The 63,308-nt window shown below is 47.9% G+C and overlaps 11 protein-coding genes across 17 annotated transcripts; 7 read left to right on the top strand and 4 right to left on the bottom strand.

Moving 5' to 3' along the window:
- Nucleotides 1-159: 159 nt before the first annotated feature.
- Nucleotides 160-438, top strand: FOXG_07158 (uncharacterized protein; the record flags this gene model as incomplete). The annotated part of the gene is made up of 2 exons (XM_018385794.1): nucleotides 160-262; nucleotides 293-438. 2 exons carry the CDS (start codon nucleotides 160-162, stop codon nucleotides 436-438), a joined length of 249 nt encoding a protein of 82 aa, XP_018244500.1.
- A 7,452-nt stretch (nucleotides 439-7,890) lies between these two features.
- FOXG_07157 (uncharacterized protein) lies at nucleotides 7,891-8,722 on the top strand (the record flags this gene model as incomplete). Its single annotated transcript, XM_018385793.1, has 4 exons — nucleotides 7,891-8,175; nucleotides 8,260-8,445; nucleotides 8,513-8,592; nucleotides 8,653-8,722. The coding sequence occupies 4 exons, from the start codon at nucleotides 7,891-7,893 to the stop codon at nucleotides 8,720-8,722; spliced, it is 621 nt and encodes a 206-aa protein (XP_018244499.1).
- A 10,052-nt stretch (nucleotides 8,723-18,774) lies between these two features.
- FOXG_07156 (uncharacterized protein) lies at nucleotides 18,775-21,111 on the bottom strand. The gene is made up of 6 exons (XM_018385792.1): nucleotides 20,767-21,111; nucleotides 20,416-20,677; nucleotides 20,225-20,356; nucleotides 20,094-20,166; nucleotides 19,962-20,039; nucleotides 18,775-19,914 (listed from the first exon to the last, which is right to left on the bottom strand). The coding sequence occupies exons 1-6, from the start codon at nucleotides 20,973-20,975 to the stop codon at nucleotides 19,271-19,273; spliced, it is 1,398 nt and encodes a 465-aa protein (XP_018244498.1). The 5' UTR covers nucleotides 20,976-21,111; the 3' UTR covers nucleotides 18,775-19,270.
- A 12,681-nt stretch (nucleotides 21,112-33,792) lies between these two features.
- Nucleotides 33,793-35,571, bottom strand: FOXG_19677 (uncharacterized protein; the record flags this gene model as incomplete). The annotated part of the gene is made up of 1 exon (XM_018399942.1): nucleotides 33,793-35,571. The coding sequence occupies one exon, from the start codon at nucleotides 35,569-35,571 to the stop codon at nucleotides 33,793-33,795; it is 1,779 nt and encodes a 592-aa protein (XP_018244497.1).
- A 262-nt stretch (nucleotides 35,572-35,833) lies between these two features.
- FOXG_19676 (uncharacterized protein) lies at nucleotides 35,834-36,903 on the top strand. The gene is made up of 2 exons (XM_018399941.1): nucleotides 35,834-36,159; nucleotides 36,223-36,903. The coding sequence occupies exons 1-2, from the start codon at nucleotides 36,154-36,156 to the stop codon at nucleotides 36,655-36,657; spliced, it is 441 nt and encodes a 146-aa protein (XP_018244496.1). The 5' UTR covers nucleotides 35,834-36,153; the 3' UTR covers nucleotides 36,658-36,903.
- A 1,036-nt stretch (nucleotides 36,904-37,939) lies between these two features.
- Nucleotides 37,940-40,373, bottom strand: FOXG_07154 (formate dehydrogenase). 6 transcript variants are annotated; one of them, XM_018385787.1, is made up of 6 exons: nucleotides 40,072-40,358; nucleotides 39,907-39,933; nucleotides 39,652-39,827; nucleotides 39,047-39,591; nucleotides 38,758-38,969; nucleotides 38,237-38,704 (listed from the first exon to the last, which is right to left on the bottom strand). In XM_018385787.1, the coding sequence occupies exons 1-6, from the start codon at nucleotides 40,072-40,074 to the stop codon at nucleotides 38,567-38,569; spliced, it is 1,101 nt and encodes a 366-aa protein (XP_018244491.1). In that variant the 5' UTR covers nucleotides 40,075-40,358; the 3' UTR covers nucleotides 38,237-38,566. The 6 variants fall into 6 exon arrangements, with proteins under 6 accessions (XP_018244490.1, XP_018244495.1, XP_018244493.1 ...); XM_018385786.1 differs by having other exon boundaries at nucleotides 37,940-38,704; nucleotides 39,907-40,373; XM_018385791.1 differs by having other exon boundaries at nucleotides 37,940-38,704; nucleotides 39,652-40,373.
- Nucleotides 40,374-40,664: 291 nt separating this feature from the next.
- Nucleotides 40,665-42,569, top strand: FOXG_19675 (uncharacterized protein). 2 transcript variants are annotated; one of them, XM_018399939.1, is made up of 4 exons: nucleotides 40,665-41,405; nucleotides 41,455-41,575; nucleotides 41,633-41,938; nucleotides 41,989-42,569. In XM_018399939.1, exons 1-4 carry the CDS (start codon nucleotides 41,049-41,051, stop codon nucleotides 42,201-42,203), a joined length of 999 nt encoding a protein of 332 aa, XP_018244488.1. In that variant the 5' UTR covers nucleotides 40,665-41,048; the 3' UTR covers nucleotides 42,204-42,569. The 2 variants fall into 2 exon arrangements, with proteins under 2 accessions (XP_018244488.1, XP_018244489.1); XM_018399940.1 differs by having other exon boundaries at nucleotides 41,633-42,569.
- A 737-nt stretch (nucleotides 42,570-43,306) lies between these two features.
- FOXG_07153 (alcohol dehydrogenase 1) lies at nucleotides 43,307-44,704 on the top strand. The gene is made up of 2 exons (XM_018385785.1): nucleotides 43,307-43,506; nucleotides 43,567-44,704. Exons 1-2 carry the CDS (start codon nucleotides 43,446-43,448, stop codon nucleotides 44,565-44,567), a joined length of 1,062 nt encoding a protein of 353 aa, XP_018244487.1. The 5' UTR covers nucleotides 43,307-43,445; the 3' UTR covers nucleotides 44,568-44,704.
- A 3,100-nt stretch (nucleotides 44,705-47,804) lies between these two features.
- FOXG_07152 (uncharacterized protein) lies at nucleotides 47,805-49,299 on the bottom strand. The gene is made up of 3 exons (XM_018385784.1): nucleotides 49,278-49,299; nucleotides 49,021-49,216; nucleotides 47,805-48,966 (listed from the first exon to the last, which is right to left on the bottom strand). Exon 3 carries the CDS (start codon nucleotides 48,936-48,938, stop codon nucleotides 48,270-48,272), a length of 669 nt encoding a protein of 222 aa, XP_018244486.1. The 5' UTR covers nucleotides 48,939-48,966; nucleotides 49,021-49,216; nucleotides 49,278-49,299; the 3' UTR covers nucleotides 47,805-48,269.
- A 581-nt stretch (nucleotides 49,300-49,880) lies between these two features.
- On the top strand, nucleotides 49,881-50,147 carry FOXG_19674 (uncharacterized protein; the record flags this gene model as incomplete). The annotated part of the gene is made up of 3 exons (XM_018399938.1): nucleotides 49,881-49,893; nucleotides 49,937-49,987; nucleotides 50,080-50,147. The coding sequence occupies 3 exons, from the start codon at nucleotides 49,881-49,883 to the stop codon at nucleotides 50,145-50,147; spliced, it is 132 nt and encodes a 43-aa protein (XP_018244485.1).
- A 384-nt stretch (nucleotides 50,148-50,531) lies between these two features.
- On the top strand, nucleotides 50,532-51,419 carry FOXG_07151 (uncharacterized protein; the record flags this gene model as incomplete). The annotated part of the gene is made up of 1 exon (XM_018385783.1): nucleotides 50,532-51,419. The coding sequence occupies one exon, from the start codon at nucleotides 50,532-50,534 to the stop codon at nucleotides 51,279-51,281; it is 750 nt and encodes a 249-aa protein (XP_018244484.1). The 3' UTR covers nucleotides 51,282-51,419.
- Nucleotides 51,420-63,308: the final 11,889 nt, after the last annotated feature.

The raw sequence follows: 63,308 nt of genomic DNA, 5'->3' as shown, positions 1-63,308 counted from the left end.
GAATGAGATCATGGCGACGGCGTTCTCGTCTACGCCAAGGCGCCTGCTGGTCAAGTCTTCTTGATCTCGATCCAAGCTACTCCCAATGACGAGAAGCTACTGATGGATTCCAATGGCGGCATATTCATGTCGAATGGGATACCATCGTTGCATTATGTCATGCAGACAACGATTGACTATAATAAGGACCGGACGGGCTGTGTGCAGGAGACGCAGATTGAGGGGACGTTTATACACCGGGCCGACGCCTATGCAGCAGCCCGTAAGTTACTTGATCCTCTTGATTATGCAGATTATGATACACCGGAGAAAATGGCCGGCGAGTGGCCATTCGGGGAAGAGGTGGTTGCCCATGCAGTAGCGGAGACGGGCCAGAATACCATCGTTGAGGTGAAGACTGTCGCTGGTGCCCATCAGAAGCATGGGAAAGGCATGTGACGGGAGGTGATGCGTCGCTACTGCGGGTATGAGATCGAAATTGGCTGAGGAGACTGTGTTTCTTTTCCTCTTCTGTCATTTTTACCAAACATATATGTTTTGTGTTGGGGAACTCGTTATGAAGTCAATCACGCAAGTTGTATTTAATTTTTTTATATATTTTAAACTCTTCGATTCTTGAGCTGCTTGTATGTAATTTGTTTTTAATAGTAAAATGTCAAATATTATGCGATACAAACATTGAATCAATGCATGGAAACTATCTTTCTATCCCACGGTCCATCACCGGCTTAATGGTAAAGATAATGCAACCAAATCCAAACATCATCAAACAGATCACTGCGTTTTCCAGACGTAGGAGGCATCAACTCAGTCTAATTGCTGTCGCTTTAATCTACTATTCCTAGGCAGTAACCGCACAATCACATCAATATGGCGTTATGTGTCTATGCTCCCAAAGTTTTGGTCGGCCTTCTAGCAATTATTCTAGCACATAATCAGGAGCTGCCAGCAATGAGTCCGCTCAGAATCTCCAGACTCCAAGCATTAGCACATTAATGACATGAGTATGTCATGAGCTGACCCTCACGTTATCGGCAGTATGCAGAGGAAAGCCTCACGTGCCAGCTAACACCAGGATGGCCGTCGGCTGAACTCAATTTCAAGCCTATGAATCACTTGCGAGTAATGTAACCTGCATTATTCCCAGTGAGTCTACACCGTGTTGCTATTGTCATATGTCACCTGTTTTCATTGTGTGATGAATTCTCGTGCGTACGGTATATGGTACAGAGACACTTGTTATTCATTGTCAAATTTTCGCCTGAATACCATGACCCCGCTTCTTATCTCTGTTAATGAGATTTCCTTCAGTCTGCCATGTTATAAAATGGGATGTCAGTCCTTGGTCGTATAACATGCTAGAAACACAGCAAGACCAGTTGAGTGGATATTGTCGGTCACCACCACACCGATAAGCGTTTTCTTTATTTATTTAACTTCACGACGTCAGATCATCCCAACTGGATACTGTAATGTGAATGGCGCTCTCATGCAACCACGATACTGGTTAACTGTATCTAATCCTCTGATCTTTATATTAGTTAGCTACATTATTAATGGCAATCATATGATTCTATTTGTTCATATTCCATGCTGACTTTACGGGCTTGTGGCGTGCCTCTACCAACTAGATTCACGCCTGTTTATTATGTTCACCTTACCACCCACAAGTTTTAGCTCGTATCTGGTTAGCATGAGGGGGCCAACGTGACCTCTGGTCATTATTCCACTCCCGCTTTTGTCGATAACCCTGCCTCGGAATGACTTTATATTCGGCATATGCATTCTTTGATATCGTCTCTATCTGTGTGCAAACACGTGGGCGATAACAAGAATAGTCGCCTTAGTAAAGAATGTGGCAGGGCAGTATATCACGGTACTGGTATAGAACCACTACGTCGAACCAAGTAGTATCAAGTCCGATATATCCAGACGAAACCGTTACCTTAAGCCACATATAATACTCTTCTTTTGGAATTTTCCAAGTGTGGTATCCTGTTCCATAGCAGGCCACTATTTATTTTGGTTAGCAAGCTAGAAACCATGCAAGGGGCGTCATACTCATGAAAACGGTTGGTGTATACGTCACGTTTAAAGCCTACAAGTACATCAGTCTATATATAGCTGTGGGTCATCCATACATAGGCTATAACGCAGGCCCATGACACATCTTAGTTTCTGGTCATCGTCTATCATACAGCACTCACAGTCCTCTACAAAAGTCTTTCTCTGGATAGAGTTTGACATACATCCTAATCAGAAAGATGGTGGTGATAAATATGTCGAATATAATCGTTATCGCTATATTGAGCGACCAGTATACATCTTCTGGGCTCGCATAATCTACCACGATACCTATAGGCGCTCCTCGGGTTGAGTCCGGCCAGTTGCATTCCACGTCCTTTCGATCGTTTGCAAGAAACTGCAACAGGCTTAAGGTGGACTTTGCTGTTTTTTAAATCGACGAAGCTCAGGCGAATAATAAGGGTTTGTTAGCAGGAAGTCAAGCCGTGGATGACTGTTTCGTTCTCGTTCTTAGAAATTCTAGGACGATCATATTAAGAACAAAATATATAAGAAAAAGAAAAGGTTTTTATTTTCATTTTTATTTTTCCAGCAGACAGACTCATTGATAACATCATCGAAATTCATCCATGTATATCTAGCGTGTGAGATAAGCTTTGTTAGCCGCTGATTGCGAAAGTGGTGCTACATGGGCTGAGATCTGTGAGTCGCCTGTTGATCGACGCTGTCAAGGATTGCCCGTCGCTGAACCTTATACCCTGAATTGATAGGGGAGTAACGACGCGAAACAAGGACGGCGGTCCAATTTTTATGTCTCTTTGCAGCTGTGACTATTATACCGCTTGCAATCATGCCCATCATAAAGCTGGTCTCATCAAAGTTATAGATATCACCTGATAGGATACCATACTTCGCGATTGTCTGTACGAACCTGAACCAACCGTGAATAACGGTCGGATCTCCACATCTGGCCCTTTGATAGTCATTTCTCGGCTGAAAACGCGTCTTAAGCTCTGGTTGCCCTTTGGCGAGATTGATAGCCCAGCGCTTGCCAACTGGTGACAGGTCGTGGTCAGCAAGCAGTCGATTCGCCATTTCTTCAACACCACGCAGTCGGGGAGGAAATCCTTGCGAATCTGGGTCAAGAATAAACTGAACTATAGTCTGGTCCTCTAGATCAGATAGTTTCTGTGAAATTGGGATAGAATCGCAACGAGCTTGAATGCCGTGGTATCGGCGATAGAAGTTGCGGAAGAGGACCTGGTATTTTTGTGCAGCTCGTCGCAGCCTTAATTTTGGATCTGCCTAATAGATATGAAGTGAAAGAAGCATATTAGCTTTATTGTTAGTTTGTGACATGCTAGGAAGTTGAGAACCAATTGATTAGACGGTTAGATGTAAAGTTGAGGGATTTGTATCCCGCACACTTATCTCTCCCGCACGCTTATCATGTACGCTACTCTATAAGTTATATATATAAGTATATGGAAGCTGTAAATATGACTTTACTGGTGGCCTTCTCACGATCAATGATAGTCTACCTCTTTCAAGACCATAGATCGCGCTCTGAAAAGTAGCTTTTTGGGAATGTTTTACATCATTATAAAAGTTTAAAGTCGTGGACTAATTGCTCTTAAAATCATCTGATAGCCCCGAATAAAAATGACTTTCATCTCAGATCATACGGTTACCATGACAAGGCTTTCATATTGTTCCCTTATTGTGAATCGCTCTTATTGTATTCGTCATGATACAAAGTATCCATCTCTTCTCTTGTTCAGTATACACTCAATCTTTCCTTCTAACTCGAGGATGCGATTCCTTGCCATATCCAATACTTGCCCTCTGCTCAGAACTTGGCCAAGATTGGCTGCCGTATCCTTGTCAGCAAGGCTACGCGCCTGTGCCGCTGGCAGAACTGCGAGAAGCCTTTCAAACTGCGTTTTGAGTCGGGCACGGTAATGTTTCTCGACAAAGTTATGGCTTTCTCGGGCGTGTTCTTGATTGCTGGGAGCTGCGCTACGAGGCTTCCGGTTCTTTGATTTGCGCGATGCTGGTCGAAGTTGAAGTTGAAGTTGAACGTCGGGAAGAGAAAGTGAAATATTCTTGCTGAGTGGTTGTTGATTCGATGGGTTGCTCGCCTCCTCAGGACGAGTCAAGGGCCCGCTCGGCTCTCTCCTCAACGGTTCTGTGTTAGCCTCGTGGCAGATATAGTCAAGGTTCATCTCAAGACTTGGTTGGAAGGCCATAGAGCGATGGGCTTGCAATAAATTAGAAAGTCCAGATGACCCGAATGTGTTGGTAAAATGTTCAGAAGCCACATACTCATGGACACAAGCTAAATATACAAAGAGCCGTAATCTATAAATAACCTGGTATCAACTCGAGCGTATCGTCTGGTGACAACAACTAACAAAACAAATTTGCCAACAGAAAACGCGCGAGATCCATCTGGCGTTATCCCGGGCGAATGGCAGGGGTGGCGCCCAGTAAAACTGCGCGGAGGGAGGTCCGATAGCTAGTCAGTCTTGACAAAGCACGTCATGATCACGACGAACACCCCAGCCTCCTTGGATTTTGCGCTCCGAAGAAGGTACTGTTGTTTATATTGCGCAGTAGTGCTGGGTGAAAATATATTTTTTATGAAACTTGGTTGTTCATTATTGAGATGAGAGTTCTTCTCAGGTTTATATCTCTAAATGATTTCATCTAGGACTTTAAACTCTAAATCTAGGACTTTCAGACTGTTAGTCTGAATCCTGAAGGGAAGGGGGATCCCCGGATTTTCCAACAGGTACTGTATGGTGAAGAGAGAGGTTAAGGAAGGGTCTCTGAAATGTGTTGAAGTCGCACTCTCCTACTCGCAAACTTGTCTTGTAGACAGACAATAGAGACTGCTGTTGGTCCACTCCTGATGGTGGGTAACTTCACAAGTTGAAAAGAAGAACCACGCAAAGAGGCTGACCAAGAGACTGACCTAGAAAATTAGCATATCTTGATCCCCTTGGAACCACCCGTAGACAATGTAGTCGGCCTGCCTCTCGTGCCTCATTATACCCAGCTAACATGACCCGACCATCTTCAGCAGAGAGGTGTGGTGTGTTTTTCCTTTATTGACTGTTAGTATTGCTTCATTTCTCCCGCGTCGTCGAGTGAGAGTCATCTTTGCTTGTGATCGTAATGGCCCACCACCAAGTACATCTTGCGAACGGAAACGCCCCACCTACAGCCGAGGAACTCGTTGCAAGTATTCGGTACTCGCTAAACAATGCCTGGATGGATCTCAAACTACTAACCAGGCCGGGAGAAAGCTCTACATAGTCACCCGCTATGCGGAGACCCATCCCTCTACACAACTCTCAAAGACTGTAAGGAATGTATGTTCAATACGGTTCTTAACGTATACACATAAAAAAGCCGGGCAAGGAATATGAATCGAGCAGGGAAGGAGGAAGACACCGATGACAGAATCACAGCAAAACAAATACAAAGGGATCTGTCGGTTGCGTGATGTTATGTGTGGCTTTACATGCCACACCAACCAAGATCCTCTGCACCAGAATAGGAATAGTCAAACAACCCTGAATTACGGCTGTCAGCAATCAATGACTCAACATCATAACACTGGCGCTTTAAAGTTTTAGTTGAGGAATGATCCAGACCCGTTATCAGAACACGCTGGCTTCTGTCCTAGAACTGACTCACCGCCACCCCACACACCCCCCGTCCCCGCACACCGGTGATAGCATCACAACTGAATCCGTAGATGACTTCAATTAATTCTACAATAATGAGTATTTATTCAATTTAACTGAGAATTTGGAAACTAATTCACATATATTGTATCTGCAGTCTGTGTTTTTGGCGGATTCGTTTTATGTTGTTTTCTCTTATTTCCCTCGATCTGATGTAGTACGTTCTTTTCAGCCTGATCACGAGCTGAGATAATCTCCTCAATTTCAGGGAAAGCCTTGTTGGGGTCAAATTGAACGGCGACTCGTCCAGTGGGCTCTCTTGCTGCTACTGATGCCTTCAGTACTGCTTTTTCCTCCTCTAGGCGTTGAATTTGACTGTTCTTCTGGTCAATACATTTCATCGCCTTCTTTATGACACAATTGAAGTCGCGAATAAAGGTATTTCCTTGACTTTGTACAGATTCCAGTTGTTTTTGGATATCGGCACTTCCTTGGGGCGTACTTCAGATCGTATCAGCGATTACTTGGGCCTTCCTTGGTGTTATAGGCCCGTTGAAGCGCTTGCGTTTCTTCTCCCTTGGCTTCAATGCCGCCAATGCCTTCTGTAGATTGATCGGGAAAGGCCCAGAGGCCGAGAAACCACTTATTATGTTCCTACGGCTCAGGTCTTTTAATGAAGCCCTCTCATAAGCTTTTAGGAAGAGTTGTTGGTGTGGTGAGGTTGCTTCGTATGAGGCCCAAGACCGGGTAAACTGGCGATAGTATGTTTTTAACGGCCCAAATACGGCAACATCGAGCGGCTGAGTGATATGTGATGAGTGTGAGGGTAACCAAGAGAGACAAATCTTATGCAGCCACGCCTTTTTCATTAATTCCGCTGTAATATGTGACTTATGCTGGTTTAGGACCAATAGTCTCCATTGCTTAGGATCCTTCGGCTTAGTCTGCGGTACGAATACCCCCATGAACCAACGGACGAAGATGTCGCCGTTAGACCAACCGGTTGGACTGCAAGTGTACTTCTAATCAGGAAAAACGGCTGGAAACCACTGTCCTTAGAGGTTCTCGCCGGTAAAACCGACACAAGGCGTGAGACGCCGACCGTCCGCTGATACAGATTCGATTATTGAGCTCCAAGTCGTATTGTCGGACTTTATCCTCTCTGAGGAAGAAGTCATCGCTGTTCCGGCTACTATGCCACCGTTGGTCTCACCGATTTGTACGCCGGTCTCGTCAACGTTATACATATAAGGCCTAGTTATCTTCTTCGTGTTAACTACCCAGTTGAGACCATCGTAGTACTCGAAAAGTGACTCCTTCGTCACAGAACGCTTCCTTGCGGATTCTATGACTCGTGACAGCTTCAATTCTATACTCGAATGGCGGGTAAAGAATCTGTCAACCCAGTTCTTGCCGACATAAGAGACTTGCCCGTTGACTGATGATAACGCCTGTGCGAAGTCATGGATATCCTTGTTCGTAAGAGGCTGAAAAGCGCGCTCTCGTTCGATAATATAGTTGACTAGGTCATCTTCCTGCTCTACTGTAAGCGACTTATCTTTCTGATGTGCTGTACGGATATCCTGGCCTCCGGCGCATCGATCATGCAATGTCGAGAGCTTGACTGAGTGTTTTACCGCTGAGGGCCTCAAACCAATGATTTCTACGTCCTTAATGGCCAATAATATCCTCTTCTCATAATCTGATAGCTGCGATTCTATTGCCATTGAAATTAAAAACAAAACGGATTTATTTGATAATATAGAATAAAATGAAGAATCCTGTGTTGATGACGCGTTGATGGTGTTGAAGTGTGCGGGGACGGGGAGTGTGTAGGGTGGCGGTGAGTTAGTCTAAATCTTAATTCCACTCCTCTCGCTAATCTGTCAAGTACAATTCTGTAGCGATTATTGCCGCCTGCCAATATGATATGACAACTCGTACAACACATGAATTGGACACAATGAAACTACCGATCAATAACACTGTTGCGTAATGATGATATCAGATGCAGAAATTAACCAGTTGCCTCGTAAGTATATACACCACAGTTCTCCTTGCACCTCGTCTTAATCTGAGCAGCAAAATCATTTAGCTGTACCTACCACATAACGGTTGCAAACTGAAGTGACCTACATCATCTTTTCAATCACTCCTGCTACATTCCAAAATGGTAGGAACTGGTGTTGCACATAAAGTTATTTCCATTCTTCTCCGTCTTGGCGAGCTTGCCTCCGCTATAATCGTCCTAGGAATTCTCTCGCGCTTCTGTTACCTTATCAGCATCGCGGAGGTGTATGCCGATGGACGGATCATCTATGGCATCGTTGTTGCGTGCCTTGGTATCATCTACTCCTTCATTTTCTGTCCGCCATTTAAGAATATGTTCTTGGGATTTCCCTTTGACTTTGTAATGTTTGTGATGTGGCTCGTGGCATACTGCCTGCTTCAGACTGTATGGCTCCCCTCTTCCATTTTCATATCACCGCATAACTAAGACCATATACTAATCATGCGCAATGTTCGTTTTATTTTATAGAGAACTGGTGGTCACGCTTGCTCTGCAGGTTGGTATTACGACTATTGGGGCTACTATTGGGGTCGTTTCTGGCGAGTCGGGCCCATTGGGACAGTTACCATCAACGGGGCGGGTTGCGGGTCGTGGAAGACGGTCCTGGCCTTTTCATTTATCGCATGGTTCCTCCATCTTCTGAGTGGGATCCTTGTGGGTCATTTCCATGAATTCGTTCCTGTCTTTAAACACTCGGAAAACCTAACGCAACAATCTCTAGGGGGTATACGTCTTCCGTACTTATATTAAGATCGATGAGACAAAGCGCGAAATCAGGCGTCAGGCTGAAAAACTTACCAAGTAAGTACTCTTGAAACGTGGTGACATTTGGACGGTAGACTAATGGTTCCTGCACTAAAGGGGTGATTCTCGAGCGCACGGCTACAACCTGAGAGCTGAAGAGGAGAATGGCGCGACGAACAATGTCTAGATTATGATGCCTACTACTTCGGTCTAGCCTGGGTGAGAGCGCGCGGATGAATTCGCCCACAAGAAGAGCAACAACCTGCAACATCCAAGTTTGTTTTGTGTTTGGAGGATAATACCATAACCAGATCATAGTCAAAACTTTGAAAGGAGTAGAGAGTACAGCAGGTTGAATCAATAGCGTAGTATACTGAGGTGGCTCCGACATAGGAAGATCATAAGCACGAGAGCCATCGTGACAACATATATGATTCTTTTTAATCTCTGATTAATCAAGTAAAACGTACAGCAACATGACATTGACTACCAGGTAACTCCTACCGCCACCACAACGGGTGCTGAGTGCCCTACGCCACTGACAATGATTTGCTCCGGCTCGTATGTACCCGGAATTGTTGAGTTTGTCGCACCATTCCAATAGGACCTCGAGAAGCAGTCTACGCGTTTGGATGGTGTCTTCGTACCTGTGCGGACCAAGCTGCGTGCCAACACCGCGCAGCCTACGCAGGCGGGCCAGTCTGAGTCCACCGTGACATTGCCCATGGTTGCGATGTTTGTAGCCGTTGCTAACAATGTCGTTCCGCTCAGTATCACTGTATTTGAGGTCAAAGATTGCGAAGTTGGACCCATATATATACAGCGCATGGGGTTGGTAAACAATCATTGGTCCTGAGTTATTGGAGTGTGTGTTGCAACCGAAGAAGGTCGGACGCTTGTTGAGACCGAGATTAATATACGTATTCTGACCAGGGATCTTCGGGGATTTGCTATTCTGTGTTGAGGCGCCCTCCTTGGAACCCTGATACGTTGCAACGACGGCTGTGCCGTCCGGCCAGTGGGTCGTAGTGTCAGCGGAGCCGTCAACAGTACTGAAGACATCTATTTGACGTTCAGCTAAGGGCAGTGGATGCAAGGGAATGTTTTGCAAATCGTCACTACTATCGGCGAGCGTAAGAATTGTAATTTTTGCATTTGAGCTGTTCCCGGGGTTGTATTTATAGATGGGAATGGGCCATTCGGTGTTGTTTATATTGCGCAGGGGAACTGAATGAATATATATAACGTGGTCGATAAGCGAGTGTCACAAAAATCTCAACCTCTTGACTTTAAATCGCTTTAAAACCGCCATAAACCATCTAATCGATTAAAACTACTCACTATACTCTTCTCTTGGGGTCTCAATCACTACCCGACAGGTCCTTGCATTATGCCCGGCCTTGCCGCATACACCGCAACGCCGACCACCCGGGCGCTCCGACCTTCCTCGAGCACCATTTCTAGATCATTCGGCCACTACCTGCGCATCAACATCCAACTGATCAATTACTTGCGATGCTTCCTGTACTGTCATTGCCCCTCCTTTCTGTAGTCTAGTCCTTTTTGCCCTTCGGCGCCGGCTTAGTATCTTATTTGCTTGTTCAAGATCCTTTAACCTAGCCTCTACTAAGGCTAGCCGATGTAGAGCGGCCTTTGTTGCTTTAGTACTAGACTTTAAAGCTTCAACTATTGACTCTGGGGAGCTGCTTTTATGACTTCCGATTCGCCTTTCGAGGTATTCAGATTGAGATTGAGCCTCAGTTGCTGTCTTTGGGGTCTTTGAACCCCATGGGGTCGAAGGTTTAGCAGCCTCCCCGGGAGGCGTTGGAGTCCGTAGCTGCACATCAAGCTTTGAGATTACATTTTCCGGGTTAAGAGGAGCAAGGCCAGCTCCTCTAAGACCTCCCCGGATATTTCTTTCAGTAAAAGTAGCTTTAAATGCAGTATAGAAGGCAGAAAAGAACTCGTTCTTAGAAATATGGGTTATAGAGCCTTTAATCAGATGCTCTATTTCTCGACCATAAGCCTGTTTTAACGGCCCAAAGCACCCAACATCAAGGGATTGAAGTAAGTGAGGTGCATGAGCAGGAATACATAGCGTAATGATCTTGTTCTCCTTATAATACCTCTCGAAATCGGCAGAGTGGTGGCTTTTGTGACTGTCAAGGATCAGAAGACGATAGGGACCAGTTGATCGGTTAGTTTTAAACCGATCAAAGTGCTTTAGCCAATTAAGACCCAGCTCGTTATTTGTCCATCCATTTTGGCTCGTTGCAATAACCCAATCACCTGGGAGGTTGCATTCTCGGTACCAATTCGCAAGGTGATATTGGCCTGCACCAATGATAGACGGCGCGATCGATTGGCCTTCCGCATTAATCGCCTGGATCACAGTAATCCATTCCCGGTTTCCAGGCTGCACTGATTTTGGTCTTCCTTGCCTTTCTGAACCGGTGACAACCATTCCGGCCATAATAACGCCCACCATAAAGCCTGTCTCATCAAAGTTCCAGATATCATCTGATCGGATACCATACTTCGCGATTGTGTTCTGTATAAGCCTGAACCAGCCACGAATAATAGTCGGATCTTCGCATTTGACTCTCTGAGAGTCATATCTCCGAAATATACGCATCTTTAGCTCTGGTTGTCACTTTATGAAGTTATGAGCCCAGCGCTTGCCAACAGGTGACGCGTCGCGGTCTATAAGCAGAGAATTGGCCATTTCTTCCACAAAACACAATCGCGAAGGAAATCCTCGCGAATCTAGGCCAAGGACGAATCGAATTATTATCTGTTCTTCTAGATCAGATAGTTTCCGTGAGTTTGGGATGGAATCGCGTCGTGATTGAATGCCATGTTGACGACGATGTAAGGTACGGTAATGGACTTTATAGATAGTTGCAGCGCGTCGGATACTTAATTTGGGGTCATTTTGAAGGGCCTGAAGTGCAAGAAGAATTCTAGCTTCATCTGAGGGTTGTGACATATTTGGTGGTTGAAAAGTATCTGATCAAATGGACATGATGTAAATTGAGGGTTCTTTGTGACACCCGCTTATCAACCACGTTATATATATACGTTATATTAAATTTGTGGTTAATTATGAGATAAATGTTCTTCTCGGGTTTATATATCTAAATTATTTCATCTAGGACTTTTGAACTCTAATTCTAGGACATTCAGACTAACAGTCTGAATCCTGAAGGAATTGAGGGCCCCCGGTTTTTCCAAAAGTATGTCGTGTCATATTAACCGAGGTTGTGGTTTAGTAGACGCCCTATATCGTTGGTATTGGGTGATCCACTGATGAGGGAAACAGGGACATTCTCTGCATAAGCACTACCAACGCCATTGAAGGCTGAGAAGGCGCCTACGCTATAGCTGGTTATGCAAACGCCAAGTCCCTTGCCACGAGCGTAGCCTTCGGCAGCTAAGGAACAGCTCAGCTCATTCGTGCAGCCGACTCAGGCCAGGGATGGATGAGCCTCAAGTTTCTCAAGGAGGATGAGGTTATAAGTCCCTAGAACGATACAATGATGACGGATGCCAATCTGCACAAGTCTTGCGGCGAGATAATCACCTCTTGTGGAAGGTGACATGGAAGAAGAATGCGAGCTCGTTGAGCCAAGAGCAGTGAGGATGCATTAGTCGCCGGATAATGTTTTTCCTTGATTAAAAGTTGACTGAGAAACTCGGCCGACGCAGTTGCACTGAGCTGCCCTAAAATTCACTCGCCAATAGACGTTTTTTCCATGGATACTGTCTGCATATTAACAAAGAGACAATGCTTGAGTTTGATCATAAGGAAACACTATCATCAACTAACTGACTCTAATCAGCCTATCAGCATTACCAAGTGAGAAAACTTTGGTGATTTGACCGTTTCGTGTCATTGGTTTGTGTCGTATTGGAAGCGTATTTGCGTACTGGCAGAGTACAGCTAAAGAAACACGTTTTATCCTCCGTTGTAGCTCCCCTCACGAGCTTCGGAAGTCTAGTCACTTATTGCCACCTTAACGATCAAGCCACAATGATGATCAGATTATTAAAGTCGCGCATAAACATGTATCGTCTCGGCCGCAACAACAGCTGAAAATGAATAGATGACCAGATCATCTCAGTATAATGAGTGTTGTATTCGCTGATTGCATTTGACGATAATACACTTCGTGCGGAAGTTGCCTGTGTGTGATATGCAAAATTAACTTCTTATATTAACTATCGGAAGCAGCATACAAGGCGTAGCATCACATGTAAGTCATTCCTTCAGTCACTTCGACTGTTGGATTGCAAGGACTTGCCGATGCCACGTAACCGAATCCACGCATCCTGATTTAAGGTAATTTAACTGTAGTGTTCCGCTGTTTCTTACGTTCAAAGCTCTACGTAGCCGAGACTGTATGATCCGTCTAAAGCCTGGAATGACGTGTGCCACATGTCAGAACACCTGACTGCCAATGTAAAATGAACGGCTCAATTTGATCATGTTATCAGAGAATGAGCCCATGTTATTGTAAACGCAAAATAAACATTTGTTTGAGGATCTTTGAATAGTCAGCCTGGTTGTACAAGATTGTATCTAATGAATTGCATGCCATAACCTTGATGCAACACAACGCTTATTACTGCCCAGCGACTTCTTCCAGCGTACGAGATCTTGATCTCTGCATGCTACTATCGATTGAACGGTATGGTTGGATTGTATTGCTAAACACTGGACCTCTATGTAATCAGATCAAAAAGTTGTCAAGCTGAAATGATCTGATAACTTTATCCAATACGTTGCCGAGATAGATGAAGGTTACAGTTTTAAAAACAAAACGCTATTTCCTGCATAATAAGGTATCATGCATAATATCTGGAAAAAGCTTCTTCTCTCAGTTTCCACACGTTAAACCTGCATTATGACTCAGCCATCAACCAACCTTATTATTCAGTTGCAGCGTCCTTGGGTATACAACGACTCCTCATTCTTCAATGCCAGTCAACCACTGTCAAGCTGAACTAACATCATATTCAAATAGACTACTTCCAACTACGAAGAGGCTCCAGCCTATCGAGACGCAATCTGCACTACCACCTATTTCTTTTAGTCGAATCGACTCTCTCCCTCAATCGTTTCGCTGACGCCTCTATAGCGGCCTGCTCCTGATCATCCAGAGACAATTGAATCGTATGCAGAATCACTTTTCTTCCAACGACCGCGGGCATGCTCAAACAACACTTGAACTGGCCCTGAAAATGGCTGACAGGACTGACTTCACGTTTGTCCAAGGGGATGGAGCAACATATGTTTGCCGTGGTGGAGCCAATTCCGAACTGAGCCGATCCTTTACCTATGATTATATTTTGAGATCGGTGCTTGCAGATACCCTCGACTTTGATACGATCAACATTGTTCAACATATTTACTTCGGAAGTTGGCAATGCACCAACCGTTGCTGCTGACGATGCAACGACTTGGTCTTCTCCATGAACACCAACTATGAAAGCGTCTATGGACGAGGCGGCGACCTTAAAGAGGATTGATTAGCACACAACGGGGCGTGAAGAGTGAATGCTGTTGTCGTAAGAACTTACCGAACCTCAAGACGCTACCATTCCGCAGAGTCGAGCAGTATCTAAGGAAGTTCCCGAACCTATTACTTGTGACGCTGGAAGCCCGGAGATCTCCTTAGCGAGAGATGTCAGTAGATCAACGGGATTTGCGATGAGAAGCAAGATAGCATCAGTTCGGAAAGGCTTCATTGCGTCAATTACTGTTCGAACCATCGAGGTACTCCGAGAAGTGTATTCGACTGCGGTTTGGCCTACCATGCACCACCACCCTTTCGCCACGCAAAGAAAAAAAACACCACCAAAACTCAACTATTTTACTTACACGGCGTGTGGTCAGAATAACCGTAATCTATAAAAAACCGTGTATTATATTACAAAAAAGATGCCCCTTTACCTCAGTGGTTTGTTTTACTAGCCTTTCTGACCGCGTCTTGCGCTGCGGCTGTATGATTTCTTCTCTCACTTCAATCAACGACCCAGCCTCCGAATCCGACCCTGACTCCTCCGACGAGATATAACTCACCACAAAATCCTTTTTTCCGCTTCCCGTCCCTGTAATCACTTCTTCAGATGATAGAGCTTCATTGAGAGCCATAAACCATTTGCTAGGATTGGGGACAGCCTTCCTTTTCCTACCTATCTTTAGACGGGCCAGTTCCTCCTCCAAGCTAGCAATCTTCATGCTATGTGCCATTAATGCCTGCTGCTGGGTCTCGAACCCCTTTGCTATCATGTTATACCGCCTCCGCGTCTTTGGTGTCTTGTTCAGCCCCAGATCGCGAATCTGGCGGCTGGTTTTCGGCGTGTCATCCGACCCAAAATATGAGGCCCGCTCCGGCGTCCTCCTCGGGCTTTTTTTTGGTCTATCCTCTTGGATCTCCGGGTGCCGCAGTGCTTTAGATCGCGAGATGGGCCAATTTCCAGTGTCCCTCCAGCCGGAGAGTATGTTATTCTTTGTCATTCCCATTTCACGAGCTTTGGCGTAGGCTCGGATGAAATTCACCTTGTCTATCGGAGCAGAATCGGTCAAGCAAGCGAACTTTGCCAGCTCTCGACGATATGCAGCTTTGTATGCGTTAAATACTCCATTGTCTAATGGTTGGAATCCGTGGGAGCAGTGTGCTGGAAGATAGCAACAGTAAACGTTGTTCAAAAAGCACTTGGCCATCCATTCATGCTTCTCTCGGTTAGCAGTAGTTTTTTCCCGCAGCGAGTAAAGTACATGCCGTTGCATGGCTGCCGTGGCCATCCAGGATGATTAATCTGGCATCAGACTCGTCAGCAGGCTTTGTCTGGAGTAAATACACCCTGTCAAGCCATTCAACGCCGATGTGGTTGTCCGTCCACCTGTGGGGCGAAGTTATGTAGTACCAGTCTGCTATCTTCCTGAATTCTTCAAGAATCACTGTTTCTGGAGTTCTTTCCCCTTGAATATTATCCCAGGAGTCAAGACGCGGCCTTCAGCTGTGATGGCTTCGATAAATGAGGTCTAATTTCGAGTCTGTGGTCCCTTGAGAAGAGCCTTCCGCTTCGGATCCGCGCTTCCAATCACCAGGCTGTCCAGCCCTAACGAAGAAGGTTTAGTGAGCCAAATTTGAATAATATAGTTATAGGAGAAACGGAGACTTACCGAAGGCGGACATAATACCTCCTTCGTCGACGTGAACGGTGTTCTCAGGCTTGATCCAGCCGTATTGGCCTTCCCTGATATCAAAGTACCAATGAACGGCTTTGGGTATGAAAGAGTCGAACCTACTGGCTTCCTGACGTCTACCCATCTTGGGCTTAAGGTAGGAGCGCTGCTGAATGAATCTGGCCACCCAGTTGTGTCCTAATTCGTGCTGGTCGCCTTGCTGTCTCAGCAAGCCCATGGCGCAAGCGCGAATCTAGCTGTGGGACGGAGCATATCCCAGAGACTCTTGACGAAGAATCCAGGAAGCCAGCTTGTCCTCCTGATTCTTTGAAAGCCGTTGGTGAGGCTGAACCTGCTCGCTTACGGCCGTCTGGCCGTCGAGTCTGTCGATTAGGGTCATTCGAGGCACTCCCCGTCGCTGAGCCGCTTGACAGGGCGAAAAGCCACTATCTGTGACATCCAAAATAGCCCTAGCCATGTCATCTTCCGTGTAATCCCAACGAGGCCGCGATAAAGATATTTTGAACAAGTTGCAAGAAGCTAGCAGCAGATGTGTCGGAGATGGGAGGGAGGAAATTAAAGATTTAAGTGGTGAATTTTCCTTAGCCTGCCGCGCATACATCGAGTGCCCTGGTCAGCTAAACAATACTGAGGCCGAAAATTTCAATCAATTCTATACCCGATTGGATCAATCTCTTGTAAAACAGCCATTGTTTTGGCTAAATTGTGTATAAATGAAAGTGGTGAGCTTTGGTGGTGAAATTATTTTTTTGCGTGGCGAAAGGGTGGGGTTGGCGAAAGGGTGGTGGTGCATGGTATAAGAAACAGAATGAGATATGCATCACAAAAACTACAGATCAGGAGTATACAAATTTTCACCTCGTACCTAATAAGTGCTTGGATGAGGCTGTGATGACCACGATGTCACTCTTAGACGCCTCTCGGTTCGTGGCAGACCGTACTCGCGTGCGACTATTAGTACCATGCATTACCCACCTACCGGCAGCACCCACCTACTGGCAAGCAAAAAAAAAGTTTCCCCATACAAAATGCCCAATTTCACTTACACAGTATTTGACCAGAATTGAAGCTATTAGTATAGAATAATTTCTGTTGTATCGGGGAATTCGTTCAGTCTGATATCGTCACATTGCTTTTTTGATTACGTATGCAGCATGGTCGCACGGGACTAATGTAAAATTTGTCAAAACATCTCCTTTGACACCCAGCCTCCCCGACGCTCCTTCCAATGTTCCCGATGCCAGCCCCTAATAATCGCCTTAAAAATGCCACGCGTGTCTTATACAGAGGATGAAGTTGCTGAAGCAATGTTAGATGTCACGGATAACGGCCTCTCGCTTAACAAATCCGCCCAGAAACGTGAGATCCCTCGGTCGACTCTCGGGGACCGATTAAGAGGCCTACCGTCAAGGTCAGAGGTCACACAGCCTGCCCAGCTGTTATCCAAACCTGAAGAGTTTAGATTAGTCGCATGGATACTTCGGCAAGAGGCCTTGGGCTATGCTCCCTCTCACAGTCAAGTTCGCGCCACCGTCAATGCCCTCCTACGACAACAAGGAAGGGTAAAGCCTGTCGGTATACATTGGCTAGCCAGGTTCATGAAACGACATCCATCCATAATGACAAAGATAGGAAAACGCCAGGAGGCGTCGAGGTTCAATTGCTTTACCCCGACCGCTGTCAATTGGTACTTTGATATCCGGGAGAGAGAGCATGGCTGGATCAAGCCCGAGAACACAGTTAACGTTGATGAAGGCGGTATAATGGCCGGATTTGGCGAGTATCTATCGTTTTGACCAAGAGTTCAGCTAATCTATTGCGAATCTAGGCTTGGATTCTTTGGTTGTCGGCAGTAGTGATCCCAGGAAGAAGGTCTTCCTCAAAGGCTCCCAGTCCCGCACTTGGACTAGCTTTATCGAGGCCGTCACGGCAACTGGCCGTCTTCTGAAACCGGGGATTATCTTCAAAGGTAAAGAATTTCAGCAACAGTGGTTTATCGATGAGCTCAAGGAGGTGGCCGACTGGTATTATATCACGTCCGACAACGGCTGGACAGACAACCATATCGCAATTGAGTGGCTCAGAGAGGTGTATCTTCCCCAAACACAACCGGAAGATGAGTCCGATGCGAGGCTTATCATATTAGATGGTCATCGAAGCCATGTGTCTGTGAGTATCTGCCTGTCCTGAACCTCCTGAACCAAAAGTGCCGCTGACCCTAAATCCAGGATGAGTGGATGGCTATGTGTTTCTTGAGCAACGTATATTGTTGTTACTTGCCAGACCATTGCTCCCACGGCCTACAGCCACTTGACAACGGCGTGTTCAATGCCTCTAAGGCTACTTACCGCAAAGAACTCCGAAAGTTGACAAGCCTGGCTGATTCTGCCCCAGTAGACAAGGTCAACTTCATCAAGGCTTATGCCAAAGCCAGGGAGGTGGGTATGACGAAGAAAAACATCCTTTCGGGCTGGAGAGTGACTGGAAACTGGCCAATTTCACGCCGGAAAGCCCTCATACATCCTGAGATCCAGCCAGACAAGAAGGAAATGACGCCCGCATCAGACAGCCATAGAGACGGGCAAGTCGACTCTGATAATACGCCGAAGACCAGCCGTCATATTAGGGATCTAGGAAATAACAAAAGCCCTACAGCAAGAAGGCGGTATTCTATAATATCGAAAGGTTTTGAAGCGCAAGAGTCAAAGATCGCTTCGCTAAGCTCTAGAGTAGCTAGTCTAGAGGAGGAAGTCGAGCGGTTGAGTAGAGGCAAGAAGAGAAAGGCGATACCGAATCCCAACAAGAAGTTCATGAAATTAGCCGAGACACTAGTGGCAGATGAAGCTATTTCTAGCCCAACCCAGGCAACTAAGGAGGCAGAGGCTGTTGAGGAACTGATCGAGGTGGGAGGAGCGGAAGAGGATGAGGGCTCAAATTCGGAGGCGGAAGAGTTACCTGTCGCACGCACCCGCGCAGGCCGCACAGTTAAAAAACCAAAAGAATATTGAAATTCATTCGAATTCCAATTGAATGAAAGGAATCAATTTGTTTTTCGTAATTTGGTGACTCTTGGTAAGGGGGTTGAAAAGTAGCAGTTTGTATGGGTTGACTTTTTTTTGCTTACCGGTAGGTGGGTGTTACTGGTGGGTGGGTACTGCATTGTACGCCTTTGTGAGGAGGGCGGTCGTTTTCTGGCACCAAGTAAGAACCCAGCTTTATGAACACCGAAGCCTTGCTCAGCCGCTCTGGCCAGACATCCTCCTTGATATGGAAGGTGTCTAAATCGACAGGACCGGCAATGGATACATGTGCTGAAGAGCTTGGCCAACCGTGACCATTTGTCTTTTTGATCAGAAGGCGTAGAAACGTCATGTATTGAGCCTTAGGCGCACCATCTTCGAAGCTATTGACAAAGAATGCGGCCTTGCTGATTAAAGGCTCGCTCTACTAGACACTTCAGAGAATAAGGCGCTAAAGTCCCGAAAAGGCGCTGCACTAGATCACCGTAATCACTTCCTATCAGAAGTGCGTTGCCACTAAATCCCTAGCAGCCCGAATCGTATATTCAACAGTCTCAAAGCTGTTTAGTCCAGAAGTGAAGTACGTGTGATCTTTTCCTTGGAGATCATTAAACCTTTCATACCAACCATCCGCCAACGCCTCGGGTCCCAGATGAGGGAAATAGTCGATCTGTCCACTGAATGCGCGTATGTCTGCAGCAACCAGCTTTGTGCTATCAGCATAAACGTTTTCCAAGTCTTTGTTAATCTTGCTCAAATCACGAATAAGATGCCTCTTGACTCGGGTGACGCTGGGGTGCGCAGGGTCATCTGCCGAGTAAACGTTGACGATGCTGGACTCTGGATGCAACCGGGTCAGGTATACAGGTTGACCTTCTGCTTTGAAAGGATCGAGAGGGTCTGGAAGCTCTTGGGAGACGGTCAGGTTGTCGCCAAGGTTGCTCATGCGGACGGCTGATGCGAAATAGCTGTTGACGCCAACTTGTGCAAAAAGAGTTCGTTCAGCAGCCGAAAGCACCAGTTCTGATTTTTTTAGAGCTCGAGATGTGGGAGGGAACGCGATGATGACATCCGAGCAGAGCTGTGTCTTTGTATGCCGCCCTTTAGTACTGCGGTATCGAATGCTTGGCTGGGGACTTCGATCTATATCAATCAGCTTTTATTGTAGTACTAGGCAATGGAACACATACTGATGCGCTCGATCTTGACACCAAGATGAATTGATCCCTTGATGGTCTTGGATACACGTTTGAAGACCTCAAAAAAGTCTGCGTAGAGTTAGCCATTGCATGCGGCATGTCACTTGCTAGGTGGGAGGTCACCGGTTTTGAAAGGCTGCATCGTTCCAATAAAACTCGCAATAATATCTGACGCAAAGAACTGCAGGAAGTAGAGCTGTGATTTTGGTAAATTATGCAGTCAAAGCAGTAGGTGGACAGGATATGTAGCTCACTATTGGGATCTGAGTATAGTCGCCGTATCCGTAGTTCCCGGCACCGCGGTTGATAACAGAAGCTATGATGGGAAAATTGTTCGAGAGAAGCCATTCTTTAGCAGGAACAGTAAACTCTTTAGGGACCCCATTCTGCAAGCTCAGGTTAACACCGTGCTGTAATGTGCGGGCAACAACACCAACGAACTCGCCTTGTAGCCGGGAACTCCAATAGGAGCAAAGTCGTTCTGCCAAAGACCAGCATATCGCGCCAGCTCCTCCTGCAAGGCCTGGATAGCAGCAGGAGTTGACGCCTGCGTCAAAGCCGCAGATCCAGTCTTTGGGTCGTAATCATAGGTGTATGCAGGGTCAAACGTGTCGAAGTCGACTCCCGAGGAATTAACGACTCTGAAAGTCTCTGCAAAGCTCGGGCTTTCCGTGAAGAGCACAGCGCCGAGGGGGAAGTATTGACCGCTTTAGAAACCAGTCCATCAGTTGACAAATTCCAAAACGATGACCACCTACTGGCACAAGCCCGCAGGGTGCGAGAAGGGTGGACTTACTCTTCATAATGTGACTGGCACATGCCACCAACAGTATCGCGCTTCTCAAACATGACCGTCTTGTAACCCTTATCCTCGAGCGCCTTTGCCGCCGTAAGGCCGGATACGCCGGCGCCGACAATACAAATCGGGGGTTGAGGCTTTGAAGTAGCCGCTGCATTGGACAGCGATACCAATATCGCTATCAACGAAAACAGCCTCATGGTCATGGTGTCAGATTGTTCAAGAAAAGGCTGAATAGAACGGGCAGGTAGTATTGTGCGATTTCAGGAGTTTATATTGTACCATAACCCTCCGCTGAAAGCTGGAGAGTTAAAATTTTAGCCTTACAGAACTTGTCAGGCTGAATACGCTCCGTCCAACCAGATTTGGAACTTTTATACCATCGCCTCACCAATGTCAGCCACACATGTCACAGCTGTAATACTACTCCTCACTTACGAGGTGTTGGCCAATTGCGATGCCACAACTTATCGGAAGTTGCCGTACTTTACCCCGCACCACACAGTAAGCGCTGACACGTGCTGGGAGGATTGGGAAGAGTACAAATCGTTGAGATCAAATACGAGCTATGTATGTATGCATGTATACTTTTCGTCCGAGGGGCCATGAGGCTTGTGAAAGTCCCCTATTGGGGCCACAGGACGTGCTGGGCTAGGTATCATTCGCAAGCGATTTGACTCAAATCGTCTAACAAATTCGGTTATCTCGCTTGCGTTTTGGAGCCAAATCGCTTGGAGCGAAGCCGAGTAGCTGATTGGCTCAAAATAGTCCCAACCCCACATTTGGGGTTAGCTAGCGCCGACTTGGGGCTAGAGCTACTTCAGCGGGGCTATTTTGCATGCAGGCGCCATGCAAAAATCTTACGTTTCACGCCACGCTTTAACTTAATATTACTAGACTGCGTCACTATTACAATTGCCTCCGTAAGTATAACGTGAATCACTAGTATGTGAGCCAGACAAGTATGTGAGCCACTTTTTCTTAGCCCTTCAAACTAAATATTACAACAAAAACACCACAAACTAGCCCAATCAATTAAAATTACCTACTATCCTCTTCTCCGGATACCTCAATATCCTCCTGACATGTCCTTGCATTATGTCCCATCTTGCCGCATATCTCTTTGAGTGTCATAAGCCTACACTTCCGTACCGAGCCCCGTATGACCCCCACTTTGGCTGATGTACATGGAGTGACCTGGAGGGCCAGAGGAATCAACCCCGCCCATTTCATCATACATTTCTTCTTCATTCCTTACGACCTCATGGCTTCTCAACAAGACTCCGGCCTAGCGGTCAACGCGTATGACGATAGCTGTATTGTTGTTGCTAACAGCCGCCGCGAGCAGCAGGCTGATAATACCTGCCGACCAATCAAAGCTCCGGATCCCTCCCGCGGCTACCGTTTTCGGCCATTGAAGCTTCCAATTCGGGCCCCTAAGATCACAGCCTTGCCCCAAGAGCCGCTGTTGCTATTCCAGCAATTTGTACCTATTTCGCTAATAGAAAGCTGGGCCTGTTACACGAATAGTTGGGCTAGCCACGTGCTTGAAGAGGCTCGCTGTGGCCGTCGTACATTGAAGCCACAGTCACGGCTATTCCAATGGAAATCAACCTCTGCTGCAGAAATCTATATATGGATTGCAATCTTCATTTATATGAGACTACACACAGATAAGCAGATCAAGGACTATTGGAGGGCTTCGCCCCTAGGGAAGCAACGCCCTCTTCATTCAATTACAAAATGGATGACTTACACACGATTCCAGCTATTGTCACGGAACCTTCGCCTTTTTGACCACACAACTATCGATAAGGAAGCTTCTATTGAGGATTATAGCCGAACCTTTATCCAGGTTAGGTCCTGGTCTGACCATATACAGCAGGCGTCTTTAGGCTTCTACTCACCAGGCACATCTATTGCTATAGATGAGTGTATGGTCCGCTTCCTAGGGAGAGACTTAGAGACAACAGTCGTACCTAACAAACCTATCCCTCGAGGCTTCAAAGCTTGGGTTGTGGCCCAAGAAGGCTATTTCCTCCGGTGGCTTTGGCACCGGCCACATCGAAAATACGGGCCCGTAGGGGCCAGGCCTGCTTACCGGCGAAAATCACCACAGGTACGGAAACAGCGGCAAAGACGGCCAGTTAGGAAGTCAGAGAGAGCAGAGCATCTAAATCCTACCCAAACTGTGGTTGTTGCCCTAGTAAAATTGCTGCCAAAAGCCAGGTATCACGTATTCCTAGATAACCTATTCTCCTCCCCTAACCTCTTCCGCCGGCTTTATTAACTAGGGCACGGAGCCACAGGCATAGCCTGTCAGAACTGTGGCTTCTATAAACCTCTAGTCAAGCTGAAGAAGGTTAATAACACAGCAGCCGCTGACCTTGAGTTTAACTACCGTACGGCAGTCCCTACGAAGGATAACCTGGTCAGTTAGAAAGATAGGACCTCTATGATTTCCCTTACTAATTTATCTTTAGTTAGGTTAAATAGATTATTTGGAAAGATAATGCTCTTATGTTATTTTTATCTATGGTTTTCACAGGCATTGAACATATTGACTGCAAGAGGAAGAGACCAATAACAGACCAACCGTCAGCACGGCCAATCAAGCGTTTTTTTGGTGCCGAGCCTGTGAAGGTTATTTCTATCCCGTCAATTGCTGCTATCTACAATGAACAGATGAATACTGTGGACCAAGATGACCAAAGGCGAGCCTATTGGAGCCCTGACTACCGTGTCCGTAGGGGCAGCTGGAAGGCCCTAGCTTGGGACTTCCTGCTAGAAATAGCCCTGATCAATAGCTTCATTTTACAGCTTAAAGGGCAGCCACAGTGGAAGCCTATAAAGTCACAAGCTGACTGGCGGCAACACATTGTGGATAGCCTCATTGCTAAGTATCAACCTGACAGTCAGTCAAGGCAGAGATTTCGTACTGGAGACGAATTTACGCCTGTAACAATGCATCCCTTTGACTGTCGTAAGCCTCCACTTCCGTACCTAGCAGCGGGGTTAGCCAATAAAAATGCATTAAATCAAAGGTACATTTATCCCCACCTAACTTTGGTTGTGCCAAAGGTCCCAGCAATTGCCAAGTCTACATAAAGCTACATTACATTCTTGACACCTATATCGTGACTGCGGTGCCCTTCGACTGTTACCGCTAATCGCAGATAATGCTGCCCTTGATCTTCGAGACCGACGCTGACCTAGCCGGAGGCCTTGACAGGCAAGGCATTCAGATTTTCCTTTGCGAACGCGAGTGTGCTGTAATGTAGGCGTAAATTCGTTTCCAGTCCGAAATCTCTTTCTTGATTGCGTCTTTGGTGCATACGCTTCCATAAGATCATTCACAAGCCGTTGCCGCCAACTGCCTTGCGAAATCTCTGCCTTCCATTGCGGCTGCCCTCGCTGCTGCAAAATGAAGCTATTTACAAGGGCAATTTCCAGGAGAAAGTCCCAAGCCAGGGCTTTCCAGCCGCCTCGGCGCACACGACGGTCAAGGCCCCAATAAGCTCTCATTTGGTCACCTCGATCCACGGCATTCATCTCGTTGTTATAGATAGCAGCAATAGATGGGATAGAAACCTGTTTAACAGGGTCGTCACCAAAAAAAACGCTGTATTGGTCGTGTTTGCATTTGGTCTGTTGTTGGTTTCTTCCTGATGCAGTCAAGCCTTTCGTTGCCCTTAAACACAGTCGTCAGAAATAACACAAGCGCATTGTCTTTCCAAGCGATCTGGTTGACCTTGTTATCGGCTGTTGGGATAGCCTTAACAACATTAAATTCGAGGCTACCAGCAGCTGTATTATCTATAGCCTTTAGCTTGACAAGGGGCTTGTAGATGCCACAGTTCTTGCGGGCTGTGCCCGTGGCTCCATGGCCACGCTGCCGAAGTCTCCGGAATAGATCGCAGGAAGAGAACAAATTATCGAGAAATACATGGTACGTGGATTTCGGCAGTAAATTAACCAAGGCAATAACCACAGCTTGAGTCGGGTTCAGATGGATCGTGTTTCTCTCTCGAAGCTGCCGGCGCTGTCGCATCATCCGCAGCTGTGAGGGCAGGCGCCGATAGGTCGGCCTAACCCCAACAGGCCCGAACTTCCGGCCCGGCCTATGCCAAATCCACCGAAGAAAATAGCCTCGCTGAGCTACAGTCCAGACTTTAAAGCCTGTGGGGATTGGCTTGGAAGGGATAGTTGTTGTCTCAAGAGATCTTCCCAGAAAACGGACCACACACTCATCTACAGCAATAGATGTGCCCGGTATATAGAAGACGGTAGATATATGTTGTATATGGTCAGACCATGCATGAACCCGACTGAATGTACGGCCATAGAAGCTCATATCATCTATATTGAGAGTCAGAGGATCATAGATATGAAGATGTCGAGATAGTAATTGGAAGCGATTATAAGATATCCATTTGACTACTGGATGAACTGGGCGAATGTCCTTGGGTTTTGAAACCTTCCAATAATCCTCGATGTTTGGCTCCTTATGTATTCTCATATATATCAACGTCGCAAGCCATACGTAGATTTCCGCAGTAGAGGTCGGCTTCCAAGCTAGCAGCCGCGATTGCGGATGTAGTCTTTGGGTGCCATCTTCATGCTGCTCAAGCCGGTGACTGACCCAGCTTTCCACTAAGGAAATAGGCACGAATTGCTGGAAAAGCAACAGCGGCTCTGAGGGCAGGGCCGTTATCTCAAAGGGCCGGGTTGGAACGACCATGGCCTCGAAGTTGTAGCCACGATCAAGAATAGGATCATGTATTGGCTGGCAGGTGTTATCAGCGGGCTGCTCGCGGCGGCTATCATCGACACGGATGAAGCTATTATCATCATATGCGTTGACTGCTTGGCTGATGAGCTGTTGGGAATCCATGAGAACTCATAAAATGAGATATATGATGAAATGGGCGGGGTTGATTTTGGTGGTTCTCAAAGTCACTCCATGTACCTAAGGTTCGGCGGGGGTTATGTGGGGCCAGGTACGAAGGTGGAGGCTTACGACAGTCAAAGGGATACAGTACCTCTCTTTATCTCTATCTTTTTATCTCTTTCTATCTCTTTTTATTTTTTACTTTTCCTGGCTATTTTCCTATTTTCTTTTATCATTCCTTAGGTGTTTCTCTCTTAGAAAAATCTCCTCTGAACTTTCTTTTTCTGCTGCTGGCTGATCTTTCTTGCCAATCACCTTCGCCTCTTTCAATACAATCCTCTTTCACTTGACTCTTTCCTTACCCCTGTCGACGCAATGTCGCTTACCGCGCAAAATATGGTACCGTCGGTACTTCCCCCGGCCCCACAGGGGTCTCCGCTTTCACTGACAGAGGCTTTTTACCTACTCTGGTCCCTCTCTCCGGCCAATCACAGTCTTTAATACAGACAGGGGTTTCCACTTTTACTGAAAATGGGACGAACAATAGGGATGTAGACAATGTAGTGCCGGCAGCATCACCAGCAGCACCACCGGCACAGACAAGGATAATGCCGACATCAAGGTATGCATGATATCTGGGAGGCGGCAGCGGTAGATAGTGAGGCCCAGCAGGCCATCCATTCCGGTAGATAATTAAGAATTCATAACCGTTTAGGATCATAGTATTCTAAAAAGTAAAAACTGCATCAGAACGCGGAATTTCGACAGTGGAGTTTGGGCCAAATTGAGGGCTGACATAATCCGCACGCCTACGCGTTCAGGAGTGGAGGCGCGCCTAGGCGTGTCCCTATGGGGCCCCATAAGTGGCGACTTCGTTAGCTAAGCGTATATATTAGCACTTCTAATAAACGAGAATCTGATATTAAGAAAAGAAGCATAAACGGGTATATAGGGTTAGAAGGGCCGAGCTCTGTTATAGGCTTCAGTGCCATGGTTTGACGGATATTCTTAAAACTGGCTAAAAAATAATAGATCGTTGGTTAGATCTTACATTCGTCGTGATAGATGTTGATAAATAGGATTCAAAGCTCGACGCACTGCTGTTAAAGTGTTGTCTTGCCTGAACGTGTAACCAAGAACCAATCAGAAATCTAAGTCAACCCCTGTCAAAATCGAGTTTACCCCAACGCTAGTCCATTTTTCGAAATTCAAGTCTACCCCTTGTAAAGTGGGGTAAATTAAATTAATTGTTGTACAATTGATTTTGGACTGTACCCGTTGGCTCGAGCCGGGGGGGTGGGGCCAACTAAGCTTGCTTAGTTGGGCACAAAACCCTGAGACACGCACAAAAGGGTGAGACAGCCCCGCACAGCTGGTTGTACCGATTTTTGGCTTTTTGGCAGCTAAAATCAAGGATCTGAAGACATCAATTAGTGAATATACCGTATTTATTGTCTAGCTGCATTATGTACTCGTCTGCAAATCTCAGAGCTGCTCAGGCCGTCGTTTCTTCACGCCTGCGACTCCAAAGTGGCCGCTCTCGTGATGCTGCCCGACCTTTCAGCGCTCATCATAAATCAACTCAATCAACCAATCACCCCAATCAAATCAATCAACTTAGTCAATTCCTTGCCTCAATCAAATCAATTCCAGTGATTTGTAAGTTGACATGATTTGATAAAGTTGATATATGCCATGCTGCATCTGAACTGCCGAAAAAGATTAAACCTGGACGTGCCCTCCGCCCAGTCCTACCCTGTACAAGATGGCCACAGATAGGCGATACTTCTTAGCCCTATGAAGCCGTAGCCTCGTTGGTAGCTACTATCGCCGCCTAACGCATACCAACCCTCGGCAGGATGACGCGCTCCCTCTGCACCCTACCGCGGCGCGTTAATTTCGCTGTCAACAAGACATGGCACCAGCGACAAGATGTCAGACTTGCCACCACCCTCTACACCGGCGAAAGGCTCGCCGGTGATTTCGACGCCTTGCCCTACGCCACTTTTTCCCTCTGCGTTCTCGCGACTGTCTCAACCAAGGACCGTGGCCAAGCAGCTCGAGGAGGCTTCGGTCGGGGAGCTGCCCCCTATCCCGACTATTGAGGATCTACCGAAGGTCGTCTGGAAGAACCGCCGCTTCGTTCAAGAAGATTCGCTAGCTCGGAAAGGTGCAAAAGGCAGAAAAAGTTGGATCAGATCGCACGGCATGTTCTTCATTGAATTGAATCACCAGGATCAGCCCATCGGTTATGTGTGGTGCTGCAGCCGATGCGACACGAAGGGTCGGCCAGAATTCTTCTCAGTACAAGCGACATCTTCTGCAGCAGATCATCTTCGCAAGTATGGATCCGTCCTCTATACCAATATATCCCCATATACTGACTTGCACAGAGCCCATCGGATCACCCCAGCGAGTCAATCAAGCCCCAGCGACGATAGCGCGATCGATCTCCAGTCCCATGCAACCCCTAAACGACCACGGCTTGACCAGAGCATAATACCAAAGGCAAAGGTCAAAGCTGTACAAGAACTTAGTGTTGGGTTCGTCATTGACAGTGATGTGCCCTTCACAATATTTGAGCATAAGTTTCTAAAGGAGCTCTTCTATCAGTTCGACCATGAACTAGCACTCCAAATTCCTTGGAGTAGCAGTTCTATTACCAGAGAGTTACAGAAGATCTTCGAGTCTAAGGCGGATATCATCAAAGCGGAGCTAGGCAGCGCCCTAACAAAAATACACATCAGCTTTGATCTCTGGACATCACCGAACCGTCTTGCGATAATGGCAGTTTTTGCACACTTCATCGACAAATTCGGGAACCAACAATCCAGGCTGCTCGCTCTACGCCGTCAGCTAAGTATCCACAGTGGTGAGAATCTTGCCGAGACTTTGTTCGAAATCGTTCAACTGTGGGATATCCGAGGACAGGTTGGCACGGTCATTTCTGATAACGTGACTACGAACGATACCTGTCTCTCTTACTTCTACCGGCAGCTCGACCCTTCGATCCGGCCGGCTGATATCAAGGCCCGTCGCATGCGTTGCTACGGCCACGTTCTTAACCTTGTTGCCCGCGCGTTTCTTTTCGGTAAAGACGCCGAATCTTTCGAGCTAGAGTCAGATATCAACGGCATGAGAGGTCTTCAGGATCAAGATCCTCGCCATTGGCGTTCGAAGGGCCCAATTGGGAAGCTGCACAATATCGTCAAGTTCATCAGATCCTCACCTCAGCGCAGCGAATATTTCAAGCGCATCGCTCACGAGCAGGAGGACGAAGGGTACCATCTTTGCGAGGAATCAACCGCCGAGCTTGAGGTCATCTTGAATAATGAGACGCGGTGGAATTCTACTTATATGATGATAGAGAGGGCTTTGCGGAAGCAGACTGACATCAGGGCCTACATCTTTGCACTCGAAGGCGAGAAAGACGAAGAAAAACGTATCCCTGCTGATGACATCTTATCCAACGAGGATTGGCGCGTGCTTGGTGAGGTTAACGAGATACTTACGCCTTTATATCATCAGACAATGCGAACCCAAGGCTGGGGTAAAGGCGACAGCCATGGGCGCCTGTGGGAAGTTCTGGTAGGAATGGAATACCTGCTCGAGCATTTTGAAGACTGGAAAGGCTTCTACAATGAGTTCACGACCGAAACAATAAGGGCGACGAATCTAAATGATCCCGAACTAATTGGAAGAGCGTCTGCGCCTCTGAGGGGGACTAACATCCGGTCGGCCCGTTCCCGCCGTCGCCCTGTTCGCTTCGATGGGGAAGAGGTCTATGTATCCCAACAGCGAAGTCAAGCGCCAACTTTCACGGTAGCTGCCTTGCCGGAGCATTCTCAGGCTGAGTATGCGGCGCTTGACAAGCCACCGGCGTCTAAGATTTCCCAGAAGAGCTCATTACCAGCAGACCACCGAGCATATATTCGGGCATCGATCAACAACGGCTGGAAGAAGCTGGATGAATACTACAGCAAGCTCGGAGAATCTCCCTTGTTTGCGGCAGCAGTCATCCTTCATCCGAGATTCGGCATCAGCTGGTTGGAGGCTACTTGGGCCACTGAGGAGCAATTGGCCTGGGTTCGCGATGCGAAGGCGGGCATAAAGGACTACTTCGCGCGGTGGTATCAATCGAACCAGCGGACGGACGACTTACAGTCGAAGTCTGCTTCATCATTAACGAACAGGGGTAAAGAGGATGATCACTACACGCAATGGATCAACAGCAGAACGAAAAAGGCATTTGCAACGAGCAGCAGTGTTAGCGAGATGGACAAATACCTCCGTCTTGAGCCACAAGATACGCAAGAGCCAATCCAATGGTGGAGGGGCCACAAGCCTTCATTCCCGGTGCTAAGCAGCTTTGCCTTGGATGTCTTTGCCATTCCGGCTATGGCAACCGACTGCGAGAGGCAGTTCAGCCTAGCCAAGCTGACACTAACATCGCAAAGGCTCGCAATGGGCGCCGACACGCTGGAGCGAGTTCATTGTCTGAGGAACTGGGTCCGACACGGCGGGGTAAAGCTGGGCAGTTGGGTCGGTAATTGAGGCTTTGGATCCGGCGTAATACCTTCACATACTCAATATATAGGCCTCCCATACAATTGATTGAGACGAGCCAATCAAATCAAACAAATCAACTTTGGACCGAAGCCCCATCAAACAAGTCAACTTTTACCTCAAAGTTGATTTGATTGATTTATGATGAGCGCTGCAACTCAATACCTACATCTACCAGTATTTCCTCCATAATGAAATGTTTCAATGTGCAGAATCCATTCTCAAGGCCGACTCCGGCGTCAGTGTTCAAGGGCATAGCCCTGACAGTGTTCGCAACGGCAAACGCTGCAGGGTAAAGAATGCCCTCTGTAATAAGACCACTGACACCCGCTTGGACTCCGCGCGCCCAAATCTTCTTCCAGCTCCCAATATTCCCAATCCATCGCCAGATAGCTGTTTTCTTCATGAATGGTTCTGTCTGTTCTGGGCCATCTTCAACGCTCAAAAGAACGAGGATGCGAGGATTAAAGAAAATCAATATGCCGGTTATGTGCAGGTATTGCCTTTAGAACATGCATTCCTCCTAACGTAGCTAATGTGATATAGAAACAAAACTGGCCAAGGTGGAGTGCTAGCCTGTCGCAGGCCTACAGTCCCTCACTACTGCATAACACTCCTGACAGTGCAACACGCAACACACTCTGTAATTCTGAAGAAAAGGGCGTTAGTAGCATAACGCCCTGCATCTTGGGTTCCCAAGCTTGGGGTAGAAGCAATGAGGCGCTGCAACAATTCCGAATGCAATTGACGTCGATGGAGCAGTAAAATGAGAATGAGCTCACAGCGCGTCGAGTCAGAAGCAGTATATCTCGAAATGACGGAATACCTGGTGGCTGGGGCGTTCAGGAGCCTATAAAAAGCTCTAAGCACTTTCAACGGCCCGCTCTACAATCGTCAAAGTCAGAATCGGTGCCTGATACTACCAAACAGTTAGAACGTGGCACTCAATCAAGGAACAAAACTGGTATGTTTTCCTTTATGCTAGAAATCTGGGACCTTGTGGTTATTTTGACTCTCTCTATTTCTTTACAAATGGCTTATCCGCAGTGTAGCCCTTAATCTCTCTAAAGCAGAAATAGACGGTATAAGCAGTAAAGTAGGTGCATTGCGGATGAATGGCCGGACGCGAGCCTCCAACTGACATATTTGTCAATAGTCCGAGGTTCGAATGACCCAGCAGCCAGTGGCGACGAAAGAGACAGTGTTTCAGCAGGAAGGAAAAACAGACTTATTTAATAATGGGCCACTAGGGTGGCAGAACGACTTAAGTGAAAACCAGATTACCTGTTATGTTATGTTATGTATGTTATGTGTATTTTTCGTCCGGGGGGCCATCGGCCCCGAAAGTCCCCTACTGGTAGTAGTAGTAGTAGTATTTATTACGCCCGGGAGAACGGACCTCATAGGGCCTGTGGCTACGCTAAGCTATTCACGTATTCCCCGCTTTTCGTCCATTCTACACAAAAGAAAGCCCTACTGCTCTTCCTGTTCTTACTTTTCTAGCCCCGTTTGCTTGACTCTGCTTGACAGACCTGCTTGAAGGCCAACCAATACCATCTCCAAGTATTCAGCATCCTATCTTCAGCAGCTGAAGCATGGTCTGTCGACTTGAGGCTGTTTGTTGTTAGTAATCAGCTGTGATGTTAATATTAGTGGTCATTTGTTTTCTCCTTCTCAAACTCCTTCCTGGCTCAATCTTCCTGTCGCCATCGCAAATTTGACTGTCGCTTGCACCGCCTCCAGGTTAGGTCTCCACTTTGCTCCGTCTGACGCCGACTTTCCACCTAGAAAGAAGGAAAGGTTGCCCATCATGTTTTGTCCTACTCGACGCATAGCTTCACGCTCTGCTTCCCATCTTGTGCATCGGAACAGAAAATGCTCCATCGTCTCTGGTCCACATCCACATTCACACATGTCCGACTCTGCGGCCCCGATCTTGTTGAGGTAGCTGTTGATCTTCGCCATTCCCGTGCGGAGCTGCGAGACACCCCACATCTTCCTGGAGCATGTTACGACCTAACGGGCAATGGCGCTTACGTTACGTGTACCCTACTGTATTTCTACTAACCACGAAGTGACTTATGCCTTACCTTAGAATATTCTATCCCTTTGAGTGCCACAGCCCTTAGGCGGGGTCACGACAGGGGTATGGAGCCAATCAGGATAAATGAAACTAACGGTACTTTTCCACACATACTAACTTGTATGATGGTAAAAGTCCCAGCAGTTTGATTGTTACAAAGAGCTACCTTACAGACTTGTCAAATCTCTTACGAACTTCCGGTACCCTGCACGTACTAACCTCATAACTAAGCTAAGTGGGGCGAGTGACCTTCCTAAGGGCTGTGGCACTTAAAGGGATAATATAGACTTATAACTTACTATAAGCCAGGCTTAGTATATTATAAGCTACCTATTATATATATATATATATTTAATTAATAGCAAATAGAATTTAACTTACTAGCTATTAATAAGACTTCTTTATATTAATAAGCCTAATTTATATTACTTAATTATTAAGAGATATAATAACTAATATTTACTTAGTATAATGCCCTATTCAATCTGTAAACATAAACCTAGTATAGACTAGTTTCCCTATTTAAAACCCAAACCATCACAGAACACCTCTGATACAGCCCCTGGAACCAATCAATGCATTGTAACATCGTAACACCTTAATTTTATATCCGCGATGGCCTGCTCTATCTTTTGGGTGCCAGTCATATGAACCAGCCCGTGTCCACGAAGTGAGACTGGTTCCTGAAGGATGGCCGATTGAGGTAATTTGTACAGTCTTAATTGTAGCGCGATCGGCTTTGGCCGGGTGTGACCTGATCAGGGAAATCCATGGCGACGCCTTTTAAGCGACTCTTCTATTGCGACATGTGGTCACATTCTCTTCTTTGGTTTCAGTATTATGTGGAAGAAGGCCAGCTTTGTCAATTTAGAGCAGGAAGTAAACGATCTCAAGTTGTTAAATGGAGTTTGGCTAGTGGCCACCGGCTGCTGTTGCGTGAAGAGGAAACCGATTGGATTATGTCTGATTGGCACTGACAGTGATCTCTAGCGCAGACTAGTTAATGAGTCGAATTGGATACTATGGCTAGCAACTGTCTCATCCAAGAGATTAGGAGGTCACACATTTGATCAAGCCAAAAGGAAGGTCTTCCAGTTGTGCAGACCAGCAACCCGCGAGTGCAGGCCCCAAGTCAGAGGTTATATCATGCAGGACACCCAAAAAGCAACATGATCACGAAAACCCTAAGCAATAAATGGCATGTGAAGATGAGGGGTAGGAAAAGGACGAGCCTTCGTTCCTCGAGGCCCTGTCTTGTAATCAAGATCTTATTAAGAAGACGTTATCTTGATGTTCAGTCAGCAAGGTCGCCAATTTCGTGACCTATTATTCACCCGAACCACCATCGTGTTCTTTGAGATGCGTTCCGCGTGTCCTACACTGACATTTCATTAGGCCTGTCCGAGATACGCCACCTCTCTCTGTCTCTTGACAAGCCCACACACCACAAGTACCTCCAACCATACGAAAGTTTCGAATTAACTTAGCCGCTGATTGACCAGGTCATGCTGTCACAGACTGGTTCATTCCATTCAACCGTCCATTTCATAGTTCCCATGATGACCACTAAAATGGCGAAGGACACAACCACTGTGGTTGTGCCGTACGTATACGCATGCCGCCTGTGAAGGCCACTGAGTTCAGCCACCCAGGTACTCACGGTCGTCAAGCAACCGCAGAAGCCATCCATGACGCCCTGTAATAATTGGCATCCAACCTCTGATCCTCTGATGACACTCCCGCCTGGCCCAAGATGCGCTCGCTGAAGGTCCCAAGCCATTCCCAGCAGGGCAGTGCCGACAATGTTGACGGTAAAAGTCCCGAGCGGAAAGGCAGGACAGAGTGAATTTAGCTTCAGACTTATGTAGAAACGTAGCAGACTTCCCAGAGGAGCGAAGGCAACGGCATACAGTCCTTGTCCTCGCCAAGTTTCCTGCTTCCGGGAGTCATGACCACTTGCGTTGGAGGGCCGATCCGGTGGGAACACTGCCATGAGCACGGCTCCCAGCCATGTCCCGAAACCGAGCAGGAGCGCGCACCTGTCCAACACAACTCGCAGACGAAATGGAAGCTCTAGATGACGTCGGTTGAGAAGTATCGCGATGTGAGCCCCAATCTTCAGCGCAGAAAGACACATGCAGAGGGTTGTGAGAATGACGGCGAGCATCGCCATGATATTCATGCCGACTCCCCGCGAGGCCAGGTCCTTAGAAGATTCATCACTGTGGTATTGTGGCGCCGGCAGGGAGTTTGACAAAGCTAGGAAAACGTCGCGCACGAATGATGAAAACGTAGTGAGGGAGCCACAGAAACCCGTTGACAGTCCAATAAATAGAGGAAGAGGCTTCCTCGCTGTTGCCCGGATGTCTGTATCACTTTCTCTGTTGCTCTCGTCATCTATACGCGAGCTCGATTCCAAAACACCATCACTGTTTTCCGCGTCTGCCTTGCCTTTTTCGGGAGAGGTTTCCCCGTTGAAAACGGCCGAAGATTCCGAAAGGAGGCCCAAAAATAGAGTTCCTGCAAAGTTCACCCACAAAGTTGCGAATGTAACAGGAGCCCCGGTATAAAACGTCAAAGATTCCAGGCCTAGCCTTGCCAGTGTCCCCAAAATTGAAAGAAAGGTGATGTACGAGACGGTGTACAACTCCGTGAATATTCGAGATACTCGGCGAGTGTGTCCCCTTAGCCGGTCTTTCACTCGTTTGTCTAGCCCTCCTAGTGGGGGAGATGGGGGAAGTCCCAATTCTTCGTTTCGCCGCGAAATGGATGATCGACTGGATCTATTATAACGTTCCTCAAGGCTGTGATGACAGTAAACAGGTCTTTCGTCGGGATTCTCAACAGGTATAGGAGATTCCGCTTCGTTTAAATTGGAATATTCATCGGGGACATCATAGAGTTCTGTGGTTGGCTCAGAATGGTGGCTCCTACTTCTTGGGGTGTGTGATTGCCTCCTCCGCTGTCCTGGGTGCGGCGCAACAGGATCGAGGTCCGTGGAGTTTCCGACGCCAATGTTTTCTCTCCTCCGGCTGGTAGAAAGACATGGGCGATTCAAGACAACTTTATGCCGAGAACCTCCCGGAAGTCTAGTTTCATCTCTGTTTTCAGTGCTTTCAATAGGAGAAGGATCGTTCAGTTCACCGAGATGGATGTACTTTTCTGGCAGGTCATATTCATGGCTCTCTCCGCGACTGCCAGGACTGCGACTGATCATGCTAGGCCACTGTACAGAGCCTCGGCCAACTGAAGAATTGTGCATTTTGGTTGCGCCAAGATGCCGCTGTTCCCACGGCTGCGGAATTTCCGAGCTCTGTGAGGCTAAAGGAGGAGCAAGTTGCAGGGAGTAAAATTGACGGTAAAGTTGGACGGTCGTTGAATTTGACATGTCGCCACTCTAACAGGGCGTGTTCATGTAGCCATCGCGGTATCATTTCATTCTAGTTACGTAATCTAAATCAGCTGGGAGTGTCGGAGAGCTAATTTAGTGCGCCTCGCCTCGGTCTGTATGATACGGGAAAACTCTGGCCGCCAGGTAACCGGATAGATCGGGAAAGCGGTGCTGCAAGGAATCCCACCACCATTCAGTAGGAACCTCATAAGGTTTCTCTGTCATCATATTGTCGTAAAAGGCGTTTGAGGAGGCGATTTGTCCTCAGCTATACGCACTGTTATTTTTGGGCCGGACCTTCGATTTGACCTGGAGGCTCGCCGCCTGTCCTTTGCGACCGCATTTTAATTCACGTTTGATTTTCTCATTCAAATCGTGGTAGCGCGAGGATCTCGATTGAATTACCGCCCGGTTAACTCGGATGAATTTCATTGGATAAACCTGATACTTACCATGACTGTCAGCGGCCGTTTCTCTGTTTCTGAACATGCTATGAGTCATGATCTAACAGAAGCGAAGCAGAAACCCCTAATAACAGAGCCGGAGCTAGGAAGTCCAGGTTGTTTCATCGAATGCACGTCGGGAGATTTCAGAGCCAATACTCGGAGGATTTTGCCAAACTCTTCCAAAGAATCAACCATAGCAAGGCGAGCGTCAGCGGCAAGGAACGGGTACGACTTCCCAGAGTCGTATTTGAATCTCAGTGAAGTCATTGCTCCACCACCTGTGCAAAACCGCGATGACTGCGTTCTATATCACCACACGACCCTCGAAGAAGCTATTACTGCTAAGCAAGACTACCTGCGCCAGATAAAGTCGCAAGAGGGTGGAACCCGTAAAAAGAGCTCGAGAAGAACTTTGGTAAAGTGCTGTGTTATTCTAGTTAGTTTGGGGCTTGCAGTCATTAGGCGCCTTCTGTGCACTTGTCCAATTTGGGGCAACCGTAAGTCGTTATAATGCAGTGTGCGCGCCATACTTGCTCCATAAAGCGGCAGAGAAGTTGCGACAAAATGGCAGCGAAAGTGAGGGTAAACAAGAGCAATAACAAGAGCAATTTTATTCATCGCAAGTTACGGAGGGGTTAGTTGGTTGGCGTGTACATTTAACGCCTAGGGGAACGTGTAGCGCTTCCAGACCTCTAGTTAATCAAATAGGTAGGCAGGTATAAATACAATAATGGGACTAATGTCTGTTACATTGGCGGCTGGGAATTGTTGGATATGCGAGTAGGGTCGATGTCTATTTAAAATAGGGTTAACTTTTATACTTAAGGATTAATATAGTCCCTAGGAGCTTGTCCTTTCTTCCTTCTATCTCTGTTCTATCTTTTTTTTAAATATTTCTCTACTACCTAGTATTAAAGTATCCAGGGACCTATAAAATATGTATTTCTTTTATCAGGGTGCTATCACTAACCTAATAGGAATAGGGTCTATGTTCCTTTATCTTAATATTATTCTTATATCTGGAAAAAGAGGAAGAATTAAACTAACCCCTCCCTGACAGACTGATCAGAGCATCAGGTTGATAATCAATAACATCACAACATTCTGCTCCACATCTTAATACACTCACCCCATCATATAGCTGCGTATTCAACAATGTCTGCCCCCACCTTCGACAAACCCCGCTTCCTACAAGAACATAGCCACGACTACGCTTGCATATTAAAGCAAGCTCAATTCGTCCAGATCATGTCCAATCCTAGAGAATTTGTATCTGCAAATCGTTGAAGAGGTACAGAATGGACTAAAATGGCAAAATGCGCAATGGTCGAGAAGACTTTTGCAGCGAGAGGGAGCGTCATAAATAAAAATCATTCAGGGCGGCCTTGGGCGCTTAATAAGACAGAGAGGCGATATTTTGCGTCTTATGCGCAAAGACAGGCGGATTTCTTGGGATGCGCTTGTGTCTGCAGTTAATGATCGCGTATGGAAGACACTCCAGCGTGTCCTTTCCTTCCACTACAAGCACAAATGGAAGCCTATGAAGGCCAAATATATTTAAAGAAAATGCTCGAGCTCGTCGTCAATCTACGCGTACTTGGATTCAAAGAAACGAGGAAGTGGCTGAGGTAATTCATTTTAAAGATTTCGTGGTTGTCTGCCTCAATAGCTTCAGATGATTTGTAACCGCCAAGCATTTATCTAAAGCCAAGAACCTCCGACTTGCAGTCACTGCTAGTATTAGGTCTGACCACGTCGATTTAGGTGCAGTCAATAAGACAAATAGAGTTATTACCGGCGCTGAAATTACTGGCTATAATGTAGTCTGTTGCGGAGTATATAATGATAACTATCCCTTGAATTATCGAGGACCTCTAGGCCGTACCGTGCCCCACACCACCCCTGTCATCTGTCATACATTACGTGTATTCGGTCCATTGATCCAGATTGGTATATTCATCTTTTCTTCTTTTGAATTCTGCCCCTTAACGGTTTTACTATTTCGGTTGTAATCTTAAAGTATCCATGCTTGCACGGGACACCTAGTGCCTGTTCAACACAATCTACCTAGATTGTTGCGACGTTATTTTGGTGTTGTTGGTTGGAGATGCATCTGGAGGGGATAGTTCGGTCGCAATCATGTAACTATCTATCATAAGGAAGGTACCCCAATCTGTGTGGTGAATGCATACAAAATTAAGTATCTGCTAAGGAGGGCCGGTCTACAGGCCCTATCCAAGTAGCTAAATGGTGTTGAAATGAGAACCGATACGAGATCATGGACATATCTCGGCTGCCTTGAGCTATTTGACTACGGCACACTTGGATCAGCATATGTAAGTTCTCCATGACATACAAGTAAAAAGATTAAGTATTCAAAACGACACATGACATGACATGACATCGGACGGGAATGGCGTTCAGACCCTCTTGAGCCGCTGGCCGTAGGCCTTGGTGACGTATTCTCCCTTGTGGCAGATCAAGTCCTCCAGTGGGTAGTCCTCACGGCCCGAGAAATAAGCGCTTAATACAGTCTTCACACCAGCAGCATAACGCTTCTACTAGAATGTTAGCAAGACAGCGTGGTTGTGATTCCCCGAGTAAAACGTACCTGTGCGTCCAAAGATGTTCCCGACATATGAGGCACCCAGGCATTCCCTCCACCCCAAGGATGCTCAGCATATCGGAGAGGGTTGTCCTTTGGCGCCGGTTGGGGGAACCACACGTCACCCCCTATGCCCCGGATGTGCCCGCTCTTCAGAGCATCCGAGGCAGCTTGAGCATTGACGATAGCCCCACGAGCGGTATTAATAAGATAAGAGCCTATATATCGTAGCATCATATTAGCTCTAATGCCCATCATTAAGAAAATAAGTTCAGTAACAAATCAAATCACAAACCTGGCTTCATCTTGCCAATGATGTCTTTGTTAAAGAGTCCCCGGGTCTCGGCGTAGAGAGGACACTCGATATTGACAATATCACACCGAGAAACCATCTCCTCAAGACTCTCGACACGACGGCAGCCGATGTCCTTCTCAACCTCAGACGAGAGAGGCTGATAGTCAAAGTATAGTAGTTCCTTGCAATGAAAGGGTGCCAGGCGTCGCAGGACTCGTTCGCCGATACGGCCAGCTCCAACGGTGCCCACAACCTTATCCTCGATATCGTAGTTATTCTTGGTGACCTCGGCAACATCCCATCGTCCCTCCCTGATCATGTCATGAGCTGGGACAAAGTTCTTCATCAGGACGAGCATAGTCATAACCACATGCTCTGCAACAGACACCACGTTGCAACCTGTGATTTCGGCGACAGTAATGCCTCCATTGGCCTTATTCGCAGCATCCAGGTCAACGTGGTCAGATCCAATGCCAGCAGTGACTGCAAGCCGGAGATTCTTGGCTCTAGACAGACGCTCGGCGGTCAGGTATCCAGGGTGGAATCTGTTCATTGGAGCCAGCTGAGCTGAGATCCTCTCAAGAGGCATAATAAGGCATGCTTACGGAGTAGTAACAATAACCTCAGCATCTTCCAACTGCTTGTCAAACTCGGAGGCCTCGCCATCTTTGTCAGCAGTGCTGACAAGCGTGTGCCCCTGTTCTTCAATCCACTCTCGGAGACCAAGCTCATTCTCAACGCATCCGAGGAGCTCGGGTTGATCCCTGGCGTGATGGCCGCCCTATTACACAACAGAAACACCACGATCAGCCTTGTGCTTAGAAACCGCGTAATAAGTGCTAAGATTGGGACCAGCTTACAGGGTACAGGACCATCAGAACTTTGCCCTGGTTTCCCCGTGCCTTAGTCAGCATAGTTCTCGTAAAAGGCGGATACACACGCCCGGGCAATAAGCTGCTCGTAATTTGGTAGAGTGGACGGGATAATACACGACATCCCAGCCGCGGAATAAATTGACTGCATACCATATTGCGTTTCTTCGTGGAGGACCGAGGCTGGAATTTCTTAGCAGCCAATGAACAGGATCAAAATCTTAAACCAAGTGCAATTCGACTCTGAATGGCTTCTTTATATAGTCATTTTGGGACGCACCGTTATCCGGAACCACCGAAACCGTCGCACTGGGTTAAAACGCCTTTGCGCGAAACACATCGGTAGAAATCCTATGCCGTGCTCAAGTTTCTATTCGCACCCATATATCAGGAGGTAAGCCTCAATCTCAGTATCGCCGGACACGTCAGACTGACATGTTGTGACTTAACAGTTGCGATATGATTCAATGTGATATAATTCAATGTAATATGATTGAATGTGATATGATATGATTGAATGTGATATGATATGATTCAATGGCGTCATCAAGCTCTGACAGCATCAGATCATAGGAATGAAACGATATCTGGGATTTAGGGTTATGACGGCATTTTTGAACTTTAAAGCTGATTCCTGGGATAAACAGGCTTGACAGGTAAGAGTGGTATCATGCGCAAATTGACCGATGTACTTATGTAGTATATTAAGGGGTAGTTCACTTCTTTTTGCATATGTAACCAGTGCAGGTATTCTTAGCCAAGCTACCTCTATTGAGGGTCTTGTCCCTATTCTAGATGCAATCAACAGCAATGTATTCAAGTCGCGGAACCGGACGGTGACAAGTGGTACCGTTAGGCACGCAGGTTTTGCTTCAGCGTTTCTCACCACATGCATTCGTGAAAGATGAATCGGGCGATAATCACGTCATGGCTTAGCCCGAAGCATAGCCTCCTAGCACAGTCCCCCGGAGCCCAAATGATCTTGGGGATGGTTTAATGATGGCGCCTGCTCCGTATCAGCAGTACTTATATTAGCATCAGTAGTGGGTTGTTAGAGTAAAGGAGCGAGAACTTTCTCACAGAGCTTTGAGAAACGGGAGCAATACGCTCATACATCTTTCTGTGCACAAATGCAAACCTCGACACAGGTTATACAATCGCTCCCCTTCCAAACACGGAACATGGGCAACCCCGTACTTGTCGACGTCGTGAACCTCGCGGCATACACCCCGACTGAGACGACCGAGCTCGTCTCTCGTACTGGCGTACAGAAGGGAAACATGCGTCCAGATAAAGTTTTCATATCTGCGGTCTCTGCCGGCTGCCTGCTGAGCTTTGGGTGCGCCGTGTCGCTCATTGCCCTCACAGCGCCATGGTACCAGGAGAATGCTCCTGGATTGATCAAGATTATCGGAGCCCTAGTCTTCCCTCTGGGTCTAGTGATGGTCGTATTAACAGGCGCTGACCTGTTTACTGCCACGACAATGGTGAGTAAAGACATAACTCATACTATCAGGTTGCAACTGACTGGGCCAGTACACTTTGGTAGCTGTTCTCCACAGAAGGTTGCCGGTCCGGAAGATGCTCCTCCACTGGTTCTTGTGCTTCTGGGGAAATCTTGCTGGCTCTCTTTTTATGGTGGCCATCATCTTCGGATGTAGGATCTCCGATGTAACCTGCACTTGTGAATTACAGCTGATGGTCTGAACCACAGACGGGGGGATCTTTAGTGCGTCCCCTTATAGAGACGAGGTGGTTACGTTAGCTACGAAGAAGCAAATGGACCCGCGAATCTATCAGATTTTCCTGCGGGGAATAGGCTGTAACTGGCTTGTCTGTCTCGCCTGTTTCCTATCCATACAAGCCAAGGATCTTAATTCAAAGGTCATGGGCATATGGTGGCCCATCTTCGCCTTCGTGTCTCTAGGACTCGATCACGTGGTGGCTAATATGTTCATTATTCCTTTGGGAATTTGGCTACATACTCCTGGTCTGACTATCGGTCTATACATATGGAAAGGTAAGTTTCCCGGCGCCCTGTCGATCAGTTAAAAAGCTGATCTCTTTGAGGTATCATTCCCGCAGGATTAGGGAATATACTTGGAGGAGGTCTGTTTTGCGGAGGGTACTACTGGTGGATGTATCTGCTCCTGGAACCCCCTGTAAAAATTGACGGCCGGAACTACCAAGGACCCGTGGTGGGGTGTGGAATGAGTTTTCCAGGTCTCAGAAGAAAGAGTGCGGCCACGGATGAGGAGAGTAGAATAGAGAGTAGACAGGTTTAGGGTGGTACGTAGGAGGACAAGATTGACAAAGGCATTAGTAGTTGATGGTGTACATCGGGATGGTAAGCCTTTAAAAAAAAAGGGGGGGGTTAGGAAACGATAGATTGCGGAGCGTAGATGGATGGATGGAGTTGTGCTTCTAAGGCTCTCTAATTCGATCTCTGTCTAATAGTAGTGTGCATGCGGACGTAAAAATGCTAAGCAATAGGACCGTAGAACTTAGTACAAAGGTATGATAAACTCAAACGCGAGCAGGGACATATCAGTCGACTTTTGCAGTATAGTTCGTAATGGAATCATCAGTGGCTTCTATGGTGACATTCAGACATTTCTTAACAAAATGGAGCGAAATAGATTCCACATTAGTGATACATTTGGATCATATCCTCATACTACTTATGAAGGCCTCTATTACGGCCTACTTGGACGGACTAAAATCGTCCCCCCCCAAACATTTATGCCTCATGTTAGACCCCCCAAGGACTTCCCGTACCCGGTAGTCCAGGCGCAAAGAGGTGTGTCAACTAAGGAAAAGTCCGGTTGATGCGGGCAAAATGAGGAGTAACACTGGTTGTATGGGATTGTCTGTGATCTTAGGTACCTCGCTTGATACAACCCTGACGCTCGCGAAAGATCATTAACCCCCGCCCGGCCGTGATATCACCAAGTTTGTGGACATAGATTACATTCGGGATGTATTGCTTCATAGTATCCGAGTCGCCATTATGCCTGTCCACTGAGTGTATCGTACTGTATGTCATTGGAGACTGTGTACCTCGGAGCTTGGGCAATAGTGAAAGCAAGGGCGTACGAATTCTGTACTAAGTGATCGCAAACTTTGTCTCATGGTACTTGCAACTATTAGTGCTAAAAATACGCAATATAAATTTGGGATTTTGCGTCTAGCCTCTACTACTGGCGGGGTAATCGAGCATGGAGATGAATTGTGAGGTAATCTACCCTGGAGCTGCCCGCATTAGCTAGCATTTGTCGTGGAGCTCAAAGCCAGCCAATGTCACATGTTAGTAAAATTACTCGAGTATTGAATGTGTGGCTGGGCATCAATCATATCATAGCTTGCGTATTTCGTTCTTGCAACAAATCCGAGAAACATGCTGGTCGGCTACGTGGGCTCTGTTGTGTTTTATAAAACGGAGCAAATCGTCTTCCATCTTTCTTCCCAGCCAGGCCTCCAGCCTTTTCACGACTGCCAGGCATTACCTCTTACTTATACCACCAACTATGGTGTCTTTTAATATCCCAATAGAACAATGGGCACAAGTACGCCAAAGACCCGGCGGGTGTATGTATCCTGCTTTTTAATATTCGATCCGTTACGCTAGCGGCTAATATCAATTGATAGCGGTAATTTATGAAAAAGTACCCGTGCAAATGCCAGGGCCCGATGAGGTCTTGGTTAGTGTGAAGTACTCGGGCGTCTGCCACACCAATTTGCACACAATGATGGCCGAATTGCTGCCGAAGAGGAAGACTCCTCTAGTTGGCGGCCACGAAGGCACTGGTGTCGTGGTCGCCAAGGGTGAGCTTGTGACGGATCTTGAGGTTGGTGATCATGCCGGCATCAAGTGGCTGAATGGCTCTTGTTTGACCTGTACTTTCTGCTTGCAAGGCGACGAGCAGCTCTGTCTCCAGCCTCTCCTGTCCGGCTACAATGTCGATGGCACTTTCCAGCAATATGCTATCGCCAAGGCAGCGCATATCACCCGCATTCCTACGGGTTGTAGCCTGGAGGACGTCTGCCCTATTCTCTGCACAGGTCTCACGGTCTATAAGGGGCTCAAGGAGTCTGGGGTCCGCCCCGGGCAATATGTCGCTATTGTGGGTGCGGGTAGTGGCCTGGGATGCTTCGCTCTACAGTACGCCAAGGCCATGGGCATCCACAGCATTGCCATCGATACCGGGAGTGGCAAATCCCAAACCTGTACAGATTTAGGCGCAGTGGCATTTATCGATTTCGAAAAGTCCCCAGATATTGACGGGGATATCAGGGCCGCAGTCCCAGACGGATTAGGACCCCACGCTATCATCATGCTCGCAACCCACGAGGAGCTATTCGAGCATGCATCCAAGTATGTCCGTTCGCACGGCAGTGTTGTCTATATTGGTATCCAAGACCATGTGCACCTCGAGGCGCCGATATTGGATACAGCCGTCCGCATGGTCGGTATCGGAGGCAGCAATGTGGGGAACTGGCAAGACGCGGCCGAGGCTGTTGAACTTTTCCGGCTCGGGCTGATTAAAGCGCCGCACAAGCTTATCGGTCTGAGCCAGCTCCAGGATGTGTATGACCTTACGCTAAAGGATGAGTTTATGGGCCGGTACGTGGTCGATACAAGCAAGTGATAATCGGTGTTAGAACTTGAATCCCGGAATATGAACATTTGGATACGCAGATATCCCCTCAATTCTTGCAAGCCTCCCATAAGTAACTTATCCCAGAGAAATTATGATACTAGTACAAATTTGTTTTTAATCGCCGCGATAGTTACGCCTCTATCTGTCGTAGTCTTATGGCAAATCGACTCATAGGCTCAGCGAAGATCGGTGCCAATACAAGCATCCCTTCAAATGTGTTGAGCCTCCCGGCTGGTCACCGTAGCGATGTCCTGCCAATTATAATCTAAATATAAAAGATATGTCATGTCCCACCTAAATTAGCCCATGGCATATATTCCAACAATGTTGAGTTCCAAGGTGCAACATCACGTCGCTGACATCCCCAAATTGTCTGACGGCTCACTTTTTCGGCCGAGTCCTCCTTTAACTGTGACTGGATAGCATCAAAGGCTTGCTTGAACTTCTTGACCGTGGCTTTCCTACAGACTCTTTGTTCCTGCGGACAAACCGCTGCACATGGCGCGATTTGAAGCGGACGTTACCGCCATCGCCAAATCTTGCACCCTCAAAGCATGTGCTGATTCACGCCATGATAACAGCAAACACTATCCCCTCACCTGTGGTAAGTCCCCCTCACTGTTACTCCTATGGATTCAAACCAAAAAGAATCACCTTCTGAGGCTATCCCTTTGTAAGCACCGATTTTCGCAGATGCTGTCAGCTAATTGGTCATAAGACCATAACGGAAAAGGAAGCGTGATGTGAAAATCTGAGATCTCGCTAAAGCTATAACACTGGCCTTAGCGATACGATGTGACACTAGCTCATCATGACCGTCGTTCTCCTTCCGTTTCTTTGTGAAAGTGTCTTGAAGTGTTAGTTGATTCAGAGGCTGCTTCAGTGTGTATCGCTTAGCTTTTGATGGATCCGGATTGAGAGGACCCAGTGACCCCAGACAGGTTGAGAACCGTGTCCCAGCCTTTGATGATTGTAGGACTCATGAAGAGCGGTTAGGGCCGTTTAAAAAGCCAAATACATCGCTAAGGTCGCTAATATAGAATATTTTTGTGGCCAAAGATCAATCTCACTAAGCCTGGGACACTTCGCACGATGAGCAGAGCTTACCGGCGTGCTTTGAACTGTAAATCTGATCTACGGTTTCGCGAGGAAGGTAAGGGCAAAAAGAAAGAAAAGGATAAGATATAAGCAAAAGCAAACATTCAGGGATGGTTACCAGTACCTATATACGCTAAGAACACATCAGCATTTTGAGGTACTTCTACCTCTAGTAGTCTGGCTGTGATCTACGATATATTTTATATATCTATAAATGAGGCAGGAGAACAGAGACAACTTTATACGCTGTTCCGCTAGGTTCATATGCTATTTCGAGATGGAACAGGAATAATTGGTTAGAAACACGAGGTTGATAGGTGGATTTAAGGGTTTGAAGCCATTGTGCAGTGGGTGTATTCCGATGTTTCTGCCAGCTGGATTAAGACGAACGTGCAAGGGTAATTCCCGCGTATAAATGCCTGTGATAACTGATTGACTTCTGTATCCAGTGTGGTCATTACTCAGAGCGTAGCCAACGTCTGCCTTGAGTTAAGCCCGTATATTTATCCAAGAAACCTAACAGCATTCGACAGGTGGAGACCTGCAGAGTAACGAGTAAACGAGTACTTGTCAGACATTACGTGTATTCGGTTCATTGATGTGAATTGGTGTATTCATGTTGTGTTCTGTTGAAATCTACCCCTTAGAGGTTTTACCATTTCGGCTGTAATCTTAAAGTATCCGTGCTTGTATGTGAGACCCCAGCACCTGTTCAACAGTACTATCCCTCTGACCAGCATAAGCATCCGTCGCGGTCACTCTTAGGGGCCCAAATGGATAAGAGCATATCATTTTCTCGATACATCACGGTCATGTAGTAAAGCCGCTATATCCACCAAATCTAGGGCCTAAGAGACTTGTGAAAAAGGTTAACGTACACGATAAGCGAACGCAACGGACAAGCGAACGCAACAGCGCACTGTACGGCTAAAAATCACGTACCCTATAGTAATTTAATTCTTATATAAAATGGCTAAAAATCTAGAAAAATTGGATTTATAAATAGTATAACTATTTATACTTAAATATATTTTTAATAGATTTTTTACTATTTTATTTTATATATAAAACCTTATTCTACAGTGTATATTACAGTATAAATAAACTCGAAAGTTTATAGCTATATAGGATACTTTTAAACGTCGAAGAAAATTTAGATAGCTTAATTTAAAACTTATATATATTCTATTAAAGTTTTAATCATTTTAGGCTTAAATTTAGCTTTTAATAAGCTTTGAAAAAACTAAGTATAAGGTGAAAAGTGGTTTGTTGCGTTCGCTTGTCCGTTGCGTTCGCTTATCGTATCCCTTTGAGTGCCACAGCCCTTAGGCGGGGTCACGACAGGGGTATAGAGCCAATCAAGATAAATGAAACTAACGGTACTTTTCCACACATACTAATTTGTATGATGGTAAAAGTCCCAGCAGTTTTGATTGCTACAAAGAGCTACCTTACAGACTTGGCAAATATCTTAGGAACTTTCGGTACCCTGCACGTACTAACCTTATGACTAAGCTAAGTGGGGCGAGTGACCTTCCTAAGGGCTGTGGCACTCAAAGGGATATGTTATACTAATACAAGAGAGAGACAAGTGTTTTGGTGCCTAACCTACTTTATCAATTGTAGCTATTCTGTACGTGGGGTCAAGTGGGGCAAGGTACGGAGCGGAGGGCTATGCTGGTCAAAGGGATACTTAAAATTAGAAGCTCAAAGGTCCAGACCAATCCTTGGCTTAAACCTTAAAGGACCAGGTTTTGTCCGTCGTTTGTCGCACTTCGCACTTGGTGTTGTTGAACAGGTGCTGGGGCCTCACGTGCAAGCAGGGATACTTTAAGATTACAGCCGAAATGGTAAAACCTCTAAGGGGTAGATTTCAACAGAACACAACATGAATACACTAATTCACATCAATGAACCGAATACACGTAATGTCTGACAGGTGTAGGCTTGAAATGGCAGAGAGACCGTTCTGACTCGTCGGTCATCTCTGACCATAAACCTACGCCAGTAGCCGACATTTTCCGTATCCACTTTTTCGTGATGGCAGAAATTTGATCTTTTATTAACCATTGTTTCCTGAGAAAGAGGTGTTTGACGATTTCACGTTTAAGAAACTAAGGTCAAACACTACGTTTAGACAGTGATATTATTCAAGATGAAAATATAGCGATATAACGGCAAGGCTCGCTATGGAACAGACAGCTGGGCTATGGAGATTATGTATAAGTTATGGGCCTTTGAGGGAGAGAGGATGGGCAGATTCAGGTCTTGGTGCAAGGCTATAAGAATAATGTGGGTTTCCTAACTTTTATTCTCTCCTTAGTTCCCTACGCCCGAGAATCAAGCGCGATATTGCCTTCTTCTTCGAGGCCCGGCCATGTTCCTCCCATGCGTCCGGGTCCCCTCGCGGGGGTAAGAAGAGTCTTGCGTGTAGTGAGCAATGTGATGCTGTTCATCTTCTGCGGGTGATTCTTGGTCCCCCGGCACCCTCGCTTGCATAAGCCCGCCAGGCCGCCCAGTCTGACGAGGCATTAAAGTCCTGACAGTCCTCTCTTTGCTCATCTTTTCTCCTTCATACCCGTCTTCTCAGAACTAGAGCTGCGGATGTCGAACCTGAGACGCAGGGTCCGGAGCTGTGATGAGGAGCGCCAGGCGACTCTGCAGCTCAATGTTTTGCTGCAAAAGTCGTTCATTCCTCTGCTCTAACTTCATAATATAATCCATTGCCTTTTCGAGGATCATCGTCTTGCTAGGATTGCGCTGGGGCATTGATCCGAGTAATGCTATCTCCAGGAGTGCTCGGTCTTGCTCGTCCGCCGCGCTGGACGTTCCTTCACTTCCATGCCGAAAGGATTCTAAGGAGAGTGGAGGATGACATTTATGAATCCCCACGGGCTTTTCGTTTACGTCCGTGTGGTACCTGTTCTCGATCAAGCTGGGAACTGTCCCTTTGGAAAGGTAACTGGGCGTGTGACGATGAGGGGTTGAAACGGACAGCGATGATGACTTGTAAGGCAACGGTCTGGAATTGCCTGAAGGCTCTGGTCTAGGCGAACTACAAGGTAAGAGAGCTTCGGATGATAAGGATGCCGGAAGCCGCTTCTGCTCTTGTGATAGGGGAGCCACAGGTTTAACGCCTGGGCGATCATGGTTTATATCCCCTCGGTCTTGTTTTGCTGGTTCTATTAGACAGGCGGCTTGAGCGGTTGGGGATATATTTGGCTGCGGCAGCGCGGTGAGCGGGAGCCATCTGGGCTCCATGATTCTGAGACTGGTCGAATAATATATGCTAGCTTGGTCATTATTATGATCCGTCTATTGCTCTTAGTAGAGCGGTTCTGACATGCTGAAGTCTGGGCTTCAAAGAGTTTCTTGCGTAATGGCTGAACCACCTTGCGTCGTAATTGAGCGCAGAAGCGAGAAATTTGGCTAGCTAAATGCTTCCAAATGCCTTCCAAAAGAGGGGCCTTAATGTTGGTAGAGGTTATAAGGTGGACTATCCATCAATAAATCGGGGCTAGTGATCGGTGTTCTGGCCCCTGTGTCCAAGGTGGCACAGAGCATAAGTTGGCGTTTCCAAATAATTCAACATATACTCACCCATCACCAAGATGGCCACGGAAGGGTTCATGGCGAGTGTGGCATCGTCTGTGTTGCCATCGATGGAGAGGCTATTGTGCTCTGCTCGGACATGGGTTAGCCGCTGCTTGAGGATGTTTTTTCACGGTCGAGGGCGTTGCTGTTCGTGGAAATAATGAGGGTGTGATAGGGTGTTCTGATTTCTCCCCCTCCATCTGCCTGGATGGTTTGACATATAGAGGGAATAAAAGGGACAGAGTATGACTGGAAAATGGGCAAGCTCATTGGAAAAAGTGGCGTGTAGTCTTGAAGTTGTGGCCTCATATCATCATCAAATTGCGCGAAAGGTGAGGGTCCGACGTTATACGGCTGGGATGAGTCACAACCAGTTCTAGTACCTACAGGTAGCGCAATTATCGAACGACGTCGACAATAAGGGCATACGTGTTAGCATTGTAATCATGCATCCCCCAGATATCGACTACCCGGCCGAAAGACGGCATTTTAATCAGATCATTCGCAGTTGCGAGGCCGAACAATGTCGACGGAGGGGAAGTGAAGGCTGCCGAGATAAGCACAATGACTTCCCATTCATAAAATGCCAGGTGACGCCACACTCGACAGATGGCGATGAAGGGTGAGTAGCCAGAAGTTAACGCTGACGAGAGTGAGGAGCGCAGGGGTGAAGTCGGGATTGTGCTGGCATGATGATGACGCTGGATTGTGCACGCGTAAGTGCCCAGGATGACACTGTAATGACACCTGCGCCCTCTCCTTTCTCTAGCGTAGTGTCTATACTAAAACCCACGCCTGATGAAACCAGTTCAAGTCCTCGCGGATATCCACGGCTACGAAACTTGCATACGTCTTGCGCCCCGGTCGCGAAGATGAGAACAGAGCTTGCCAATGAAAAAGGCTGCATGATTGCCAGGATTGATCGATTTATGCGCCAGCAATGCGCCGCGGCAACGCCGGAAATCTCCAAGCGAGGGGTTCACGGTGCAAACCAGCCACTGAAGCCATGCTTGAGTAACAACATTTTCAATTGCTCCCCCGAAGCGTCTACCTCTCACTTTATAATCTTCGGTAAGCTGGACTGCTCCAAGGTGAATGTCTAGCTTTCAACCTTTTTGATATCTTATCACTCATCTACCTCTGTACGCGGCGGTATAAAAACATTTGTGATCCTCGCTTATTATCCCCGCTTCTCTTGGCCCTTATTCTCACGGGCTCCCTAGGAAGTCGTTTACAAGTATGAGCGAGTCCCATTGCAACATGCCCGACCTGGGCATCAGCGACTTTTACGTCATCCCAACTTCACAAGACGAAAGCCCCTCCGTGACGTCGCTCATTGAGGCCCTCGGCTTGGAACCACACATTGAAGGTGGCTACTTTAAAGAAACCGACGTTTCCGTCGACTCCGTTTCCTCACCATATCCTCCTGAACCCCTATCCGAGGAGACTCTCTGCCTGACGGATGGTCTTCGTTCCGACCTCGGACCGCTGTTCCGCAGACTTTCGACCACCATTTACTACTATCTCACACCCAACCGCCCACAGTGTTACTTCCACCGTATCCGCAGCCGCATTATCCATTCGCTTCATCTGGGCCGCGGCCGGTATGTGCTCATCAGCCCCGACGGACATGTTGAGACGTATGTCGTGGGACGCAATATTGAGATGGGCGAACGGCTCCAATGGGTTATTGAAGGAGGTGTCTGGCAGGCCAGTTACCTGCTTGATGCCGAGGATGGCGAGAGCGAGGGACTGCTGATCTCCGAAACTGTCGTGCCAGGGTTCGAATACGCTGACCAGGAGTTTCTGTCTGAGGCGGGTTTGAGAAGCTTGGTGCGGGCTGACCAAGCAAGAAAGCTGGAGTGGTTAGTCCGAAAGTGTGACAAGGTCCATATGACAAACCAGGTAGCAAACCGGGAGCGAAGCACAGGGTCTAAGAAAATCCGGGTTAACGACAGGGGAGACCATCCTCCCTCCACCATAGTGCCGCCGAGGAGAGCTGAGCTGTGAATATTTAACCCGAAGGGAATAGGACGAGAGCATTACCAGGATAAGTGTATGTTTAAATATCTATCTTTTTGCCATATGACTTGTTGTCGTTGATACAACCATTGCAGTTCAGACAAGCTGATATCTCGGCACCCACGCCCACACGCTAGCCGACCTTGATGCTGGTAAATTGGCTTCCAATGTGAATGAAATGTCTAGTGGTGTCTTACGAAAAAATTTAGTATGAATGGTCAAGGATACTTGAGGCAAAGCATTACAATACCATGACCTGGAATACCCGGCCATCTCTTGTTTCCTCAACCTCCGGTCGCCGAGTAAAGGTCTGAACCACAAACTTCACAGGCAACGATCTTATATTAATATTGTAGTCGGCCGAAGGTCTCTGTTTAAACTGAAAACCAGTACGGGTGCTATTGTTTCGGGTAATGGCAGAGGCAAGACTTGCTATAATCCGTCTAGGGCTGTCTCACTTCGATCGAGGGAATACCCCAGGCCCTTCAAAGCCTTCCGGATATATAATTTTCCAAACTGCGAGCACTGGCTGCAAGAGAGTTGCATGGCAATGGCAGATACAATGGTGATTAAATGGAGAATAAAGCACCTTGTATCAGATAGTTGGCATGACCAACCTTGACGGAGGTCTGTAGGTGTGAGTTCTACCTCACTGGGTATGGCCTCTCCGGATGCATCGTACGGCTACTCTTGCTACAAGGGGGTCTGAGGAGATTTTATGCCGCAAACGGAAAGTCTCTCAACGATTTGATGAACGCTGGGGCAGTTACCAAAAGTGGGAATCCAATAGTAGAATAACGTAGGAAATGAAACTCTGTTTCAACAACGCAAGACGGACGGGGAGGGATTTGAGTTATAAGAAACTATGATGTATGTATCTACAAATAAAAACAACCAATGGCCCGATCTTAAGTTACCTAGTAAAGAGAAAGATTTAGAGCTCATCATAGGTGAGAAAACTGCGTGAGCTGGTTTGATTTATTGCTTCTGCCGCCTTTCGTTCCTCCTTTCTTTTTTTTTGTTTTCTTTGGCTTAAATACAACCTCTGCTACTACTCACAACCTTTCTACCACTCAACAAACTCCCTCCCCCTCTTCGTAAGTCTCCTCCATCACGTTTCTCATGTTACCAGAAAAGATGTCATAGATAGTGAGGCTCAGACCCGGTTACCATCTATGCTGGCTTGCAACTAAAAGCAAGCAGGGTGGGGAATCTATCTACATCTATCTACCGACACCGAAGGTAGATAGATGTAGATGCCTAGTCATAAAACGGAATGTAGATAGGTAGAGGTAGGCTACATGTAGATATAGATAGATGCTTCTATCTACCACTCTAAATATGATATGCACTAGCCACTAAGTAACTACCCCGGCCACTTCGCCACTCGTCTCCTTCAGCAGCCCGTCATATCCTTCTAGAAGTCCTGCCTTTAGCCATGACCTAACCGTTTGGGTAACTTCAATTGTGCTCGCGTCCAAACGAGCCCGCTGAGGAGAGACCATATTACCAGCGGAGGAAAATGCTCTCTCACATTCGGCAGCCATTGCAGGGACTGATAAGACGTCAATCGCCATTTTCGCTACACGAGGATCCTCAAACCGCTTGGCAGACCAGTATTCGAGCGGATTATCGTGCTTTGAAAATGTGTCCTGCTTTGTAGATTGCCACCTTTCGAACTCATCGGCGACCGATTCTTCTTCGGAGTTCGGATACGACATAAGCTCGTCTTGGAATGAGTCAAAGGGATTGTACTCCCGTGCCCTCACGGCTACAGGAAGATTGCTGTCAGCGATCTCCCACTGGGCGGGAAGATCCCTATACTCTTCCTCCCAAAGCGTTTGGATGAGATATCGAGCCTTGTCAATCCAACCCTCCCTTCCGCTGTACGCCCTTGTCAAGAACGCCCATTGTATTCCAGTAGGAAGGACAGTAGCTGCGTAATAAATCGGTGTTTCATCGAGCTTGGTGTAATATTTATTAAGTTTGACCCACGCAGAGTTGATACAGGCAGAAAGATAGCTGGACTCTGGCCGATCCGCTGACTCTGTCTTGGCCCTCTCTAATGTTGATAAGAGGAACTCGTATGCAATGGCGACCTGCCAAACCATACCGTACTGTGCTTCCGCATCTCCTTTTCGAAGCCGAACTTGACAGTCACCTTCAAGCCTCAAAAGGCAAGAATTGAACATGGCGAGAATGTTACTGAACCAATTCAGAGCTTCCCAATCTGCATCAGTAAGGAGATTGTCTTCCTCAAGACATGAAGGAAGCGAACTTCGCGATTTTTCGACTTTAGATCGAGATCGGGCCAACTTCCTGTTCGTTTGGATAGTGATATCCACAAGTTCTTCAAGGTAGCGACGGAGCTTAATTGTACGTTCAATCATATAATATTGCGATAGCCAGCGTGTGCAGTTGTCAAGAACGACATCAAGCGTGCCGGGGTAGTTCTTGTCAGGGTCATCGTCTTGTAGTCTGCGCAGGATGACTGTTGCCTTGTTCGATCGATTGATCCAGACGACAAGGTTGTGTAATTTTCCAACCGGCCCTCTCTTTGTCCACTCGTCGAAGTCATCCGGATCAAGGTCTTCGAGAGCTTGGGTATCGTGGACGAAAAGCATAGCCGTAGCGACAAGGTGAAGGACATGTCCAAAGCAGCGAATCCTCCTGGCTGCAGGCTCATGCCACTCGAACTTGCGCCCTAATTCCTCCACAGCCTTATCGTTGTTTGAAGCATTGTCAAGAACAAAATATCCAAGTTTATTGTGTTGTACAAGCTCGAATTCTTCCAGTACCGCCGTGACCGCTGCGCAGATATCTTCCCCGGTGTGGGCCATGGCGACGTTTGGGAGGCCTAGCAGGATTTTTCGAGGCTGGAAATTTTCGTCGTCGAGAAAGAAAGCATTGATGGAAAAGAAAGAATGCCTGTTCCGAGAGGTCCAGCCATCGAATGCAATGTGGACCTTGCTAGGGCTCCGTAGCAAAGTATCAGTAACGTGGGCTTTGTAAGTGTTGAACTCATGAATAACCTTGGCCCGAATTGTTTTGTGAGTAAGGTTTGCTGAAGTCTCACGGACCAACGGATTGAGATAGTCAAAGAGTTCATGGAGCCCCACGTGCTCTGAGAGGCGAAAAGACAGGTTTGCGTCCGTAATCCACCGAACGAGCAGGCGCTGGAATGTTGCTTTGTCAAATCGAGCAACCAGCTCGTCGTGATGGTCATCCCTTTTCCGCTTCCTGGAGGCAAATTCATGGAGATTGCATTGATTTAAAGGTCTCTCCGATACGTAGCGCTTTGCTTTTGATGGATCTGGATGGAAGACACTGTGTGCTTTGCTGAGGTGATTTTCAATGTTCCGGGTATTCGACGCGACATAGGCTTTTGGTTTGTGGACTTTCTGTTGGGTGCAATGGCAGCAAAGCCAACTGGATGGGCCCCGTTCGGTGGTGACAGTTTTGGCTTGAACATTGTAACCATGAGCCCAAAACCATCCAGTGGCTTGTCCAGTTCGAGTTGAGAGATTCCAATGGCAACGGACGGTTTGAGAAACTGTACTCCAGTCTTTGACGGCAATTGAGGTGCTGAGGGACGACGATGAATCTAGTTTTGGTAGATCTGGCTGACTGGATAACTCTGAGCAATTATTTGCATCAGTTACCGATTGACTGGACAAGTCGCTTGGAGTTGGCATTGTGGCAGATGCTCTATACTGCGAGTCGACTGTATGGTATGCCACTTGACATTTGAAAAGGGGGAGCTGTATCAAGAGATTGACCAAAATTTGCGATGAGCTTGAGGAAAAGGTGGAAGGGAAATGATCTGACAGGGGGTGTTGGTAGGTAGTAAGGTGAGGGTACCGGTACCTTGCTTTGGAAGGGAATTGCGCACTAAAATAAAGTCCCTCTACTTTCCGTCTTCATCTCGGCGTCTATCTACATTTCGCCTACATATCCGACGGTAAGATAGATAGATAGATGACCCACATGGCTCCTTGGTAGATAGTTAGATGTAGATCTACATCTATCTACATCTACATTTCGTCTATATTGGTAGATAGATTCCCCACCCTGGAGCCACTTTGTTGCCCATCCTTCAAGCTGTTGACACCTTCCTTTGTCATCACACTTTCTTGGCATACAAGTGTTAAAAAAGTGGCCTTGTCTACACCTAAATCCTTAACAAGTGCACAACAAACGCCTCAATCTGCGCTTTGCGCAGCCGCAAGCCGCGGACCCCTTCGATCTGGGGATCCACACTCCCGCTAATCTGAACCGAGGAGCCCGTGCAATCCTCTTGCGAAACAGCCCCGCGGTCGTAAACAGCCCCATTGGTGTTTCACCTGGACCCGAGCGGACGGCTCAGACACCGTCCTCACCACTCAACGCAGCCACTTTTGCTACAGCTACGGAAGGAGCTGAGCGTACCAACCCTCCATTGATCTTTGGACACCAGCCAGTCTCTATCATCGAATCAGCCAACGAGCTCGCACGTGAGCAAGTGGAAGAGTACAACGCCAAGCTGATGGTCTTCCAAGCCTTCTGCGCCAAGTTTGAGGAAGCTGCTCAACAATTCACCACGGAACCGTAACGACGTTTCGCTCAGCAATTTGCCGACAGCTTCCTGGGCATCTGGAGACGAGAGCTCTCCAGCACCGGACCCGCGACTACCAGGCCTACTTACAGCAGCATCGCTGCTGCCTCGCTTCCCGCTGCCCAGTCCTGCCCAACTCAACAACATCATCAACAACAGCATCGGCAATCGGACCCACCTCATCGCCAAGGGCAACAAACGGCCATCGCCCCACCCCGACAAAACCTTCGCGTCTTCGTCCGTCTAGAAGCCGGAGCTCCGGCCAGGGACCACAGTAGCTATGCGATCCGGACTCTGATCCAAGAAAAACTCGGCACCGTCTCGGACAAGATTCGACAAGTATTCCAGGTCAGATCAGGGTGGGCCATCCTGACTGCCGACTCTGAAACACGCGATTTTCTCGTGGAGAAGCAGGCCGAGTGGGCGGCTGAACTGGGAGCGACGGCAGTAGAAACGAACAAGGAATGGCACACTTATGTGGTCTCGGACTTTCCCAGAAGATTGACTGACTTCCGCGGCAATGAGGTGGACAGTGACAGCGTTGTCAGCGATGAGATAGAAATCCAGACAGGGCTCAAGCCCGTTGATATACGTACTGGTAGACAATTCTCGGATAACCCCCTGACAAAGACTCTACTCGTGTCCTTCCTGAAGCCCACCAAGAAGAGGTTCTGGTCCCTCTTCGGCAGCCGGGCGGCCAGACTCATAGATAAAACCGACGTACCCAAACAGTGCGAAACGTGCTGGGGCTACCGCTTTGCCCGCAACTGCCATAGACAGCCAGTCTGCCATCGTTGTGGCAAGACTGGCCACATTGTAGACGACTGCGCTGCATGGGAACAGTGCGTCAACTGCTTAGGCCCCCACGAGGCCAGCCTTCGTAAGTGCCCAGCACGGCCGAAGAGAGTACGCGGCATCCTTCGCCGACTTACTAAAGAACAACGAGAGCATATCCGGATGGTGGGCGCGGAGACATACCGACAACGGCACTTAAATCCACAGCCAGAGTCGCTTACGGAAATCCAACAAAGCACAACTGAGTTGCCAAGGGATGATATCGCATTATATCAACAGTCGAACGCTCGCACCCCGAGTCCGGCTGCGTCAGGGGCACCCTCGTGCATCATGGTGGCTACCGCCCCTAGCACGGGCTATGAGGCAGAGGAGGAGCCTGAACATCCCAGGCCAGGCTCACCGCGTAAGCGTCGAATAGTACTCATCAACCGATCTCATGACCAGGAATAGGTACTCGCAGACACAAAAAAACGACAAGAAGCTGCTCAAGGTCTTCCAGGCCAACGTCGGCAAGATCCCTCCGGCCCACGACTGCGCCCTGGCGCTGGCTGACACGGAACGATATGACATTGTACTCCTGCAGGAGCCGTGGACAGCTCATACCAAAGACCGCTGTCTGACCAAGATACACCCTGCATACGACGTGTTCACGCCAGTCGACATGTGGAACAGCAACGACACCCGGCCTAGAGTGATGACATATGTCCGACGAGACCTAAGACTTCTGGCCGACCAGATTCGGCCCTTTGAGATGCGCGACATTCTCTGGATCACGGTCAACGGCATGACGATAGTCAACTTCTATCGCCAGAACGACGAGAAGGACGCCTTGAACACGCTACTGCGATGGCCTGTTCCGGAGCGCTGCCTCGTTGCTGGCGATTTCAATGCCAGACACCATAGTTGGCAGACAGGCCAGGCTACAAACCGCGGCCAAGAAATTGCAGACTGGGTGTTAGAGCATGAACTCAGCCTTCTCAACACTCTAGACATACCGACAAACCCATACGGCAACACAATCGATCTTGCATTCACTAACCTACCGCTGGCCGAGGCTACCGTCGAGGACCACCTCGCCACTAGCTCCGACCATTTCACACTTAGCTTGACCTTCCCTGAAATCAGATCGACTCCGACACAGTCGGCCAAGATTCGAGTGACGACGGAAGATGAAGTCAAACGATTCGTCGAGATCGTAGAGCTGGGAGCCACAGAAATCCCCGTAACAGATTCGACTCCTAAGGAGCTCGACGAGCTTGCGTCCTCACTTGTAAATCTACTAACATCAGCAGTCAAGGCAGCTGGTCGGCCTGCACGCAAAGGTGGTCGTCCAGCTCCCTGGTGGACGGAGGAGTGCGCCGACGCCGCGGCTGCTTTTCGAGCCGTCAGACGAAGCTACCCGCTGGGCTTCAACCAAGATGTCCAGACCGCCAAGAGAGACTTTCATCGTGTGGTCCGTCGAGCAAAACGGAAGTATTGGCGAGACCTCATCGATAGCTTCTCCAGTAGTAGTGCTGTTTTCAAAGCCGTCCGGTGGCTGAAATCCCCTGGAGCCTTCCAGCCTCCACCCTTACAAGTCGACAATGTTGTCTATGAGACCCAGATGGACAAAGGCAATGCACTCCGACAAGCCACGTTAGAACGCAGGACTGCAGAAGACGACATTACAAACCCTTGGATGCCTGTCACTCCTCGTAGACCGATACCGTTCCCTTCGGAGATCTCCATGGAAGAGGTGCAGTACGCAACCCTCAGCAAAGGCAACACATCCCCGGGATCGGACAACATCACAGTCAAACTTCTCGAAGCAGTATGGCACATCATCGGGACACACGTCCGCCGTCTATTCGAAAGATGCCTTACCACAGGCCACCATCCAAAACCATTCAAGGAGGCGGAGGTGGTCATGATCGCGAAACCAGGGCGAAGAGACCTCACAGAGCCGCGAGCATGGCGACCCATCTCACTGCTCTCCTGCCTCGGCAAGGGACTCGAGCGGCTGATCGCACGCCGCCTAGCCTGGGCAGCTGTGCACTACAGCGTCCTTCACTCACAGCAAGCTGGAGCGCTCCCCAAGAGGTCTGCGACAGACCTGGTGACTGTCCTGATACACGACATCGAAGAAGCGTTTGCACGCAAGAAAGTGGCGACTCTGGTCACAATGGATGTTCAGGGTGCCTTCGACACCGTCATGTGCAATAGGCTTGTGCTGCGTCTCCGCGAACAGGGCTGGCCTGACCATTTGGCTCGCTGGGCTGGCTCCTTCATGAGCGGCCGGTCTGCGCGTGTCAGGTACCAGGACACCGTCACGCCCTCTTCTCCCCTCCAGTGCGGCCTCCCTCAGGGGTCGCCAGTATCGCCGATACTCTTTCTGCTCTACACTGAGCCAATTTACCGACTGGGCAACCCACGAGGTCGTTTCGGCTATGCAGATGACACGGCTATCCTATCCATAGGGGACACAGTAGATGAGACCACTGCTATGGCATCTAGCTCCATCGCCGAGATGGTGCGATGGGGCGCAGCGAACGGCGTTTCCTTTGACACGAAGACCGAAGTCATGCACTTCTCCCGTAGCAAGCTCAGTACTGCTCCGGCGGTACGCCACGGCGATGCAGAGAAGCACCCCGAATCAGCTCTGCGCTGGCTTGGCATCTGGCTGGACAGCAGATTATCGTTCCGACTCCATGTCGAGAAGTGGGCGGCTAAGGCGAAGGCAATGGCCTACCATCTACGGGGCCTCACTAACACGATACACGGCCCTCTGCCGAGCGCTGTGCGAAGTGCCGTCAGAGCATGTGTCGAACCGGTGCTGCTTCACGGCTCAGAGGCGTGGTACCCGGGCAAGACCAGGGCGCGGTGGAACCAGCCCACAAAGGACCTACCATCCAGTAATCAGCACCTCGTACAAATAATGGCCAAAGCCATGAACCAGGCAATGAGAGCCATACTACCTGTCTGGAAGACGACACCCACCGCCATCCTACATAGAGAAAGCGGTATACCACCAGTCGATCAACTGCTCGAAGCAAGGCGACTTAGATTCTCCGCGCGACTCAAATCATTGGATGAAGCTCACCCTCTGGCGGGCCGAACGCGCCCGCCACGCCGGCCTCACCAACCTACTTACCATGACCTCATCAAGCGAAGATATCAAATACAGACAGAAAGTGTCTTCAGGACACGTCTTCGACGCACAGACGAACTCTTGGCATCCTGCACACGACCAAAGCTTATTCAACGATGCTTCCATCAAGAACAGATGCCTCCACTCCAGATGGCATCAAAGGAGAAATCAGCCGACGCCTTTATCCGCTGGGTCGAGTCTCTCGACCCGCTCACCTTGGTTGTATACTCCGATGGCTCTCTGTCCTCAAAAGGGGTGGCCAGCTACGGCTTTACCATTCACCAGAACAATGTCCCAACCTTTGACGGATCGGGTCGCCTTGGACCTGCTGAGGTCTTCGACGCTGAAGCTACCGGGGCATTGGAGGGCCTGAAGGCTGCCCTAAACCTGCGAGATGAGCACAGAACATCTTCATCTGCCCTGGATAACCTCGCGGCCGCCACGTGCCTGCGAGGTACACCCTCTGACTCCTCTCAACACGTCTTCCTCGAGTTCCAGGCTCTGGCAACATCGCATGGAGCCGTCCAGGTGCTTTGGGTGCCAGGACACTCCGATATCCCCGGCAACGAACAGGCCGACATACTGGCAAAAGCAGCATCAGCACTGCCCGAGCCCAAAGATGCTCAACCGACGCTGGCTCACCTACGAAGAATCGCAAGACAGAAACTGAAAGAAGCATTCGAGGCATGGTGGTCCACGTCCGCTCCCGAGCAGTACAAGAGACTCAACCTCAAGGCGACCACAGGCTGCCCGTCGGAGCTGTCGCTCCCGCGCGCAGCCTTTCACCACTTGTTGGCAGCGAGGTCCCTCCACGGGGACTTCGCCGTGTATCACGAGAGGTTCAACCACAACGACGCACGCCTGGTCTGCTCATGCGGCCGACGCAAGGCACCGGATCACATCTTCTACTGCAGAAAAGTACCACCGCGTCATCGGGTGAGGCTGACCCCATCACCGAATGCAGCAATAAATCTAGCAACAGGGAGAGATTTCACCAAATTCGTCGACCTTTCCAAGGACAGCTCGTTCTTTGGAAAGATATGCCCTCGTTATTAGGCAACGACGACCAGGGAAGCACTCGCGACTCTCCTACCGTCCCTATCTTCTGCACGTCTCTTTTGTACAGATTTTGTTTCTTTCTTTGTCTCTCTCTTACCTGTTTCGACCAGATGAGGGGCGTTGCAGCGCCCTTCATCTGGTCGGGATCAACTTGAGGCAGTCTCAAACTGCCGCACGCATAGGCTGATCTCTGCCTTCCTGATATCAGGCTCCAAGAAGCGGCTGCGATGTGCCAGCTGCGCCTTGTCATCCCGCTGACGGGTAACAGGCTCGATAGAATGCGCCATTTGTGCCGATGATATGCTGGATGGAGTACGGTTCACTGACGCGTTTGCAGAAATTGGACGCCATAGGAAAGACTAATTTCGCGTGGCGAGTGACTAATCCTCTATGGCCAATAGCATTCCTGTAATTAGCGTGTAGATATGTTCCGATTTCTCTAGCTCAGCACGTCCTGTGCTCCAGTAGGGGACTTTTCGGGGCCGATGGCCCCCCGGACGAAAAATACACATACATACATACATATTCAAGCTGTTGATCCGACATCTGAGCTAATTCGAGGTTGACTTTTTCTTCGTCTACCGAGATAAAGAAGGGATCTAATTCATGAATAATACCAGCCCTCAGCCATGAACGCAATACCTGGCACATCCCGATAATCTGGGCTTCAAGTTGGTGGCGGAGAGGGTTCACCATCCGACCTGCTGCTGAGAAAAGACGCTCACACTCAGCAGACATTGGTTGTATCGTGAGAAAATCAAGCGCCATTCGCGATAAGTTTGGATACTTGAATCGCTTCTCGTGCCAGTAAGCGAGAGGATCGTTGATGGAGCCATCACCACTTTCGCAGTGCGTAATCCAATGCAGGTATTCGTCTTCGCCTGGCGTGAGGCCACCATGACCTGTTTCTGGCGCTGTGTAGCGGTTTCGTTTAAGGTATTCCTGAAACGGATTGTCCAAAGTCTTCCGCTGCTTATGAACTGGCTCAACGGCTGGTTGCTCCTGTCCAGGCAACGCGGCCTCCCGATACTCAAAACGCCAGACATCGTGAACCATGTTTTTCGTCTCGTCAATCCACTCAGGGCGGTCAGTCCAGTTGCGGTCAAACCATTTCCATCGGTATGCCGGATGGAGCGCCAGGCCAGCGTAGTAGATGGGCGTCTCGCTCAATATCTCATAGTACTCATTCAACTTCTGCCAGCCCAAATTGATGTTGATCCTGAAGTGTTCAGTATCAGGGAAGTCCTTCGCGATGTTCTTAAAACGTTCAAGTTGCTCGAGAAGAAATTCAAAGCCTTGAATAACGTCCCAAATATTGCCATATGACCCAGTCCACCCACGCTTCCGCTTGCGGATCTGGCCGTCGCCTTCTAGCATTTTGATCGTGGCTTCGTAGTAACTAAGTATTTGCGCAAATATTTCGACCACCTCCCAGTCCTTGTCGGATAGCTGGTTCTCTGGCTGGCAAATAAAGGGCAATGTGAGTGACTTCTTAGGACCGCCCCTCTTGGCCTTGTTCTGCTGTTCGAAGTCGATTCGATGGTGGGCAATGAGTCGTTCGATATAGTCGCGAAGCAGTAGAGCTCGTCGTATCATGTATAACTGTGACAGCCATCTCGTATCGTTGTCCAAAATAACATCCAATGGCTTCCTGGCGTTGAGTTTTGGGTCAGATGACTTGTTGAAGGCTTCTTGTTGAATGTTGCGAGGCATGCCAGTCAACAAGTCAGATCTGTGGATAGCTACCACAAGATTGTGCAGTTTGCCTGCTGGCCCCTTCTTGCGCCAAATCAAATGTTCTGCTTCGGTAAGAGGCTCTGCCCCTGATATCCGCCGCTCAAAAGCGTCAGCATCGTGCCCAAATAGAATGGCTTTGGCGGAGAGGTTCAAGGTATGCCCAAAACAGCGTCCTCGCCTGCGGGCCCCAACGAAGCCGAGCTCTCCACCAATAATCTCCATGGCGGTATCATTGTTTTTCGCGTGAAATAGCCAATCTTGTCTTGGATCTGATACGATTCAATTACGTCGAGGATTTCTACGGCGATATTAGGCCCAGTGTGCCTGGCGCTAACTTCGGGGAGCCCAAGCGTAATCTTGCAAGGCTTATTGTTTTCGTCCCTAAAAAAGCAACAGATACCATATAGGGCGTATCGGTTTCCAGACCGCCAGGCGTCGAAGGAGATGTGGATAAGTCCAGGCGCCTTGCCCAAGACCTTTATCACCTTCTGCTTGTGTTGTTCGAATGCGGCGACGATCTTTTCTCGAACAGTTGTGTGGGTAATATTGGCTTTACGTGCCGAAGCTAACGGGTTCAAGTAATCGAAGATAGCATGGAGTTCTGCCTCCTCGGCAATTGAAAAGGAGTGATTCTTGGCCACGATCCAATCAATCAGAAGCCTCCGGAAGTGTTCCTTGTCGAAGCGTTTCGATGAAAGTCATT

Source organism: Fusarium oxysporum, chromosome 6, assembly GCF_000149955.1.
Source record: "Fusarium oxysporum f. sp. lycopersici 4287 chromosome 6, whole genome shotgun sequence".
NCBI classification, from domain to species: domain Eukaryota; kingdom Fungi; phylum Ascomycota; class Sordariomycetes; order Hypocreales; family Nectriaceae; genus Fusarium; species Fusarium oxysporum.
This window is presented reverse-complemented; position numbering and strand designations above follow the sequence as displayed.

Excerpts from the sequence above, each read along its gene's own strand:
- FOXG_07156 (XM_018385792.1), bottom strand. The coding sequence starts at position 20,975 with ATGACCATGAGGCTGTTTTCGTTGATAGCGATATTGGTATCGCTGTCC. Across the intron at positions 20,167-20,224 it reads ACTATACTCAGATCCCAATA|CTCTACTTCCTGCAGTTCTT; the intron begins GTGAGCTACATA and ends CCAAAATCACAG. Across the intron at positions 19,915-19,961 it reads TGTCAAGATCGAGCGCATCA|ATCGAAGTCCCCAGCCAAGC; the intron begins GTATGTGTTCCA and ends TGATTGATATAG.
- FOXG_07154 (XM_018385786.1), bottom strand. The coding sequence starts at position 40,074 with ATGGTATGCAGTCAATTTATTCCGCGGCTGGGATGTCGTGTATTATCC. Across the intron at positions 39,828-39,906 it reads TTCTGATGGTCCTGTACCCT|GGCGGCCATCACGCCAGGGA; the intron begins GTAAGCTGGTCC and ends GTTGTGTAATAG. Across the intron at positions 38,970-39,046 it reads CATTGGCAAGATGAAGCCAG|GCTCTTATCTTATTAATACC; the intron begins GTTTGTGATTTG and ends TACGATATATAG.
- FOXG_19675 (XM_018399939.1), top strand. The coding sequence starts at position 41,049 with ATGCAAACCTCGACACAGGTTATACAATCGCTCCCCTTCCAAACACGG. Across the intron at positions 41,406-41,454 it reads TGTTTACTGCCACGACAATG|TACACTTTGGTAGCTGTTCT; the intron begins GTGAGTAAAGAC and ends TGACTGGGCCAG. Across the intron at positions 41,939-41,988 it reads CGGTCTATACATATGGAAAG|GTATCATTCCCGCAGGATTA; the intron begins GTAAGTTTCCCG and ends GATCTCTTTGAG.
- FOXG_07153 (XM_018385785.1), top strand. The coding sequence starts at position 43,446 with ATGGTGTCTTTTAATATCCCAATAGAACAATGGGCACAAGTACGCCAA. Across the intron at positions 43,507-43,566 it reads ACGCCAAAGACCCGGCGGGT|CGGTAATTTATGAAAAAGTA; the intron begins GTATGTATCCTG and ends ATCAATTGATAG.
- FOXG_07152 (XM_018385784.1), bottom strand. The coding sequence starts at position 48,938 with ATGGAGCCCAGATGGCTCCCGCTCACCGCGCTGCCGCAGCCAAATATA.